Source organism: Triticum aestivum, chromosome 7D, assembly GCF_018294505.1.
Source record: "Triticum aestivum cultivar Chinese Spring chromosome 7D, IWGSC CS RefSeq v2.1, whole genome shotgun sequence".
In the NCBI taxonomy this organism is placed as follows: domain Eukaryota; kingdom Viridiplantae; phylum Streptophyta; class Magnoliopsida; order Poales; family Poaceae; genus Triticum; species Triticum aestivum.
In genome coordinates this window covers 456,376,494-456,441,639 of record NC_057814.1, presented here as the reverse complement: position 1 = coordinate 456,441,639, position 65,146 = coordinate 456,376,494, and the positions used below count along the sequence as shown (strand labels likewise).

The window sequence follows — 65,146 nt, the reverse complement described above, 5'->3', positions numbered from 1 at the left end:
GGGCCTGGGCGGCGGTCGGAGGCCAGAGGCCAGGTGGCGCGCTGCGGTTGGGCGCGGGTGGCGGCGCTGACGTGGCGGCGGCGGTGGGTGCCTCTGGCGGCGACAAGTGGCGGCGGCGGGGTTGGCTGGCGCGGTTCTCGAGGCGAGAGGTGGAAGAAAGAGTTAGGGTTACCAAATTTAGACGGGGAGGACGTTTTTATAGCTAGAGGGGGCTAGAAGAGTCCAAACGGGGTGTGGTTTTCGCCCACGCGATCGTGATCGAACGACCGAGAGCATGGCGGAGACTTAGAGGGGTTTTGGGGCTGTTTGAAGGGGGGGTTTGCTGCAACACCCAAAAGGACTTTGTGGATGCCCGGTTAACCGTTGGAGTACCAAACGACCTCCAAATGGAACGAAACTTGACCGGTGGTCTACCGGTGGTATACCAAGGCCACTTGACAAGCCTCGGTCCATTCCGAGAACGTTAGACACCCGCACACGAAAAGAAACAAGAGGGGTGCGCCGGAGGAGATGGGAGTGCCGGATTGCAAAACGGACAACGGGGAAAATGCTCGGATGCATGAGACGAACACGTATGCAAATGCAATGCCCATGATGACATGATATGAAATGCAGGTGATGACATGGCAAAATGCAACACGCAAGCAAATGACATGGCAACGACATCGAATAACTGGGTGACACCTGGCGCATCGGATCCGGGGCGTTACAGTTCGTGACATTGATGGCTATGGCTGCTTCGTGTTCGAGAAAGATCCCAGCTCCATTGGGCCAGGCCTATTCAACTGGAGGCGGGTTTACAGCCTCGGCAACCACTCCATGTTCCTCGGTCTCAATTATCCGATCATCCAACCAATCATCGATCATATCACCGGTGATGATTACCGTGCTATGCAACTTCCATTCGCCAGGGGAAATGTGTTTACACATCATACCATGGGTTTCATGAATCACCATATCCAGAGATTTGTCGACACAGCTTGTTGCCAGATAATCTTCAGTGTGTGAAATGCATCAAGCTTCCATGCGATGGATGGCTTTTGCAAACCCGACATGCGGTGATGTGGTTCATGCCAACAGCAAATATGCACAACTTGATTCATATTGATATCTAGACTGAGCCATGTGTCCTGCTGCTGTAGCATGACCCTCTTTTGTTGGATATTATGTACTGTTTTTAGTTTAAAGCACTCCTCTGGTTAGAAAAATAGATATCTTTCTGGGATCAAGTGCATCCTAACTCACCTGCGTAGGATGTACTGATAATGATATATATATATATATATATATATAGGTAAATTGTTGGCGCGTTATGGCAAGTACTATTGATTAGTGCATGGCGTATACTTGACAAGATAATGACTTTCCATCTTTTGTTTGCATGTACTAGTATCCTAAATAGTCATGATTGTTTTCCATAACAAAAATAGTCTGAACGCTTATACTTGGGTACGTATATATGTACATGTACACGAAATACCAACGTGTATATGTTATTAGATTGAAATACTAGTTAATGGATATTATACCTAAGGCAAATTTGTATGCATACCTTGATGTATACCCAATAAAAATATAAACATAAATATGCATACCTTGATGTATTTTTTTGTATATACCCATCAATGTCACACATTTTACAAGCGGTATATGTACCTGAGATACCCACATGTATATTTTTTAGACCCTAATACCAGTTAATGGGTATTATACCTAATGAAAATATGTATGTGTTGGTGTCATACCCAATGAAAATACATACATGTTAGTGTTATACCCAATGAAAATATATACAGATTGATATACGTGGTAAAAAAAGTTGTGTGGTATTTTTCTAATGAATTACTATGCACCTGCCATACATGGCAACGAGTATGCTAAATAATCAATTACAATTTAATATCGTGAAGAGAAATAATGACACGTATCAATTACGTAATCTTTATTACTTTTCATAGAAGTACCTTCATGCAAACGAATAGGAAAGTAATAATGCGGGTATGCATGCAAAGTCTATACCTATTTTAACAGCGAGATCAAGTATGATCCAACGGCATCCAGGTAAGGAGCCTGGGCACCTAGGTGTCCCAAATGATTGTCCTATACATCTGGGCTATTCTATTTCGCGTAACAGAATATTATTTTGTTACTCTACTTGAACTAATGGTTTCAGGCGGTTGTAACAATGATTTTCATCTCGTCGAACTGATCGTCTTTTCATCGGAATGGGGCGTGTAATATATCGTTGGAAAGCTTTTGACATCTACATTACAAATATATAAGAATTTTTTGTAAAATCATCACGGTTTAAGAGTAGTTTTGAAAAAACCGTTTTTTTTCAAAACCGAAAACGCGAATCGTATTTTGGACTAAATTTGCAAACGGTTTGTCGGAATTGAGAAAATAAGATGGCATTGGAAAGCTGGTGAAAATCCGCTTCTTCCATATATCTACTGTTTTTTCAAATTCTATATAATTTTAAAGTAATTTGAAAAACGGTGAAATTCTGGGCGAAACATATTTTCGTGTTTTTTTGCAAATGGTTTGTCGGATTGACACAAATGATACGTCGCTGGAAAGCTATGGAAAACGCACAAATTTTTCGTATAGAAATGTTTTTCTAATTCCTTACGATTTAAACTTGAATTCGAATACGGTCAAATTTGATTTCAAACATGATTTTTTTCTAAAAGTCTGTCGAAATGGGGCAAATAATATACAGTTGGAAAGATATCGAAAATGCGAAACTTATCCATGTTGAATATTTTCTCAAATTCGCAACCGTTGAAGAGTAATTCTTAATACGGTGAGACCCATCGCATTGTTTTTTTTTGTCGGAAAACAGAGTACTCGTACTGATCTATTTTTGTGTTTGTACTGAGGTATTTTTCACAATAGTTTTGAATGGTTCCGAAAAAAGAGTACTTAAACGGATGTATGTATGATTTTGTACTGAGCGTGTTTTCACATACAAGACTTTACTCTGTATTTTCGGTATAATTTTCCTTGTAACTTCTCAATGGTATCATCATAGCCCGAACTTGCATAGTTTATACCATTAAACTGCATGATTTTTTTTAACAAAATGAAATTTTTTTGTGTTTTCTTTTGAACTCAACATTGTTTTGCAACGATATGCTGGACTTCTCTCATTTTACCACTTGAACTTTTACCATTTTGAATTTCCATGGTTTTTTTTTTGTTTGAGCTTTTTTTCAAACTTGATGTCGTGCTCAATTTTTTTCTATACTTATATGCTAGTAATAATAGAACATTTCCATTACAATTTTTGTCCATTCGTGGACATCAACCAAAATAGGCAGGAGAGAGCACTATCGAACTGATCATTGTTTTCGATCGAACTATTGTGTTCTTTTTCAAGAACTGAACATGTAATACATATTGAACGACCACACATGTATGATACAATGAACTGTAGGGCCTTAAAAGTGTAATGACAGTACATCTATAAAGCTCCATAAGATCACATGAAGCCTCTACCAAATGAAATATACAAAATACTGACAAAACTTCACACTTTTGCACGAAGGGCATACTTCCGAACATGCTCAACGACACCCATTGAAATTGCGCAATTCAAGGGTGGGAGCAAGCAGCAACTTTGAAGTATGCAATTTGGAAAGTTCATAACAGAGTACTCGTACTGATATATGTCTGTGTTTGTACTGGCCTATTTTTTGTAGAGTAATTTTGAATGGTTCTGAAAAAGAGAGTTCTTGTACTAATGTTTGCATGGGTTTGTACTAAGCGTGTTTTCACTAACTAGACTTTGCTCTGTTTTTGGGTAATATTTTTGCTCGTAAGTTCTCAACAGTTTATTGTATCGTCGCCCCTGTACTTGCATGGTTTATATCATCTAACTGAATGATATTTTTTCAAAAAGAAAATGTTTTTTTAATTTTTTTTGAACTAAACACTTTTTTACAATGATGTTTTGGACTTCTCTTATTTTTACGACTTGTACTTTTACCATTTGAATTGCATGGGGTTTCTTTTTGCTTGAACTTTTACAATTTGAATTTTTGTCATTTCTTTTATTCTGAACGGACCACCGTTTTTAACTTGTACCGATCAATATTTTTTATTAAACCATTTTTTCTTTGTAGAACGGACCGCCGTTTTTGTTTGTACGGATCAGTTGTAGAACTTGGACGCCAACGTCACAGAATTACACTTTGGATGGATCACCTTCTCCCATCTGGACTAACCACAAAACTTGCATCAGGAAACTCACAAAAACAAGGAGGATTACAACAAGATCGACCAGAATGTATGAACCATACCTTTTTTTAGCTCAATAAATACTATACACAGAACAAGCAGAACTTATTAAACAAGATGTTTTTGAAGTTTCTCACATTAACACTTTTTATAATACAAAACTGAATGGTTCACTTTTACATCCTCTCTTTAAAGTATTACAAACTGATGAACTAAAATAAACACAGTGCATTTTTGTACCACAGTTGGTAATAGGGAAACAATCCAAGTGAATTGTATAAAAGGTAAGTAATTATAGAGTTTATAGGACCATCACAATCAAAGTTCGTACCGACATAAGCTCTGGTCGTGCTCCATCCAGAAAAAGATACATAAGTAAACTGCGGCCAAAGTATTACAAACTGACAAACATAATCAGCCACCTCGCTAGAACAGAGCATCTCAGAAGCCTCTACTTCTGTTGCTTTTCCTTGTGCAGGAGGCTGTTGACGGAGCACGCAGTGATGCAGGTGGCCATGGTAGCAACACGGGCAGTGACACAGGTCTCCAAACTGATGGTTGCGACGAACTCGGCCACCCTGAAGCCACGGGGTTGGACTGAGCATGGCGCTGAAGTTGAGTAGAACATTTAGGAATTAGGATAATTAGGAAACAACAAACACGTGAGGAAACCGTGAAGTGAAATGAGTTATAGAAGACAGTATGCATTAGACCTTGCTGATTTCTCAACTGAAGCTGTTTACAGCACAGCTGGCATATTTGACTGAGCTACCCTAAAGTTGCTGGAATGGACAAAAGTCTTAATCAGAATCTCACCAACGTTTCACACTAGAATGAATTTCTGAAAACTTAACCAGTTCGGTTAGCTGCTGACTTGAGAAGAGCTATCCTTTTTGCATCGAAGAGCTGCTGTGATGTACTGAGCAATTGCTTTTTCTGAACTTACAAAATTATGTCCGATGAATCTCTCTAATATGGATGTGTGAACCTTCCAAAATTAAATCCAAAAATGTACACACACTGTTTCCTGTGTGGCGTTAGGGTTGTACTGGCACACTCAGCATCAGGGAATTTCCAACTTGCACAAGATCAAACTGCATCCGTTCTCAGCAGTAAGTTTTGCAAATTTCCCAAAACGAAATCGACAATGAACGGACACCAGCAGCAACCTCTACTAGACAAGATGAACTTTGCTTTTTTCATGCAATGAACTGAAAGGCGCTGCAATTTTTCTAAACTTCCTTGATATGAACCTGTAGCCATACGCAAGTCTTGTTGTAGGAGAAAAAAGCCGGAGCAGCGCTGTAATGAACTGACATCTCCATAATAGAATAATTGCACACACAGACCAGCAAATGCATGAAATGCCCGTGGAGCTTGGGATCAACAGTGGAATTCCCAAAAACAAAATCTGCAATCAACGACAGCAGTAATATATACTAGACAAGATGAACTTTACAAAAGGTAGCACAGGCACAAAAGTTTAGTACTAGTAAGCTACAATTAGCCAAGTTCAGTACAATTAACCGAAGGTAACTGGAAACATAAATATAGATGCAAGTTCCAACTTTTTTCGTGAAGATGTGTAGAGGTTGAGGGATCCCTCAGCCTCATCTCTAACCGGAAACATAAATATAGATACAGGTTCATATAAAACCAAACAAGGGTGATGGGAGTTGAACCAGATCCCTCAGCCTCATCTCTAAACATTACCCTTTAATCTTCCTGAACTGAATTCCTCTCATCTATGTTCTTTAACTCTATTTGTTTATGCAGCACCAACCAGCAGCAGCCTGGACGACGGTCGGCGCATCGAGGTCAGCACGAGACAGCAGTGGCGCTTGAGGAGCAGGGGAAGAGCGACAGAACAAACAAGTGCAGCTCAACGAGCCTTTTTCTTACGATGCTTGTGGTCGCCGTGAGCACGCAGCAAGTAGGATCAGGCTCTCGGTGGCGCAGGCATAGGATGCCCGTTAGAGAAAGATTACTTGCTGAAGGCCACCATATTTTCCTACAGTAAGACATAGGAAAGATAATATATAAAGCCCATTACAGAAAGAATCAGCAGTCCAGTTTTAAACAAAAACATTTTACTAGAACTGAAAGCAATGATTTTTTCAAACTTCTGGGTGAGGGCATGGTGCTCTAATCCATTTTGTCATATCTAAACCTCCATTTTTTGGTGACCAAAACTGATGCATAACAGCACAAGTGCAGAATTGTTCGTAGGCATAAAAACAAATACGTAGAGTGCACATATGATATTTCAGGATTTCATCAATACACTAAAGTTTATGAACTGAAAAGAACGCAAAAGGTGAACTGAAAATCAAATAAAAGTTGTATCCTATATAGTTCAAGGTCAAAAGAACAACACAGAGGAACAGTGGGCAGGGACGTGTGCACCTGCTGGGGTATGGGACGCATACGGGAGCCCAAGGTGCAGACGTCAGCAGCCGCCATCTCGCACCTAAGAATCAAACCATATATTCAGGCGAATAAATAAGTGCACAAGAGATATTTCTTTAGCAAGACTTTATCACGGAACAGGCAAACCAAAAAATTCAATGAACTTTTAGGTTTATGCGTTCGAACTTGCAAACTTTCCGAACTACCCCCTCCGTCCCATAATATAAGAGCGTTTTAAACGCTCTTATATTATTGGACGGAGGGAGTAGTACTTAGCTCGCTTGTCTTTTTTCACTTCACCATGGGATCAGAAGTGCACAACATATACAAACATTAACACAAGGATCAATTGGGGCAAACAAAAGAACACAAAACTAAATAGATAAATATGCATACACAAAAGCAGCATCTCTCAAATGAGCCATGCAGGCATCGCCGCCGGCAATACTTAGCGCACCGGAGAACCTGCACTGCTCGATTTGTCGAGAGAGGACTGAGGGCAACACATTCTGGTGGCTCTTTTTTGGAGTAGTCGCTCTAAAGCACGCCATGGACGGACTTTTTTGTTGGTCTATTCTCTGAAAACTATCCTACCGCTGCTATTTATTGTACGCCTCCATCAAGTACCTATCTTATCTGAAAACTATCCTGCCGCTGCTGTTTTACTGTACGCCTCCATCACGTACCTATCTTCTCTGAAAACTATCCTGCCGTTGTTGTTCTTGCTCTGAATGCACCCAAATCGTACCTCTCACTCTCCATCAGTCTGAACCCTGACATGATGTTCTTCACCGGGTACAGCGTATCATCAAGGCCTGAAAAAAATAAGCATGTCATGTACTGGATTTCCACAAAGCACACCCTATGAACTTCCTGACCGTTTTTTTTTTAATTTGTATAATCAGTTTTTTCCTAAGAGTGTACTGTTTCTGCAAACTTCCTGTTTCCTCCTATTCCGACCGTCCACATTTTTGTTCCATGTACTTAGTGTTTTGCATAAATTAAATTATCTGTATCCATTATCACAGGAAATATTTTGCTATAGAAAATCAACCAGCTGTATCCATAATCGTGGAGAGAGAGATCAATGCATTAGAGAGGTTTGCTAAAAAAAATACGTGTGTACGTAGCAAGTAGCACAATAAATGCATAATATTATCTGTAACAAATAGCAAGTGTGGGATAACAAAAGACCGTACTCACCACATCGGTGCAGGGAAAGAACACAGAGGATGAACAATGGTGGAATGGGGACAGCAATCTTCAGCTAGCTGACTACTTGAACTGACTATTTTGAAAGAAAACATGCCCACTTCTGAAATTAACATGGCTCGTCAGCTAGCTGACTACCTGAACTGCAGATCAGGCGTGTAGATGAACTAAACTCTAGGATCGGATCCAGCCCACGAGTGCGGCAACGCATGCTGACGGTCTCCTTGGTGGAGCAGAGGAGGCCGCTAGAGGAGGAAGAGCTTGTCGCCGTCGCTATCAGCTCACGAATCCCCACTTCCGGTCAACGTCGCCGTCGCGTTCAGGAGCGAGTCGCCATCATCGTTGCGCCTAACCCCCGTCGGAATCGAGGATGCTGCAGCGATGAACGGCCTGCGGTGAAGGAGTCGAACGGCCTGCGGTGAAGGAGTCGAACGGCCTGGGGTGGTGGCGCCGAACGGATAGGACGCTCCGATGACGGAGCCCCACCAGGAGGAGATGGCGTGGTGGTGTGGAGCAGGGAGAGATGGGGGCGCGACGGCGACCGGAGCTTGGAGAAGATGGGTGCGGGGCGGGGGCGCGTGGCGGCGGGGCGAGGCAGGGGCGGTGGCGCGTGGCGGCGGGGTGGGGCAGGGGCGGCGGCGCGTGGCGACGGGGCTTGGGGCGGCGGCGCATGGCGACGGGGCAGGGAGCGGCGGCGCACGGCGGCGGGGGACGAGGATCCTCTACCGTGCCGCTGGGCACGGTACTCTGCCGTGCCTTCTTACCCAGCGTACGGGTCAGAAATTAGAACTAACCAGCCCAGCCGTTCATAGTTCATCTACGTACAGTTTAACTAGAGTAATTACCTACTTATTATTGGGAATAAAAAGTTAAAATTTAATTAGCAATACACATGAGCAACATTCTTAAATGAAAATGAACTTGTATTAGAAAAATGGTTTTGCTAAATCTCAGTCGTATTCTACGCGGAGCGATTTTTAATATTTTATATTTTTCTTTCTCTTTTTTTGATTTGTTATTGTTTAATCAGTTTGATTAGTATGTTTTTTTGTCTTTTTGCGTGCCAATTGTGTAATTGGAGTTGCATACTCGTCGACCATGTGACACTACAGTTGCACACCAGATGCATGCCCGTCATTGCCCTTATGAGCACCTATGCGAGACACATGAACACATTTACGCCCGCCCAACTGACGTGCACCTGTAATTACATGTGATCCATGGACATGTAACTGCGGCTGCATGAATCCCCCGGATATGGATTTTGGTCAACCGGATTTTCGACGGATATGGTAGCGGATATGGTATCGATAATATCCGACGGATGTGGATCATCCGGGCTTTTTGCAAATTATCTGAGGTTATCAAATAGAATTATCCGATAAATTTAGTCCAAACAACAAGTAGCAGTCTATTTTTTGGTAGGCCGCTCCGCGAGCAAGGAGCACCACAAGGAGAAACAAAAAGGCACAAAAAATAAAAATAAAAGGACCGATCCAAATGATAAAACAATAATAAGTAATAAAAATTAGGAAAAGGAAATATGTAAAATACAAAATTCGCTCCGCATAATATATGACTGAGATACAAAATTGGTGTTTTTAAGATAATAATATTTTTGGGGAAAATAATAATACTTCATTACTTTTTTCAAAAAAGTAATAGTTAATTAGTTAATATGCAGGGGTGTGATGCATTAGGTTTTTCTTTTGAGCGGTGTGTGATGTATCAGGTTTGCTAGGCTGGTTGGATTCTGGCCCATATCTTCTTTTTTTAGGGGATATTCTGGCCCATACCAGTGCGTACCCCTGGGTAGGAAGAAGGCACGGCAGAGTACCGTGCCGTTGGGCACGGCAGAGTACCGTGCCGTTGGGCACGGTAGAGGAGCCGGATCCGGCGGCGGGGGGCATGGGACGGGGCGTGCTAGTGGGTCGTGCGGGATGGGATCGGGAGGTGGATCGTGCCCTTTTACTCTTGTTTCTTTTTGGGTCGGTACCAGTTTGGGGTTGGTGGGCTCGATTCGAGAATTTTGGATCGCGATCTATTAGGGGCTGGTAACACAATAGTCCAGCGGGCTTATTCTGATAACACCTGCCCACAGCCACCCGACATGAAAAACAACCCCCCACCCCTCCCACCTTCTGCTCGTGCCCACCCACCTCCTCCCACCTTCTTCTCCCCATCTTCCTAGGAAAATATCCTGTGCTCCAAAGGAATCCGTGCTCCGGCTGCACTGTGCACATCCCGAACGTTGGGTACAGAATGAAGGGAGGGGATGGAAGCCGAACGCCCCACCCTCCAGTTTTTGCAGAAATCACCTCAGCTAAGTACAGAATAGGTGTGCTGCCCCAAGTTTGAGCGAACCGGAACAGAGAACAGGAACAGATAGGGATACAGGGCTCCGGCGGTTGACCTTGCCGTGTGCTGAGCTGCGACCTCACCGGCTGCTGCGCTGCGACCTCGCCGTGGTCCGGCGTACAACGGAGAGGCCGCCCCATCCCCGCACCTCCATTCTCCTCCTCCGCGCCACCCCGTCACCACACCCGGTACCTACCTCCGCCATCCGACGGCGGCTAGATCCGCCATCCGCCGACGCCGGAGAAGAGAACTCCAACCTTCAGGTATCCTTTTGGAAGTTACATACCTGTGTTTTTATTTGTGTATTTTGGTTCTAATCCATCACCCCTTTATTCTGGTTGTGTTAGATGTAGCTAATCTTATTTGAGTAAAATGTGGTGATCTCTCTCTGTATCAGGGCGCAGGCAATAACCACTGAAATAACTTGCTGTATTTTGCTTAGACTGCATATAACATATTCGAGTAATTACAAATAGAAAAATGTCTGCAACTTATGGCCTGAGATGAGTTTGAAGTAATTTTAAACTGAGTTCAAAGTAAAATGTCAGCAACTTAGAGCATTTAGTTTTGTGTGTGATGTGGATGAAGCACCTAGAACTTGTACAAATTAATGGAGGTTAATAGTAGCAAATCGATGCACATCTAGTCAGATCATCTGGATGTGATTGAATCGTTGGTTATATTGTAGAATCAATCATGCCGACATAACCAAGAGAGAAAAATGGCAGGTATGGATAAGCAAGACAGTTTTCATTAGAAGGTAAGGAAACAATAATAAAAGACAAGCTAGATGCAGCAGAACGTCCATATTTATGCAAGTTTTGGTTCAGATGCCTTTCATTTTCTGCAGGTTCATCCTAATCCTATGTATGGGTGAAATAAGTGGATGCAAGCAATCATACGACAGTTAATTTCATTTCATCCTTTGCTACTCTCTCTCTTTCTCCCTCTCTCTCTCGGACCACGGATGGAGTTAGTAACCGGCATGTAAGCAATGAATCTTCACTTAATTAACTAGGAGCAGCAAATTAAGCAGCCCATGAGATGGATTGGTGGGTGTACTGTCATTGGTGTTGGGAACGTAGTAATTTCAAAAAAATTCCTACGCACACGCAAGATCATGGTGATGCATAGCAACGAGAGTGGAGAGTGTTGTCCACGTACCCTCGTAGACCGACAGCGGAAGCGTTATCACAACGCGGTTGATGTAGTCGTACGTCTTCACGATCCGACCGATCAAGTACCGAACACACGGCACCTCCGAGTTCTACACACGTTCAGCTCGATGACGTCCCTCGAACTCCGATCCAACCGAGTGTTGAAGGAGAGTTTCGTCAGCATGACGGCGTGGTGACGATGATGATGTTCCACCGACGCAGGGCTTCGCTTAAGCTCCGCAACGGTATTATCGAGGTGTAATGTGGTGGAGGGGGGCACCGCACACGGCTAAGAGATCTCAAGGATCAATTGTTGTGTCTCTGGGGTGCCCCCCTGCCCTCGTATATAAAGGAGCAAGGGAGGAGGAGGCCAGCCCTAGGAGGGGGCGCACCAAGTGTGGAGTCCTACTAGGACTCCCTAGTCCTAGTAGGATTCCACCTTCCATATGGAATAGGAAAAGAGGAAGGGAAAAACAAAAGGAAGGAAGGGGCCACCCCCCTTCCCTAGTCCAATTCGGACCAGACCAAGGGGAGGGGTGCGGTCACCCTTGAGGCCCTTTTCCTTCTTTCCCGTATGGCCCAATAAGGCCCAATACGTATTCCCGTAACTCTCCGGTACTCCGAAAAATACCCGAATCACTTGAAACCTTTCCGAAGTCCGAATATAGTCGTCCAATATATCGATCTTTACGTCTCGGCCATTTCGAGACTCCTCGTCATGTCCCCAATCTCATCCGGGACTCCGAACTCCTTCGGTACATCAAAACTCAATAAAACTGTCATCGTAACGTTAAGCGTGCGGACCCTACGGGTTCGAGAACTATGTAGACATGACCGAGACACCTCTCCGGTCAATAACCAATAGCGGGACCTGGATGCCCATATTGGCTCCCACATATTCTACGAAGATCTTTATCGGTCAGACCGCATAACAACATACGTTGTTCCCTTTGTCATCGGTATGTTACTTGCCCGAGATTCGATCGTCGGTATCTCGATACCTAGTTCAATCTCGTTACTGGCAAGTCTCTTTACTCGTTCCGTAATACATCATCCCACAACTAACTCATTAGTCACAATGCTTGCAAGGCTTATAGTGATGTGCATTACCGAGTGGGCCCAGAGATACCTCTCCGACAATCGGAGTGACAAATCCTAATCTCGAAATACGCCAACCCAACAAGTACCTTTGGAGACACCTGTAGAGCACCTTTATAATCACCCATTTACGTTGTGACGTTTGGTAGCACACAAAGTGTTCCTCCGGTAAACGGGAGTTGCATAATCTCATAGTCATAGAACATGTATAAGTCATGAAGAAAGCAATAGCAACATACTAAACGATCGGGTGCTAAGCTAACGGAATGGGTCAAGTCAATCACGTCATTCTCCTAATGAGGTGATCCCGTTAATCAAATGACAACTCATGTCTATGGCTAGGAAACATAACCATCTTTGATTAACGAGCTAGTCAAGTAGAGGCATACTAGTGACACTCTGTTTGTCTATGTATTCACACATGTATTATGTTTCCGGTTAATACAATTCTAGCATGAATAATAAACATTTATCATGATATAAGGAAATATATAATACTTTATTATTGCCTCTAGGGCATATTTCCTTCAGTCTCCCACTTGCACTAGAGTCAATAATCTAGTTCACATCGCCATGTGATTTAACATCAATAATTCACATCACCATGTGATTAACACCCATAGTTCACATCTCTATGTGACCAACACTCAAAGGGTTTACTAGAGTCAATAATCTAGTTCACATCGCTATGTGATTAACACCCAAAGAGTACTAAGGTGTGATCATGTTTTGATTGTGAGATAATTTTAGTCAACGGGTCTGTCACATCCAGATCCGTAAGTATTTTGCAAATTTCTATGTCTACAATGCTCTGCACGGAGCTACTCTAGCTAATTGCTCCCACTTTCAATATGTATCTAGACCGAGACTTAGAGTCATCTAGATTTAGTGTCAAAACTTGCATCGACGTAACCCTTTACGACGAACCTTTTGTCACTTCCATAATCGAGAAACATATCCTTATTCCACTAAGGATAATTTTGACCGCTGTCCAGTGATCTACTCCTAGATCACTATTGTACTCCCTTGCCAAAATCAGTGTAGGGTATACAATAGATCTGGTACACAGCATGGCATACTTTATAGAACCTATGGCCAAGGCATAGGGAATGACTTTCATTCTCTTTCTATCTTCTGCCGTGGTCGGGCTTTGAGTCTTACTCAATTTCACACCTTGTAACACAGGCAAGAACTCTTTCTTTGACTGTTCTATTTTGAACTACTTCAAAATCTTGTTAAGGTATGTACTCATTGAAAAAACTTATCAAGCGTTTTGATCTATCTCTATAGATCTTGATGCTCAATATGTAAGCAGCTTCACCGAGGTCTATCTTTGAAAAACTTCTTTCAAACACTCCTTTATGCTTTGCAGAATAATTCTACATTATTTCCGATCAACAATATGTCATTCACATATACTTATCAGAAATGTTGTAGTGCTCCCACTCACTTTCTTGTAAATACAGGCTTCACCGCAAGTCTGTATAACACTATATTCTTTGATCAACTTATCAAAGTGTATATTCCAACTCCGAGATGCTTGCACCAGTCCATAGATGGATCGCTGGAGCTTGCATATTTTGTTAGCACCTTTAGGATTGACAAAACCTTCTGGTTGCATCATATACAACTCTTCTTTAATAAATCCATTAAGGAATGTAGTTTTGTTTATCCATTTTCCATATTTCATAAAATGCGGCAATTGCTAACATGATTCAGACAGACTTAAGCATAGATACGAGTGAGAAACTCTCATCGTAGTCAACATCTTGAACTTGTCGAAAACCTTTTTGCGACAATTCTAGCTTTGTAGATAGTGACACTACTATCAACATCTGTCTTCCTCTTGAAGATCCATTTATTCTCAATTGCTTGCCGATCATCGGGCAAGTCAACCAAAGTCCACACTTTGTTCTCATACATGGATCTCATCTCAGATTTCATGGCCTCAAGCCATTTTGTGGAATCTGGGCTCACCATCGCTTCTTCATAGTTCGTAGGTTCGTCATGGTCTAGTAACATAATCTCCAGAACAGGATTACCATACCACTCTGGTGCGGATCTTACTCTGGTTTACCTACGAGGTTTGGTAGTAACTTGATCTGAAGTTACATGATCATCATCATTAACTTCCTCACTAATTGGTGTAGAAGTCACAGGAACAGATTTCTGTGATGAACTACTTTCCAATAAGGGAGCAGGTACATTTACCTCATCAAGTTTTACTTTCCTCCCACTCACTTCTTTCGAGAGAAACTCCTTCTCTAGAAAGGATCCATACTAAGCAACGAATGTCTTGCCTTCGGATCTGTGATAGAAGGTGTACCCAAATGTCTCCTTTGGGTATCCTATGAAGACACATTTCTCCGATTTGGGTTTGAGCTTATCAGGATGAAACTTTTTCACATAAGCATCGCAACCCCAAACTTTAAGAAACGACAACTTTGGTTTCTTGCCAGACCACAGTTCATAAGGCGTCGTCTCAACGGATTTTGATGGTGCCCTATTTAACGTGAATGCAGCTGTCTCTAATGCATAACCCCAAAAACGATAGTGGTAAATTGGTAAGAGAGATCATAGATTGCACTATATCCAATATAGTATCGGTTATGACGTTCGGACACACCATTATGCCGTGGTGTTCCGGGTGGCGTGAGTTGCGAAACTATTCCGCATTGTTTCAAATGTAGTCCAAACTCGTAACTCAAATATTCTCCTCCACGATCAGATCGTAGGAATTTTATTTTCTTGTTACGATGATTTTCAACTTCACTCTGAAATTCTTTGAACTTTTCAAATGTTTCAGACTTATGTTTCATTAAGTAGATATACCCATATCTGCTCAAATCATCTGTGAAGGTGAGAAAATAACGATATCCGCCACGAGCCTCAATATTCATCGGACCACACACATCTGTATGTATGATTTCCAACAAATCTGTTGCTCTCTCCATAGTTCCGGAGAACGGCGTTTTAGTCATCTTGCCCATGAGGCACGGTTCGCAAGCATCAAGTGATTCATAATCAAGTGATTCCAAAATCCCATCAGTATGGAGTTTCTTCATGCGCTTTACACCAATATGACCTAAACGGCAGTGCCACAAATAAGTTGCACTATCATTATTAACTTTGCATCTTTTGGCTTCATTATTATGAATATGTGTATCACTACGATCGAGATCCAACAAACCATTTTCGTTGGTGTGTATGACCATAGAAGGTTTTTTTATTCATGTAAACAGAACAACAATTGTTCTCTAACTTAAATGAATAACCGTATTGCAATAAACATGATCAAATCATATTTATGCTCAACGCAAACACCAAATAACACTTATTTAGTTTCAACACTAATCCCGAAAGTATAGGGAGTGTGCGATGATGATCATATCAATCTTGGAACTACTTCCAACATACATCGTCACCTCGCCTTTTACTAGTCTCTGTTTATTCTGCAACTCCCGTTTCGAGTTACTACTCTTAGCAACTTAACCAGTATCAAATACCGAGGGGTTGCTATAAACACTAGTAAAGTACACATCAATGACTTGTATATCCAATATACCTTTGTTCACTTTGCCATCCTTCTTATCCACCAAATAGTTGGGGTAGTTCCGCTTCCAGTGACCAGTCCCTTTGCAGTAGAAGCACTTAGTCTCAGGCTTAGGACCAGACTTAGGCTTCTTCAATTGAGCAGCAACTTGCTTGCCGTTCTTCTTGAAGTTCCCCTTCTTCCCTTTGCCCTTTTCTTGAAACTAGTGGTCTCATCAACCATCAACACTTGAAGTGGTCTCGTCAACCATCAACACTTGATGTTTTTCTTGATTTCTACCTTCGTCGATTTCAGCATCACGAAGAGCTCGGGAATTACTTTCGTCATCCCTTGCATACCATAGTTCATCACGAAGTTCTACTAACTTGGTGATGGTGACTAGAGAATTCTGTCAATCACTATTTTATCTGGAAGATAAACTCCCACTTGATTCAAGCGATTGTAGTACCCAGACAATCTGAGCACATGCTCACTAGTTGAGCGATTCTCCTCCATCTTTTTGCTATAGAACTTGTTGGAGATTTCATATCTCTCAACTCGGGTATTTGCTTGAAATATTAACTTCAACTCCTGGACCATCTCATATGGTCCATGACGTTCAAAACGTCTTTGAAGTCCCGATTCTAAGCCGTTAAGCATGGTGCACTAAACTATCAAGTAGTCATCATATTGAGCTAGCCAAACGTTCATAACGTCTGCATCTGCTCCTGCAATAGGTCTGTCACCTAGCGGTGCATCAAGGACATAATTTTTCTGTGCAGCAATGAGGATAATCCTCAGATCACGGATCCAATCCGCATCTTTGCTACTAACATCTTTCAACATAATTTTTCTCTAGGAACATATCAAAAATAAACACAGGGAAGCAACAACGCGAGCTATTGATCTACAACATAATTTGCAAAATACTATCAGGACTAAGTTCATGATAAATTTAAGTTCAATTAATCATATTACTTAAGAACTCCCACTTAGATAGACATCCCTCTAATCATCTAAGTGATTACGTGATCCAAAGCAACTAAACCATGTCCGATTAACACGTGAGATGGAGTAGTTTCAATGGTGAACATCACTATGTTGATCATATCTACTATATGATTCACGCTCGACCTTTCGGTCTCTGTGTTCCGAGGCCATATCTGTATATGCTAGGCTCGTCAAGTTTAACCTGAGTATTCCGCGTGTGCAACTGTTTTGCACCCGTTGTATTTGAACGTAGAGCCTATCACACCCGATTAACACGTGGTGTCTCAGCACGAAGAACTTTTGCAACGGTGCATACTCAGGGAGAACACTTTTATCTTGAAATTTTAGTGAGAGATCATCTTATAATGCTACCGTCAATCAAAGCAAGATAAGATGCATAAAGGATTAACATCACATGCAATCAATATAAGTGATATGATATGGCCATCATCATCTTGTGCTTGTGATCTCCATCTCCGAAGCACCGTGCTCGTGATCTCCATCTCCGAAGCACCGTCATGATCACCATCGTCACCGGCTCGACACCTTGATCTCCATCGTAGTATCGTTGTCGTCTTGCCAACTTATTGCTTTTACGACTATCGCTACCGCTTAGTGATAAAGTAAAACTATTACATGGCGATTGCATCTCATACAATAAAGCGACAACCATATGGCTCCTGCCAGTTGCCGATAACTCGGTTACAAAACATGATCATCTCATACAACACATTATATCACATCATGTCTTGACCATATCACATCACAACATGCCCTGCAAAAACAAGTTAGACGTCCTCTACTTTGTTGTTGCATGTTTTACGTGGCTGCTACGGGCTTAGCAAGAACCGTTCTTACCTACGCATCAAAACCACAACGATAGTTTGTCAAGTTGGTGTTGTTTTAACCTTCGCAAGGACCGGGCGTAGCCACACTCGGTTCAACTAAAGTGAGAGAGACAGACACCCGCCAGTCACCTTTAAGCAACGAGTGCTCGCAACGGTGAAACCAGTCTCGCGTAAGCGTACGCGTAATGTCGGTCCGGGCCGCTTCATCTCACAATACCGCTGAACCAAAGTATGACATGCTGGTAAGCAGTATGACTTATATCGCCCACAACTCACTTGTGTTCTACTCGTGCATAGCATCAACGCATAAAACCTGGCTCGGATGCCACTGTTGGGGAACGTAGTAATTTCAAAAAAATTCCTACGCACACGCAAGATCATGGTGATGCATAGCAACGAGAGGGGAGAGTGTTGTCCACGTACCCTCGTAGACCGACAGCGGAAGCGTTATCACAACGCGGTTGATGTAGTCGTACGTCTTCACGATCCGACCGATCAAGTACCGAACGCACGGCACCTCCGAGTTCTACACACGTTCAGCTCGATGACGTCCCTCGAACTCCGATCCAGCCGAGTGTTGAGGGAGAGTTTCGTCAGCACGACGGCGTGGTGACGATGATGATGTTCCACCGACGCAGGGCTTCGCTTAAGCTCCGCAACGGTATTATCGAGGTGTAATATGGTGGAGGGGGGCACCGCACACGGCTAAGAGATCTCAAGGATCAATTGTTGTGTCTCTGGGGTGCCCCCCTGCCCCCGTATATAAAGGAGCAAGGGAGGAGGAGGCCGGCCCTAGGAGGGGGCGCACCAAGTGTGGAGTCCTACTAGGACTCCCTAGTCCTAGTAGGATTCCACCTCCCATATGGAATAGGAAAAGAGGAAGGGAAAAAAGAGAAGGAAGGAAGGGGGCGCCCCCCTTCCCTAGTCCAATTCGGACCAGACCAAGGGGAGGGGTGCGGTCACCCTTGAGGCCCTTTTCCTTCTTTCCCGTATGGCCCAATAAGGCCCAATACGTATTCCCGTAACTCTCCGGTACTCCGAAAAATACCCGAATCACTCGGAAACCTTTCCGAAGTCCGAATATAGTCGTCCAATATATCGATCTTTACGTCTCGGCCATTTCGAGACTCCTCGTCATGTCCCCGATCTCATCCGGGACTCCGAACTCCTTCGGTACATCAAAACTCAATAAAACTGTCATCGTAACGTTAAGCGTGCGGACCCTACGGGTTCGAGAACTATGTAGACATGACCGAGACACCTCTCCGGTCAATAACCAATAGCGGGACCTGGATGCCCATATTGGCTCCCACATATTCTACGAAGATCTTTATCGGTCAGACCGCATAACAACATACGTTGTTCCCTTTGTCATCGGTATGTTACTTGCCCGAGATTCGATCGTCGGTATCTCGATACCTAGTTCAATCTCGTTACTGGCAAGTCTCTTTACTCGTTCCGTAATACATCATCCCGCAACTAACTCATTAGTCACAATGCTTGCAAGGCTTATAGTGATGTGCATTACCGAGTGGGCCCAGAGATACCTCTCCGACAATCGGAGTGACAAATCCTAATCTCGAAATACGCCAACCCAACAAGTACCTTTGGAGACACCTGTAGAGCACCTTTATAATCACCCATTTACGTTGTGACGTTTGGTAGCACACAAAGTGTTCCTCCGGTAAACGGGAGTTGCATAATCTCATAGTCATAGGAACATGTATAAGTCATGAAGAAAGCAATAGCAACATACTAAACGATCGGGTGCTAAGCTAACGGAATGGGTCAAGTCAATCACGTCATTCTCCTAATGAGGTGATCCCGTTAATCAAATGACAACTCATGTCTATGGCTAGGAAACATAACCATCTTTGATTAACGAGCTAGTCAAGTAGAGGCATACTAGTGACACTCTGTTTGTCTATGTATTCACACATGTATTATGTTTCCGGTTAATACAATTCTAGCATGAATAATAAACATTTATCATGATATAAGGAAATATATAATACTTTATTATTGCCTCTAGGGCATATTTCCTTCAGTTGGTTCCATGAAAGTGGGCAAAGAACTCGTGCGAGGAAATATATGTCGTTGTACTCAAGAATGTTCTTTATTAGCATTATTTTCATAACTCTCTTTTTCTTTAGTACATCTAAATGTTGCATTAGACATTTTCTTTCTTCACTACTTTAGCATGTGGCTTACTTTTTGGACCTCATTGACATGCTAACTAGGTGCACTGCTGCGTCGAGCAGGGAATGATGGAGTCAATGACTAGTATTGCTCCAAGTGTCGGGTCAACTACAACGATGGGACTAGAAGATGATGCTAACAATTTTTCCATGGTATTTCTTTGTTATATTACTCATGTTCATCTGTGTGTGTCACTTGACTTAAGCTCAAACAACATTGCTAGGTCCAAACGAGATTCGACATACATGATGAAGATTGTTACAACATATTGTTCTACCTAACGAGGCGGACATGTTTTCATAATGTGATTTTCTTTTTGTTTGCAGAGCAAGTAGCGTCCAAGAAGGTTCAACATCAGCATATTGTTCTACTCAACGAGGCGAACATGACAGGGGTATATATATATACTAGAACATCAAGGTGCGCGTTGCCGCACCCGCCCATCTTAGTGATAATATGACCATTTATGAAAGAAATAGAAGTATAATTTTTAATTCAGATTTGAATTGAGCGCCTCAATTTTTAGCATAAACTACAGTATATTTGAATACCAAAATTTGGGTACACGCATATATAGAAGGGGCCAGATCAAATAATCATCAAATATCTTTGAACAAGAAATTTCACATGAGATTTTACAAATCTTTCGCAAACCCGTAAAATAGAAGACAGATTAAGGAAAACATTTAAAAGATCGACGGTGAGTGAAAATTATGCAGTTGTAGCGTCAAGTACACCAATGACCTAGAATACTGGATTTACATTTAAACTCAAGTATAATTCTAAGTGAAACTGCACATATAGATTTGCTTCCCACTACGGTACTGGGCATAATATTGAACTTAAAATGTGCATTGGTTGCCACGCAAGTGTATGAAATCGGGCACATGTCAAGAGCTTAATTTAACATTACATATTCCAAACAAAATAAATTTAATCTTTTTTAGGGAAAGAAGAAATGATATTGAATAGGCACCTTACTCATCTTGACAGTAGCATCATATTGTCCGTTGTTTGGAACATTGTAAATTAGTTTCTTCCATCAAGCAGATGAAATCATTATATATGTACAACAAAAGTTAGCATAAGAAAAATATTCGCACTGAGGGTTGCATATTACCGTGCAAGACTTGGCTTGTGTTTTATGTGTGGATGCCATGAAGTTGTATTTTACATATCATCGTTTATCTTCTCAAATGCTACTGCTGCTTCATTTTCTAAAGAGAACTTGAAGATTTTTTTTGGTTTTCCTAATCACGTGATGGCATAGTACTTCTGTTGTACGACCGCTCGTGAAGGCGGAGTGCGTGCGGCTGGAGGGGATTGCTGTGGAGGTGACCTTTTTTACATAGGGAGGTACGTATGGGAGGTTTTTTTTTTGAGAAAAACGTATGGGAGGTGAGCCGTACAGTGGGCTAGAATTAAGGCCTAGCTAACTACCTATTAGCCCAATTGATCAGAGAGCACCCAGCTCATCCTCCGGAGCAGTGGCCCGGGCACGTTGGGCCAACGACGATGCGCGGGGAAACTGGTTAAAACGACCATGGTGCGTGCGGCGGGACGATCAATTAATCTGATGCGTTCATACGTGAGATCCCACGGTTGACAACGTCAAATCGCTGTGGATGGCTGTAGCTAGCTCCGTTTTACTGTATTGTAATTGCTCCTCATAGATTAAAACATGTTGAGTATGTTTGCAAACCTTTGACTTTTACTTGTTTATTATTTTCCAGCACAGCCCACCCATAGGAGCGGACACTTTTACTTTGCGTTAAATAATGGATGAAAGATGTGTTCATTAATGTGATATATGGACCTAGTTCAAGTACACCATGCTGAATTTGTTGGCGCAATATATGTGTATCTACTAATCTTCTATACATTGCTTTGTAACGGTTGGACTGCAACTGTAGCTGTGTGCATGTAGATTAATGTGTTTTGTCATGATTGTCGTTCACAAAGCATTCAAACCTTCGTACTATGAGCTATGAAATGTTGAGATGGTTGTTGATGTGTTGCCTTCTAAGTTGAGAAAGGTGGTTAATACACCCGATGTTCTGGTCTTTGCATATTTGGTACAGCATTTATGAATCCAAATCTTGATTCATGGACTTACTAATTCTTTATTTTCTTAGAATTAGCTTTACCTTCATTATGTAAAAAATATATGTATGTTTTTCATCTTGGAAAATTCATGATTCACTCTGTATCATAGAGTTGTTGTCGTATTTATACGTGTTGGATGAATGCAGCAACGTGAGACAATAAGCTACAGAAGTACATGATGTCTCTGTTTATTCTATTCCAAAATTAGGGTGGCACAGCTTCTGAAGATAGTGCATACTATGTCGGTCATCCTATACATATATGGGATGCTTTCTGCAAATTTGACAAGATTAGTCCTCAGCATTCCATCCTGTACCTAGATTTTCAATCTAACAGTTCGGCAGCACTCGGTGCAGCCGGAGTACTCTATGATCAGGAGTACAGGATATGTTCTCCCATCTCCCTCCCTCTCCCGCACCTCCCTCACTCACCCGACTACCTCCACCGCGGGTCGCCGTATCCAAGCCTCCGAGCGTCGAACAACCAGCCCCCACCCACATCCAAGGGGGGCGTGCCGCCGCCGGTAATGGCCAGCATCACCGTGCGCTCGACCGCCTCCCGACCCTGGCCTCGTCGCCAGATCCGTACCCCGCCATGGCTCGGCCCCCGTCCTCCTCCGACCTCCTGCTGGTCGCTGCGGCTGGATCCACCCTTCCAACCTCCAGATCCGCCGCAGCCCTGCCTTGCCTCACCGCCCTGCGTCAGTCCCGCGGCTGGGCTCTCCAATCCGCGGCCTCACCTCCAACAGCAACCCCGCTCCCCTGCGACGGAACTGAGCGCCGCCGTCCCCCTTGCGCTTCCCCCCGGTGGCTTTTCCTCACTTCCAGGCAAATCTGTCCCACCTTTCCTCTGCCACCATGACTGCTCGGTTTGACCAGCGAGCCCTGCCGCCATGATTTGGTCTAAGAGCAACGTCGGGCACCAGCAGGAGAGCCATCGCCGGAGGTGCTGGTGTGGCCGAATCCGGATATGCACAAAAGGGGAGGCGCTGAGCTCCTAGCAGCCGACAACATGGCCTCTTTCCGCCCACGGAGAGCACGACCGGCGACGGGCTCAGGATGACCCAGTGCAGCTCATTGGCTCATTGCGTGCAGCTCTCCTACTGATGTTTGTGCAGCTCGCAAAGCGTTTGTCTCAGTCCACCGATGCACACGATGTGCAGTGCCACCGAAGGAGCAGGCAAACATCGATGGCGGCTCTCCCTCGCGCCTTCTGTGCACTTCACCCCGCTCTTCACCGACCCGCCTTCATCATATTCCCCTGAGGTACCAGCCCACACACGACAAGCAGTGCGAACGGCGACGCCGTGCAGTTCGCCGTGCGAATCCCCTACAGGTTTGGTGTTGTTCAGAAGCATATTCTACTGTTTTCAGAAAGAAAATGATGAGTTGTTTTCGATGCAGTGCAGTTCAGCCGCTCACTGAGAAGTCCTTCGGAGGCCTCCTTGTGCATTTCACGCAGAGCGCCCGTGCCGTGCGTAGCGTGTGTGCCTGCAATCCACGAAGCACAACCGTGGCCGCCGCGAAGTGCACAAGGAGAACGACAGTGTAGCCCAAAACTGGGCGGTGTTCTGCTCTGGGCATCGCAGTCTGACAAGGCATCCGGCGAGCGCCTCGCCCCGCAGCTGGGGGCGCGTGTGATGGCTGTCGCCGCCGCCGGCCAGCTCAGTCGGCCTCCCTCACTGGAGTTCGCGGCGTCCTCCACCAGGTCGATGGAGCTAACCGCAGCGACTCGCGGCATGCAGCTCCCGTGCGCGTGCTTGTGCAGCTCTTGTCCGTGTGCGTGTGCAGTTTCCCCACTATGTGGATGTGCATGTGCAGCTCCCCGGCGAATTGCATGGAGCTCTCTATTTTGCTTTGGCGTACTGCAGTTTTTTTGGTTCCATTTTTGTTTGCTATTGGCCATGGGTGTTGCAGTGTAGATTGCCGTTTGCCACATCTCGCCATTCCCTCGCACTCTTTTGTTCTCTTTTCAGGAGGCTAGTTCCAGTGGCTAGTCCACGGACTGCATTGAGGACAACGCCCTTTTCACGTTGGAAATGCTTCGTGGCCGAAGAGATCCTAGCCGACATGTGTACGGTTCTGATGCAGTCCCTGCGCTCCGTCGCCAAGCCCACAGACGGCAGTGCGCCGAAGTCTTCGTCGGGGACTCGCTTGTCGCACGTCCTGCACTCCACTTGGGCATGCCACGCGTGTCCAGCAGTACCGCCGTGCAGTCCGCGCGTCGTGGCCGTGCAGTTCTCTCGGCGACTCTGGACCAGAGCTGCCATGTGCGGGCGCGGTTCAGTTGGACCTAGCTCGGATGGGCTGCGTGCGTGATTCAGTTTTTTTTTTTTTGCGAATGATTCAATTAGAAAAGATCCGTCAGATGAAAAGATTAGTGACCCAATTGGGTTTTAAAATTTTCTAAATACTTAAACGCGCAGCTGCGCTATTTGGACGCTGCGAGCGCACGCGCTAGACGACAAAAAGTAGGTCGCTGTCCGGAACAACGCGTTATCTAGTGGGTAGTGTAAAGAATACCTATGCGCATGCATGTGCTGACGTCATCTATTTATTCTGTTTCATTTTTTGAAAAAGCTACAACTTTTGAACCGAGTGTCAGAACGCAGAACCGTTTTCACCGCTGGGTTTCTCGTGACGAGCTCTTCAAAACTAGATCCCATATGAATATGTTTTGATATTTTTTTCAAAAGCAACTTTGATGCTAGATGAAGCAATTTTAGTGTTAAACATGAGCAACTCTGATGCTAGATGAACAAAACAACTCAACTTGCTCATTTGTTTTTTCTGCGTAAAATAGACAATCTAAGCAGTAATGCTAGGGACATCTGCTTGTTTCTGCTAGAACAATTTCTCACTTTTTGCCTTTCTTTGTAATTGAGTTGCTTTGGTCTTCTGCTACAACATACGAGAAGGTGGACGAGAGGGGGGGGGGGGGGGAGTAGATCGAATATTTGGCTATTCAAGTTGCTCATACATTTTTGTCTGCCTAAAGTAGATGCTAGGGGAGTTGCTTGGTTTTGCTAGGACAATTGCTTCTTTTTGCTAGGGAAGTTCCTTGTTTTTTTTTGCTAGAACAGTTTTGCATTTTGTGTCCTTGTATGTTGAGTTGTTTGGATTTTCGCTAGAACAGATAAGAAGTTACATGGGGGAGGGGGTAGGATAGTTGTCCACAAAGGTTATTCAACTTGCTCATATGTTTTTTCTGCGTAAAATAGACAATCTAAATAGTAATGCTAGGGACCTCTGCTTGTTTCTGCTAGAACAATTTCTCACTTTTTGCGTTTCTTTGTAATTGAGTTGCTTTGGCCTTCTGCTACAACATACAAGAAGGTGGATGAGAGGGAAGAGTAGATCGAATATTTGTCCATAAAAGGCTATTCAAGTTGCTCATACATTTTTCCTCTGCCTAAAATAGATGCTAGGGGAGTTGCTTGGTTTTGCTACCACAATTGCTTGGTTTTGCTAGGGTAGTTGCTTGTTTTTTTTCCTCTGCCAAATCTTCCACCGACGATGCTCAGTTGCTTATATATGATGAAAAGTTGTCTACCAAAGTTTCTAAATTATCTACGAAGTACTTGCTAGGTAAATTCACTAGTACACATTGTGCAAGACAACTTGCTTCTATTTAACACTCAAGTTGCCTCATCTAGTTTCAAAGTTGCTCTAAAAATATATTCATGGAAACATATCCATATGTGATCTAGTTTTGAAGATCTCGTCGTAAGAAACCTAACCGTGAAAACGGATTGCAATTCCGAGGATCCATTCAAAAGTTATAACTTTTTCAATTTTGTGAAACGACATTTAATGCAAAAATGGATTAGCATGTACCTACGGCCGTTGCCTAGTGTGAACGCATTAATTATTGATTTCCACGTCGTGTGTCAGACGCATGTCCCTGCATGTGAATGCTAATAATTTCCTTTTCCAGCGGCACGTATAAGTACATGCCATATACGACGATGCGTTGGAGGGCGTCAACGAGCGCCCGTGCGCCCACTAGCCAGGTCGTTTTGATGGTTGTTTTCTAAAATATTCAGGGATATATTCATATTGCATATGCATGACGAGGTCCATGAGCGGGCGCTGGGTGGTTCATTGGCACGCAACGTGCAATTTGCTTTGTGCCAAACCTCCCCGAGCAGTTGAGTGCACTTCATCCTCGTTGATGCGGTCCACTATCCTGGCGCTCGCAATTCAGATGGGAGCTTGTTGAGGTTCATATTTGGAAAATAAAATGTATACATAATAAAAGAATTATGGCTGAAAATAAGAAATAAAAATGCAGTACACTTTTGATATGTGTTGGAGCCTGGAATTCGAACTCTGTAGGACTTCACCTGGGCTGAAGAGACGCAGTTTGTTTGTGTATGAAAGAAAATTGTTTAGAGAGGGTGTTCTACACTTTGTGGACAATGCAATTCAATTTGTTGTCGGACGTGGTTTTTCATGCTATATATTTCAAGAAAATATGATGTGGTCGCTTTGTGGTTCACTTCATGAAAAAAGAGAAAAAGAAATACCCACGAGAAGTTCACTTCTTTCTTTAATGCGCTTTGTTTCGTTTGTGGGACGAAACAAAGTGCATTAAAAAAGTTGGGAATATTAGATGCCATGGGTTCCCGGGATAAGCACTTCTCGATAGTGTTGAGAAAAAAAGCAAAAAAATGTTGACTAATGATGCAGCACATTATATATGGTTTGGTGGTTCGCTCCATAAAAGAAAAATGATATGGCAGCTCATTCTTGATAGTAATGCGGTTCACTTCTCAATAGTGTTGCGGTTTACTTACGTCTGCTGTGAAGTGCGGTCCACTTTTTTGTCTGAGAAAATTTTCATCCGACAAAAGAAACGATGCAGTGCACTTGTCGGTCTGATGCAGTGCGGTTTTCAGTCTTAAGCAGTGCGGTTTTCTGTCCGATGTGGTTCACTCGTCGATTTTGGTGTCGCGAAAAACAGAGTATCCGCATTTCGGTAAATTCAAAATTGCTCTTAAACCGTACGGAATTAGAGAGCGTGTTCTACATGAAAAAGTTGCGCCTCGTCGATATCTTTGCAATGGCTTATAATTCGAAACATTCCGATCAGCGGCTTGTAAAAATTTCGCGAAAAACAGCCGCTGCCTCTCGTCGTCAGCCGCATAATTTTCAAAATTAACTAAAAACCGTAAGGAATCTCAAAATCATTTCAACATATGAAAGTTGCGTCTCGTCCGTAGCTTTCCAACGGCGTATCATACGCCCCGTTTCGACAAACGGTTCAAAAACTGGAGCGAAAACAGTACCAAAAATTGCTAAAAAAATCGAAAAAACACAATTCCGCGATTTACTAAATTTAAAACTGCTCTTAAATCGTAACGAATTAGAGAAAATAATAAGAATGAAAAAGATGCACCTCGACAATATCTTTCCAATGGTGTATCATTTGATTCATTCCTAGGAGTGGTTTAGAAAAAAACGCGAAAAAACGCTCGCTCACAATCGTCGCGCGCCGCACCGTTTTCAAAACTGCTCTTAAACCGTGAGGAATCTAGAAAAGTGTTCAATATTACAAAGTTGCGCCTTGTTCGTAGCTTTTCAACCGTATATTACACGCCTTGTTTCGATAAACGGTTAAAAAGCTAGACCGAAAAAGGTACCGGGAAAACACATTGCGCAGTTAGAATAGCTATTCTGATAACACTTCCGCACTGCATGCTCAACGCAAGTGCACGTCATTGCTTGAACCAACTGTGCTGCAGTACTCACACGAGTGAACTTCGTGTCGGAAAAAACTGCACGCAGTGTTTTTCCGGTATTGTTTTCGTTCTAATTTTTTAGTTTATCGGAACGAGGCGTATAATATACCATTGGAAAGCTATTGATTAACCGCAACTTCGCCATGTTGAACGCTTTTCAAGATTCCTCTCGGTTTAAGAGCGGTTTCAAAAATGGTGCGGTGGATGATGAGTGGCAGCGAGCGTTTTTTCATGATTTTTTCTAAACCGCTCATCGGAATAAAGCAAATGATACGTCGTTGGAAAGATATCGTCGAGGCGCATCTTTTTCATATCTATTATTTTTCTAATTCATTACGGTTTAAGAGCAGTTTCAAATTTACTAAATCACGGAATTCTATTTTTTTGAAATTTTTTTCAAGTTTTTGTACTGTTTTCGCTCTAGTTTTTGAACCGTTTGTCGAAACGAGGCGTGTAATATGTCGTTGGAAAGCTATGGACAAGGAGCAACTTTCATATATATAAATGGTTTTGAGATTCCTTACAGTTTTAAGTTAATTTTGAAAATCGTGCGGCGGACGACGAGTGGCAGCGGCCGTTTTTCGTGAAATTTTTACAAACCGGTTGTGAAAGGATCTAGATGACGACTAGAGGGGGGGTGAATAGGCGTTTTAAAACTGTTACGGATTTGGCTTTATCCTAATGCGGAATTAAACTAAACGGATACCTTTCAAGCACAAATCCTAAATATGCTAGGCTCAACTAAGTGCACCAACAACCTATGCTAAACAAGATAGACACTTAAGGAAACTAGCAAGCACAAACTATATCACAAGATATGGAAATGTAGGAACAACTAAGCAATTCAACTAGCACAAGATATATCAATATGAGCAAGTATGAATTGCGGTAAGTAAAGGGTGTGGGTAAGAGATAACCACAAGTGAGTCGGAGACGCGGATTTATCCCGAAGTTCACACTCGTGAGAGTGCTAATCTCCGTTAGAGCGGTGCCGAAGCCAAAGCTCCGAGGCGTCACCAAGTGACTCACCGTATTCTCCTTTTTGAGTCACCCCCAACGGATGAGCCTCGATTCACTCGGGGTTGGTCTTGAAGGCGACCACCACACCTTTACAAACTTCTCCTGAGCACACCACAAACATGGAAGCTTCCGGAGGAACTTGACCACCTAGGCCACTTCAACACCCTTCCCCGGAGCACACCACAAGAGGAAGCTTCCGGGGGAACCTTGGCCACATAGGCCTCTTTCACAATCTCCTCAATGTATCACCAAACCGTCTAGGAGGCGGAGGCCTCCAAGAGTAATAAACTCACGGGCTCACACTCGAACAAATCGATGCAGGGAGCTCAAACCAATGCAACAAATGCAATGCAAGGTCAAGCAACAAATGCTCAACTCACTCTCTCAATCTCATAAGATGCACTCTTGAAAGTAGGAGATTGAAGAGAGGGGATGCTTTGGATATGATCAACAAATGGCTCACTAATCCATCCACAAATACCCCTTCACATAGAGGGGAGATAGGAGTTTGGGAGAGGTGGAGAGAGGCTCAAAATGGTGTTTAGAATGTGTGTGAAACAACCCCCAACCGGTGGGAGGAAAGGGCCCTTAAATAGCCAAACTCCAAAACTAGCCGTTGGGGCTCCAACGGGCATTTCCTGGGCACCCCGTGCGCACGGGGGTTGAGACCCCGTGTGCACGGGGTCCCGTGTGCACGGTACGAGCCCGTGTGCACGGAGTACCCAGAATTATGGACACCCCGTGCGCACGGGGGTCAAAGACCCCGTGCACACGGGGTCCCCAGGACAGCCAGCAGCAGCCCACTAAAACATCGATAACTTGGGCATACGGACTCCGAATTCGATGATCTTGGGCTCGTTTTGAAGCTATGGAAAAGCCCAAGGTCCTCACATAGAGAACCACCCAAGATCAACAAGAAAGAATGATGCAAGTAATGCAAAGGTTTGAGCTCTCTACATGCGACGTGATCAAGCTACTTGCCCGAGAGTCCCTCTTGATAGTACGGCTATCAAACCTATAATCCGGTCTCCCACCAAGCACTATGAGACCGGCAAAACTAGGAAAACCTAGCTAAGGTATACCTTTGCCTTGCACATTCAACTTGAGCTTGATGATGACTTTAATGCTTGCCTCAAGTTGGAATCCCTTTCTTGTCCACGACCACTTGGTGAAGATACTCGAATTGCTTCCTCATGATGCAATGAGGGAGGCCTTATTTCAAGCCCATCTTCACATGCACATTATCATGATGTGGACCGCAAGCTTCAAAGCATATAACCTCCGGCTTCTCATCTTGCACCTGGACTCCCCGAACTCGACGACCATCACCACTTGATGTCATCTCATCTTGCACTTGGACTCCTCGAATCCGATGACCATCACCACTTGATGTCATCCACACATAGGCTACACAAGATCTTTCCTTTTGATGCAAGCCTATGAGAAACACCTAACCCACATAGACATAACAAACATATAGCATGGGTTAGGTAACAAAGCACAATTCACAATTACTTACCATGCCACTAGATCACTTGATCTCACGTGGTACATTGTTTGTGCTTTGTGAGTTGACCACTTAGATATACTCTTCGAGCTTTATCTTGGTCAACCAACATATTTACTTCAAGCTCCATCTTGGTTTCTTGAAAGCCACAATGAACTCTTCATTTCACTTCATTGCTTCAAGACAATATCACCAAAGACTCTTTCATGACCATATCAAGTTCCACTATGAATATCATCTTGGTCACCACTTGCCCTTCTAAAAACTCCATCCCAAACTCTTGAGAGGCATAATGAATTCGTCACTCTAATTGCTTGCTTCAAGACTTGATCAACATGATTTTGTCTTGAGAGGCATAATGAATTCTTCACTCTAGTTGCTTGCTTCAAGGCTTGATCAACCGAAACCCAACACATGAGCTCACCATGATCTTGTCTTGAAACCATAACTCGAATTCTTCTCTTTGATTATTCTCTCAAGCCTTGATCCTCAGAAGACCAACTTGAAACCTCGCTGGATATGGAATCTCGAGAGCCAACACCTAGGTCCCGTGAGCACGGGGTATCCAGAGAGTTGACACTCGACCCCGTGCGCACGGTATAAGCCCGTGTGCATGGGGTATCCAGAGAGGGATACCATGAGGACTTCTTCAGATGCTTTGATGGCAATCTTCACATAACAACCCAAAGAACTTCAAGCATCACTATGGAACATATCTTCATATAAGATCCAATGCACTTGATGCTCCATAGGAATTGTCATTTAATACCAAAGCTTAGAGCAAATATAACTTCATCTATATGGACTTCATCCTTGATTCCATCCAATATCCTTGAGGCATTATCTTCATATATATGGACTTCATCCTTGATTCCATCCAATATCCTTGAGGCACCATCTATGGACAAAACCTTCAAATATATCTCACTGAAAACAGTAGTCCATAGAGATTGTCATTCAATTACCAAAACCACACTTAGGGGCTACATGCCCTTTCAGGTTCTCGAAATGATTCAAATGATATGCAGTTGGAAAGATATCGATGAGACGCAACTTTTTCATGTAGAGCACTCTCTCTAATTCCTTATGGTTTTAAAGCAATTTTAAATTCACCGAAAAGCGGCACTCTGTTTTTTGCGAGACCAAAATCATCGTGTGTACTTCATCGGACAGAAGAACGCACTACTTCAAATGGAAAACCGCACTGCAGCAGGCAGTCAAGTGAACTTCATGATTTCTTTTTGTCGGACATAAACTTTCTCGCAAAAGTTTTTGTTGTCTTTTTTTCAACTTTTTTTTAAACGAGAGTGGACCGCAACACTCCCGAAAATGAACCGCAACACTATGAAAAGTGAACCTCATGAGTTTTTGTTGTATTTTTTCATACTTATTAATTTTTTACGCGCATTGACCAAGCGAGTGGACCTTTCATCAGACAGAAGAACGCACTGCTTCAAACGGAAAACCGCACTGTAGAACGCAGTCAAGTGAACTTCATGATTTCTTTTTGTCGGACATAAACTTTCTCGCAAAAGTTTTTGTTGTCTTTTTTTCAAAAAAAATTTGAACGAGAGTGGACCGCAACACTCCCGAAAATGAACCGCGACACTATGAAAAGTGAACCACATGAGTTTTTGTTGTATTTTTTCATACTTATTAATTTTTTACGCGCATTGACCAAGCGAGTGGACCTTTCATCGGACAGAAGAACGCACTGCTTCAAACGGAAAACCGCACTGCAGCAGGCAGTCAAGTGAACTTCATGATTTCTTTTTGTCGGACATAAACTTTCTTGCAAAAGTTTTTGTTGTCTTTTTTTCAACTTTTTTTTGAACGAGAGTGGACCGCAACACTCCCGAAAATGAACCGCAACACTATCAAAAGTGAACCTCGTGAGTTTTTGTTGTATTTTTTTCATACTTATTAATTTTTTACGCGCATTGACCAATCGAGTGGACCTTTCATCGGACAGAAGAACACACTGCTTCAAACGGAAAACCGCACTGCAGCAGGCAGTCAAGTGAACTTCATGATTTCTTTTTGTCGGACATGAACTTTCTCGCAAGAGTTTTTGTTGTCTTTTTTTCAACTTTTTTTTATGAACGAGAGTGGACCGCAGAGATGAGGCAAGTGAACCGTGACATATATCGAAGTGAATCACATTACTATCTTGTTGTTTGCTAAAATTTTCACACTTCTCATGTTGGGCGCAAGTGAACAACATCACTCTCAAAAGTGAACGACATTCGAAGACCGAACGCACTGCAAGTGTTGATGTAGTCGACTGAATTCTGAGACACACAAAAACATTTTTGTGACATTGTTTTTTGCGACACTCAAATCGACGAGTGAACTTCATCCAATATAAAATTACACTGCTTCAGACGAAAAATTGCACTGCATACACGGGTCAAGCGAGCTGCATGGATTCTTTAATCTTTTTTATAAAAAAATGAACGAGAGTGGACCGCATAGACGACGGCAGGTGAACCCCAACACTCTTGAAAGTGATCCACAACACTCTTGAGAGTGAACCGCATTACTTTCTTTTACTAGTTTAAATGTCTTTCAACAAACACAACATAAATTTTTTTAAATACATTTTTCCAAGTGAAGTGTACTTCAAAGTCTTTCGGAGTGGACTTCTTTTTAAGATCGGAGTGCACTGTAGTTTCCTCTTTATTTTTTCTCTAGAGTTTATTTCCCCCCTAGTGCACTGCATACATTTTTTTGGTTAATGAAATATGCACTTTGGGACGACGCGAGTGGACTACAATCGAACGGAACAAACAACATCGTTTTCATCCAGCGAACAACATCAGTTTTCTTAATAACATCGTTTTCATCCAGCTGAAATTTATATTGGTGGTGCCACAATGAACTGAAATTTTACGTAGGCACTTCTCAATTACAAAGTATAAACTGCCATCGACAGTGCAATGAACGTCTCTAGCATGACATGCAAACTGCACAACACAAAAAAACACTATTTTTTCCACTAGAAAAGCGGTAGAAAAGAAAAGGCCCTCTGTCCTCGACCGCCAAAACAAACAAAAAAGCGAACTGCTCGCCTGTGCTGCTGCAACCGGTAGCGGCTCGCCGGCGAACTGCATGTGCACACCCCAGTCGTACAAAATAGCCCTTTTTTAATACAATAGCCCTCAAAATGAAAAGCATAAAAGCAATCGGGTCCATGGACTTTTGCACATCAGAGAGAACAGAGCCGGAGCCATCATCGAGGGTTGCACATCAACCGAATTTTTTGCACTGTACATAGAGAAGAACAGAGCTGCACAAATGCCAGGACAGAGCTGCAGGAAGTGTTCGGGGCTGGCTGCAGCCCTCCTTTTTGTGAGCTGGAGTCGGCGAGGGAATCCGAGCTGCCCATCAACTTCTGAGGCATGTCGGCGCTCCCCACAGAGGCATTTGTGTGTTGCAGCGAGGCCTGATCCCAACCTGCAACGGAACTGCACGGAACTGAAAAATCAGTACTCCATGGCAGTGAACAGCACGGGGGCATCAACTACACGGCACGTGACGTCGAACTAGCGCACTGCAAGGCCAGGGGCGCCTGGACTTCAAGCGATGGCAACTTGTCCGGGGGCAGCTGGGGGTGCCCGAGGTCGGCGACCTCACGCTGGACCCGCGTGCGCCAGAGAAGAGGTGACAGAGACTAACCGGATCGGACCGGCCTTGAGCGGTGTGGCAAAGCGCCGGCAATCCCTTCATAGCCGTCACGTCGATGGGAGGCAGCGGCCACTCTTGTTGAGGCAGACGGAGGAGAAGCGCGTGGTCCCGGATCCGGCATCGAGGTGTCGCTGGGGGCCGCCGTGGCCCGGATCCGGCGTCGGGGCGTCGCGGGTGGCCGTTGCGGCTTGGATCCGGCCGCGGGTCGTCATGGGGGGCGGGGAAGCTGGAGGTAGGGGATCTGGTGGCGGTCGGGGCATGGAGGCCGGCATAGCGGGAGGGGCCGTAGCCGCGGCCGGGGTGGGGCGCCGTTGCTGGGCAGGACCGGGGCTGCCGAGGCCGGCCGTGGCCGGAGTGGGGCGGCGTCGCGGTGCGGGGTGGTGGTTTGATCAAGGGGGTGGTGATTTGATCAAGGGGGAGGTGGGGTGTGGGGGCGGCGGTGTAGTCGGGGGCAGGAGGTAATGGGGAAGACGATGCGCGAGGTGGGTAGTGGGTGTCTGTGTTCGGCCCCGAGAGAAGTGAACTCGGGTGTTAGCAGAATAAGGTCTTAAGGGTGTTATTAGAATAGACCCACCATATATATATATATATATACATACATACATATATATATATATATACATATATATACAGCCGGTCTATTCCGCTAATATTACCAGAATAACTATTCTGATAACACTTCCGCACTGCACGCTCAATGCAAGTGCACGTCATTGTTTGAACCAAGTGTGGTGCAGTACTCACACGAGTGAACTTCGTGTCGGAAAAACTGCACGCAGTGTTTTTCCGGTATTGTTTTCGCTCTAATTTTTAACCGTTTATCGGAACGAGGCGTATAATATACCGTTGGAAAATTATTGATTAGGCGCAACTTCTCCATGTTGAACACTTTTCGAGATTCCTCTCGGTTTAAGAGCAGTTTCAAAAATGGTGCGGCGGATGACGAGTGGCAGCAAGCGTATTTTTGTAATTTTTTTCTAAACCGCTCATCGGAATAAAGCAAATGATACGCCGTTGGAAAGATATCGTCGAGGCGCATCTATTTCATATCTATTATTTTCTCTAATTCGTTACAGTTTAAAAGCAGTTTTAAATTTACTAAATCGCAGAATTACGGCTTTTTTTGAAATTTTTGCAATTTTCGGTACTGTTTTCGCTCTACTTTTTGAATGGTTTGTCGAAATGAGGCATGTAATACGTCGTTGGAAATCTATGGACAAGGCGCAACTTTCATATGTAGAAATGGTTTTGAGATTCCTTACAGTTTTAAGTTAATTTTGAAAATTATGTGGTGGACGACAAGTGACAGCGGCCGTTTTTCGTGAAATTTTTACAAACGCTGGTCGGAATGAAGCAAACGATACGGAACTTTTTTATGTAGAACACTCTCTCTAATTCTTTACGGTTTAAGAGGAATTTCGAATTTACCGAAATGCGAACACTGTTTTTCGCGACACCCAAATCGACGTAGGTACTTCATGCGACTGAAAACCGCACTGCATCGGACGAAAAACCACACTGCATTAGACGGGTAAGAAAACTGCATGGTTTATTTTATTCAAACGTAATTTTTTTAAGGACGAGAAAGTAGTGTGCACTTCACATCGGGTGTAAATGAACCACAACACTATCAAGAAGTGAACCGCATTACTTTTTTCCGCTTTCGTAACAATTTGTTTGCACTTACGGGATGAACAACATCATACAGCCGACCGCACTGCTTCATAATGAAAACCGCACTGCATCGGACGGGCAAGCGAGCTGCATAATTTCTTTTGTCGGACGTAATTTTTCTCAAACGAGTTTTTGTTGTCTTTTTTTTTCATCTTTTTTTATGGACAAGAGTGGACCGTGGTGACGAGGGCAAGTGAACCACAACCTATGTGGGAGTGAGCTACATAATTGCTTTGTCTTCCTTATTTTTTTCTTTTGTAAATTCATCTAGACTACTTGGTCAATATTAGTGAGCTACATTGTTCATGTTAGTGAGCTGCATCAATTTTTTCATGTGTTCATCTTCTCCTGCAAAATATAGTTTAACTGAATCGCATGTGTGTAACGCATCGGAGCAACCATGAACTTCATCGCTTTTTTTGTTTTGCGAAGTCACTCCCAAGGTTTTCTTAATAAACTGCATCGATGTCCATACAAATTTGCCAAGGTTTTTTCTGCAAATCCTGAGTGCAATCAAATTGCGCCAAACAAAGAACTTCAACCTTTTTTCTCCAATCCTGGGTGCAATCGAACCACGTCTAAATAAGGAGTGATTTTTTATCATTATTTTTTCTTTTCTCTCTTTTTTTCATAGAGCGAACCACATAGGTATTTACAATGAACTGCATCCATCGTAAAAAAAGAATACAAACATTCCACTGCAAATTTATACTACATAGCAAGCACCACAAACTACGCCTAACACTAGTCAACTGCACTACGCCAAGCAAGATGTGCTGCTTGCTGTACATATATAAGAATGAAAGCTAGTACTGAACATAATTGCATTGTCACTTCTTTGTACTATCACTGAAACAGATAGTAAAATTTCTATTCAGATCATCTACAGTCAGATAGCAAAAAAAATTGTACTGTGTAAGCCAGTACTGAAGATAGCAAATTTTCCTTCAGTTGGTCTACAGTCAAATAGCAAATCAGATAGCAAAAAAGTTGTACTTTATAAGCCAGCACTGAACGAAATGAAATTACTTAAAAACACCTAGTATTGGACAAAATGAGTTGCTTACAAACAAGCAGTAACATAGAAGTTTTTGAACTCCACAAACATTTCTAAATTATTCAATTTTCTGAACATACAAATATGTCTGGACATACTGGCACATCATTCTCAATAGGCTGACACATCTCTCTAAATCTTTCCAATTTCATATGAATTTCTTCTACTTCTGTCGCGTGCCCATCTCCACATCTATAGCCTTGTTCATGCGAGCTTCAACTTGGATTCGAGATTCCTCCAACTGTTTCTTCTCTGTTTTCAGACAATACACGGTATCACGCAAGTTACCGAGCAGCGAATTCAGAAATGAAGTATTTGGATCATCATGCCACTCAAAGAACTTGCACTCCACACCCTGACATTGCATTGAACTCAGCAACATTGCATTGAACCTGCAGTCCACAAACTACGCCGGAGATCAAGGCGTTGCTGTCGTCGTCGCTGGTGCGCCCACGACCTGCACCTACACGAGCACGGAACTGCATGTCCACTGTGGCTGGACCGCACCACAGACACCCAGACTGAGCTCAAGGCGAGGCGTCTCGAAACATAGGTAGTTGTCGTCGGGATGAGAGGTGGTGGTAGGTCGGACCAGTAGCAGCCCCGTCAGGCGCGCGCCCATGAGCGACAAAAGAGCAGCTCGTCTGTTGTGTAGAGAGGTTAGGGAAGGGAGGGAATCCCCGGTGGCAGTGGATGAACCACACGAGGGCGCGGGGCGCACTGCTCGTGGGATCCGGCAGCACTGCACATCTAAAATCCAAAAAGAAGATGAAAAAAGCCCCTTATGAACTGCACGGGGGTCGTCGCCAGCACTGACCTTCATCACCATGGAATCCCAAGCAAGAGGGCAGCAGGCAGAAGGTCGCCACCACTGTCTCTACTGCGCTCGAGCGCCACGACGGTGAAGATAGGGGGAAGAGCACCCGCGGGATCTGCCCCTGCACGGAGGTGGTGGCAGCCCGGAGCGCCCCTGCCCGGAGCCCCTATACCTCCCCCTCCCCTGGACGGATCTGGTGGTGGGGTGGTCCAAGTCCCACGCGAGGCAGAGGTCGCCATGGAAGGGGACGGGGGACCCTGGCAGCTAAGGTTGGTGTTGGCGCGCTGCGACCAACCACCGGGGGCGTTTCCGGCGGTGAGGCCTCCGCCGGCTGCAGGACAAAGGTTCCGGCGCGGAGGCGCGGTGGGAAGGCGGATCTGAACCGCTGTGGATGCAAATCGGGTTGGGGAGGGGAAGGCAGAGGGTCAAATGCACCGTGACGGGGCGTGATGGCGCCATGAACAAGGGGAGGAAGAGAAGCTCAGCGCGGGAAGGCCGTGGCCGGGCGGCGGCGGCACCGGCGGGGGAAGAAGCGGGATGGGGGTGGGCCGGTGCCGGCGGCAGAAGAAGCAAGTTGGGAGTGGGGCGGCGCCGGCGGGGAAGAAGCGGGATGGGGGGTGGGCCGGTGCCGGCGGCAGAAGAAGAAAGTTGGGAGTGGGGCGGCGCCGGCGGGGAAGAAGCAGGATGGGGGTGGGGCGGCGGGGGAAGAAGCGGGTTGGGGTGGAACCGGCTCCTCTACCGTGCCGCTGGGCACGGCAGAGTGCCGTGCCTTCTTACGCAACAGGGTGCGCATATGGGCCTTCCTGATGCATCACGCGGCAGCAGGTCAACAAATTAACTATTTTCCTTTGCTGTTGCTAAAAAAAATATTTTTCTAGGCTAAAAAACTACTTCCTTCGTCCCAAAATAAGTGTCTCGAGTTTAGTACAACTTTGTACTAAAGCTAGTACAAAGTTGAGACACTTACTTTAGGACGGAGGGAGTAATTAACTACTTCCCAACTCTTAAGAAAACTATTCCCCTTGTCTAAAAAACTATTTCCACTATGAAATACTAATTTACTGTTATTGTCTCAAAAGGCTAATTCACCTACTCCATCCGTTCCTAAATATAAGTCTTTTTAAATATTTTAATATGGACTACATACGAACCAAAATGAGTGAATCTACACTTTAGAATATGTCTATATACATCTGTATGCTTCCATATTAAAATCTCAAAACGACTTATATTTAGAAACGAAGGGAGTATTAATTAATATAGATGAGCAACATTCTAAAATGAAAATAAACTCATACTAGAAAAATGGTTTTGTTGGTATTATTTCGTCTCATTTTTTTCTTTTAGCCAACATGTTGAAGCATACATGTATTAAAATTTCTAAAAAGAATCATAAAAAATCGTTTTCTATTTTTATTTGTTATTTTTTATCAGTTTATTGGTACGTTTATTATTTTGGTGGATTTTTTTCATGGTACTTGCCGCAGAGAGGGCAATCCAGATGCAAGTCGTGCGGCAGGGTCATATCCGAGTACGGCAGAGGCTGCCTGCACTGCTAGTGTCACCGCGCCTGGTGCACCGGAATGTGCAGCCGCTGCCTGGCGGGGCGGGCAGGCGTCGGCTGTGGAGGAGGAGGAAGCGCCGGGGGTGAGCTTCCCGTTGTTCTTGCCGGAGCTGCCGAACAAGCCCATGGCTAGGGTTTGATGTGTCGCCTGTGAGGGAGCACGCGGCTAGATGTGGACGGGCAGCGGAAGTCGAAATGGATGAGCCCCCCCCCCCGCATGCGGGGATTACAAAAGGACGGCCCCCGTAGCTTCTAGTCGCTGACGCGTAGGCCTGTGGTAGGTGGCCGCGTTAAATACGACCGTGTGCACTGAAAAAATCACTAAAGAAATACCACATCTTGAAGAACATTTACTCCGCAATTTGGACAGAAATGAAGTTGTTAGGTTGGGATTCTGGGTAGAAACTGGTGATATTTTAGTGGGGAAATTAACGCCTCAGATAGCGAGCGGTGGTTGGCCGGTCGACATGTGAGGCCGCGGCGGATACAGAGGGGACACACGGCATGTCTTTGACCTCAACTGCGTCCGCGCAGATACGAAGCGGACACATTTTGGGTTTGGATCGGCGCCTTGGGCCGGCGTTTTTTATCGTGGCGACCCAAATAGATATGGGCGGACGAAATGGGTCGCGCTGTTGGAGTTGCTCTTAGTATTTTATAGGAAAAATAGTTTTTTAGGGGTTGGGAAATAGTTAATTAGTTTTTTAGGAACGAGAAATAATTAAAAAAATGAAGGTATGGAAATAGTTAATTAGTTGACCTGTGTAGCCCTGAGGTATCTTTTTTTTTGAGGAAACTGTGATGCATCAGATGAACAGCTGGGCTGTTAAGATAGACTTTCGGCTAACAGTGAAGCCCTTCTGGGCCATATCAAATGCACACGTTGGGCCTAAGAAGGCACGGCACTCTGCCGTGCACAGCGGCACGGTAGAGGAGCCGGTTCCGGTTGGGGTGGGGCGGCGCGCACTGGCAGAACAGAAGGTGGATCGGGGGAGGGGAATCGTGGCAGAGGAGGGAGCTGGGGGTGGGTGGGTTGTGGGTTCGGTTTTAGGAGTCCGACCAAGTGTTAGCAAAATAAGCGTAGTGTTATCAGACTAACACTCTTAAGGTGTTATTAGAATATACCTACCATATATATCAATTAGGCTTCAAGTGTGTACTTGTTGGTGAAAGTGTTGTCCAATGGGAATTATATTTTGTATTACTCATGTAGCCTACAAAGTCTTTCGCACAGCCTTGTAACTTCTTACCCCATTTCTAAATTTGTACTAGTCCTCTATACCGTATATTGCGCTACTCGTACTACTACCTCCCTCCTGGCTTACTGGTCCCCTTCGTAATTTGTGTCAAATTTTGACCATAAATTTCACTAACTAAATGTTAATGCATGTCACAAAAAATTATATCGTTTTATTCGTATTTGAACATAGTTTCCAATGGAATAATTTTCGGTGACATGCATTGACATTTTTTTAATTAAACCTATGCTTAAAATGTGACACTAAATACGACTAGTAAGTAGTACAGTAGCAGTATTAGTATACGTCGGTCAAATTATTCATCATGTCCACATCACATTGAATTGACGTGACAACACGCTGCGCGTGAGGTGACACAAGAATCCCGGCGGCGTCTTCGGTTATTGTGGACTTCAGATTTGGAGTACCACTTATCTGTCGAAATCTTTCATCATTCACTTAAAACAGTCGATTGATCATACATTGAGTACCATATAACTGCAATTAACCGATGCAAGTCCAAGAAGGATTGGCCGGTGCTGCCGGCTGGCGTCAAGTTCGATCCCATGGATCAGGAGCTGATCGAGCACCTTGAGGCCAAAGTGACTGCTGACAGCGCGAGATCTCACCCTCTCATCGATTTGTTCATACCAACCATCGACAGCGAGCACGGCATATGATACACCCATCCTGAGAAACTTCCAGGTAAGACACCGATTGGCCGTCTACTTGCACAAACATATTCCTTTGTTTATAACTCTATTTTTGTTTTTAGACGCAAACCTAGTGAAGCAATTACAATTTGACAGTTAATAAAAAGTGAAACAAGTAACTGCAACATGCCAAAGATGTTATGAAAATGCCAACCACGTACACTAAAACCTGTATTCGACAATACTGCAGGTATCACACTGAGTGGCGTAAGCAAGCATTTATTCCAGCGCAATTCCAAGGCGTTCAAAAGGGGCACATGGACGCGTCGCAAGATACAGTCGGAGTGCGGCATGCACACGATGTGGCACAAGACCGGCAATACCTTGCCGGTGGTGGTCAACGGCCGGCAGAAGGGCAGCAAAAAGGTTCTAGTGATGCACACCAACAAGAACTTCGACCAGCAGAGGACCAACTGGGTGATGCACCAGTACCACCTCGGGGACCTGGAGCAAGAGAAGGAGCGGGAGCTGGTCCTCAGCAAGATTTTCTGCCAGACGAACATTAGGGCCAGGAGTAAAAAGATTATAAGTTAGTTTGGTATTGGTACTTGTACTACCTTGTCGTCCGCAAGTTGGTATTGTTGTTAACGATATTTCGGTATGAACTTGGCATTTGCTTCCAACCATCATGCCGATGGTCGACGTGGATATAAAGCTGAATCATTTGTTTCGAAATGAATTTTCAGGCACCTGATTTTTATTTGATGGGTAGCATAAGCACCTGCCGTTCAAATTCCCAGTTCTCCAAATTTTCCGAAACAAGTGCATGCACTTATTATCACGATGAAAAAACAATATACCTGCTGCATCCCAGTTATCAGTCTGTACTTGGAGAATTCTCTCGTTTGTTGAGGAGGTATATTGTTTTTTCAGGTCGAGCAAGTTTCAACTGGGCTGTAGACTGCCCAGGCTTGGTTTTGTTTTCAACAGGCCCAGCCCATAATGACAACGGGGCACAAAGATCCAACAGGTATCAACTGGCCTCTGGCCCGCCAGCGTTAGTTATATTTTGTCTTACAACATCCGCAGGCAGTTTTTTTACTGAATCAAACACACAGCCCAGTTCTATTTTCCTCTTGAAACGCCATGTCCTACAGCCGTTTTCTAATCTCTACCTATAGTTTTACTAGTTCACATACACGTATCATTATATTGAAAATACATAAAGTCCCTTTTCATATTTACATCCTTATTTTTGTTGTTTTTCCCTCCCAGCGCTGATTTCTTTACCACTGGTTTTCCCTTAAACCAACTCAATTGTCCCATGTCTTATTTGCTTACAAAAACAAAATGATTTTTTTGGCAAATCAATAAGTTCTTAAAAAATGTTTATCATTTTGGGATTACAATAGTTCCGACTTCACCGAAATATGCAAAATAAGGTTGAACTTTTTGATCGTGGTCCTAGGCAGAAAATGGGTTGTAATAAATTACTTAAGAATTAGCAAATGGGCTGCAAATTATAATTTTTTTTAGCAAATGGGCTCTATGTTGTCTGTCACAGATTTCGAGGCTGACTTGTGGGCCTACTAAGTTCATGCGTACACAAGGTTCCTCAAAAAAGGAAACTTAGTCAATAATCGACTCTACCAGCGTCATCTAACGACAATCGTGCTTCTTCAGTCTCTGATCTTCCTGCTCCAGCCGCCCAAACCAGCGCCGGCGGAACCGCCTGCTCCCGCCTCTCGTGGCCGGCTGTGCTGCCGGGCAGGCCTCACGGTGCCACCATACTCGCATCCCTGGCCTGTCTATCCCTCTACTCACCCACACCTCCTGTTATTTTTCGGCGACGGCAGCCGAACCAGTCAACCCTCGTACTCCCCACCGCGTGTACAGCCACTGTCGTGTCTTCCCTGGCTCCGCGTCGTTCCCTTCGTAGGCCTCGCCGTCGTCCACCGCCCTGGTGCTCTCGGCGCGGCGTGGTCAACGTGGTCAACGAATGACATCCATCGGAAGTGGACTGTACGTGGAGAGGCTGACAGCTGGGTCCACGGCCGCACACAAGGAAATGCCTCCTTATTACGCGCAAAATAATGATTCCTTCACCTAACATCTGGGACCCATCGGAAGGGCCTCTGTATTTCACGAAAAAAACATTCCCCCCGCTGACAGCTCGGACCCACCAGCTATATCTTCGCACGCAAGGAAGTGCCTCCTTATTACGCACAAAAAAATGAATACCCCCCTGTGTGGGAGGCTGACTTGTGGGCCTACTAAGTTGACGGGGACGGAGGGCTTTGTCAACTTAGTCAATATGAACGATTCTAGCTCGAGTGACCGTATGATGTCCATCCAACGGCTGGTCTTCTTGCTCCAGCCGCCCAAACCAGCGCCGGTCGTGCCGCGTGCTCCTACCTCCCGTGGCCGGTTGTGATGCCGCGGAGGCCTCACCGCCCCTACTACTCCGACCGCTCGCCAGGCCATCCGCTTCTACTCACCCACACCCCCTGTTATTCTGCGGCGACGGCAGCCTCACACCGCAGCCGAACCAGTGAACCCTCGTACTCCTCTCCGCGTGGGCTTCCACTGCCACGTCTTCCCCGGCTCCGCGTCGTCCTCTTCCTAGGCCTCGCCATCGTCCACCGCCTTAGTGCTCTCGGCACGGCGTGGTCAACATGGTCAAGGAATGACTTCCATCGGAAGAGTACTGTACGTGGAGAGGCTGACAGCTGGGTCCACGGCCGTAGTAAGGAAGTGCCTCCTTATTACGCGCAAAATAATTATTCCTCCACCTGACAGCAGGGACCCACCGGACGGGCCACCGTATTTAGCGAAAAAATGTTTCCCCTGACCGCTGGGACCCACCAGCTACATCTTCGCACGCAAGGAAGTGCCTGACAGTCGGGACCCACCTGGTCGAAGCGTACGTAGAGATGTCATTCTGGTCGCGAACGTGTACGTACATACTGGTCGATGTAGAGGCGCGCACGTGTGGTAGTAGAGGCGCGCACGTGTGGTAGTAGAGGCGCGCACGTAGCATGTACATGTACGTACAGCGGCCAGGGTGCAAGAAAGTAAATACGGCCACGTACGTACATATGGGCAGGGTCTCGAACGCCTACTCGCGCATACGTACGGCCAGGGCTCGTGTACATGGCTGTGGTTGGGTCGGAACAGAGAAACTGCGTCGTCGTCGTGTTCATGGGGAGGCAACGGAATGCGTCGTGTTCATCGGGAGGCAACGGAACGCGTGTTGTTCATCGGGAGCCAACCGTCTTGGACGGAACAACCGATGGAAACGAGGCCTGGCGTACCGCAGAACGGAGGAAACGGCCTTGTGTTCGACTGACCACGGTGGAAACGGGATTCTGTTCATTGGGAGGGGTCTGGCATACTGCAAAACGAAGGAAACAGACCTCCTAAGGTGGAAATGGGGTCCTATTGATCGGGAGGGGTGTGGCGTACCGCAAAACGGAGGAAACGGACTTGTGTTGGAGCGCTACGGTCGAAACGGGGGTCCTGTTCATCGGGAGGGGTGTGGCGTACCGCAAAACGGGACTCCACGGGATACTGTTCATCTCCACTGTCGACTGCCTCCACGGGCTACTGTTCATCCACAGTCGACCTCCTCCAGCCTCCACCTGCGACTGTTCATCCACGGGCTCCTGTTCATCCAGCCTCCACCGGCTACTGTTCAACCAGCCCTCTCCACGGGGGTCCTGTTCAACCACCCCTCCATGGGCTACTGTTCATCCAGCCCTCCACCGGCTAGTGTTCAACCAGCCCTCCATCGGCTACTGTTCACCAGCTGACCACGGGGTCCTGTTCATCCAGCCCTCCACGGGGTCCTGTTCATCCACCGCCCGAATCGATCGGGGTACTGTTCATCCAGCGGCAATGGCCTCTACTACCATGGGGTCCTGTTCATCCAACCCCCCAACAACGCTCACTGTTCATCCAGGGAAGGAGGCAGCAGTGTTCGATCGGCTTCAGTTAGCAGCAGTAGTGAAGGAATCACTCGGATTCAGTTAACAGCAAGGGATCGATCAATCACTCGGGTTCAGTAACGCGTAGCCTGCAGTGCAATCGCTCGGGTTCAGTTAGAGCCCAATGCCTCGCTCGGGTTTAGTTAGAGCCCAACGCCTCGCACACACGCGTGTACGTATGAGAGAAACACGCATCGCTCGGCCCCCGACCACCCACCGTAACCGGGAACTCCCCGATATTTTCCTCGCCCTCGCTTCTACCACGGGTTTTTCCATTATGGACGGCCCAAAGAATGTCATGCAGCTGCGTCTCCGGCCCGCCCAGGATGAAAAGCACATTTTCTGTCATGATTTTTTGTCATAGAAGTAGGACCCCACCACATCTATGATGATACTGGGTTTTGTCACAATTATCGTCATAGAAGTGTCATAAGTATGACAGAAAAAAATTCGTTCGGCCCAAAATGTCACGGATGTGTCTTTTTTTGTAGTGTCAGCTATGACACATTTTTTATCCGTTTGCATAGGTCCCACCTGTCAAGAGGGGTGCAGAAATAAAAAGCAATCATAAAATATCTCGCCACGGTGATTTGAAAGAGTGACCTCAACTAGCCAGTGGCACATGTAGTGCTAGAAGGATGGGCACATACAGGGACATGCCCCACTCCTCAGTCTACCCGCGTAGCCTTTTCGTTTAGTCTACCTAGCCGTCTAATCAACTGCCTGCAGGCCACTTCTCCCATTTACTTCTCCATCGGGAACCGATTTTCCTCAGCTTCTTCACTACTCCTTCATCTTCATTTGCATCCAAACCACACTGCATTCACGTTGTTTTAACCTCTTCACATCCTCCTGGAGTAATTCTGAAGCCCCTATAAATAATCATCTTCTTCAGTTAGACAAGCCATCTAATCCTAATTCTCCAAACCATAGCCCTCCGGTCCAGCGGTTCCAAATGAAGAAAGAGATCGAGATGCAGGTTTTTAGCGTCCAACATGTCCTCGTCGAAGGCTCGTTGACCATAGTTGCCACAGTCACCGACCACCCAAGGGTTGTTCGGAAGTGGATCAACAATGTATCCAACTCCCTCCAAAAGGTGGAGATGAAGGTCATCGGTCTCGACGCAGAGTACACGGAGCGTGCCACTGGGAAGATCCAACGCGCCGTCGTCCTTTAGCTGTGCCTCGAAGATGATGTTTTGGTGTACCACATCATACACGTGCCCTCCATACCAGGTGAGCTTCATGATTTCTTGTCTCGGGAGGACATATACTTCTGTGGGGCAGCCATCGCAGGGGACAAACAGAAGTTGGAGCCGTACAACCTTGATTTGAAAAGCATCGCTGACGTACAAACCAAAATAAAAATTCTTGTAGAAGATTGTGATAAACCGACACCATCCCTATTCGACGTAGCAATTTTTGTGCTCGGAACAAATCTTCAGAAGGGTGACGAGACGCTGGCATTAAGGTCGTCTGGATGGGAGAATTATCTCTTGACGTACGGGAGGATAAAATATGATGCCCTTGATGCCCGTGTGAGTTTCGAGATAGCTGCAAGGTCCAGAGAGCTTGTTGCGAAGCCGTCTCCCACAGAAAATGAGAAGAAGAAGAAGAAGGAGAAGAAGAAGAAGGAGGAGAAGAAGAAGGAGAAGAAGAAGAAGAAGAAGAAGAAGAAGGAGGAGAAGAAGGAGGAGAAGAAGGAGGAGAAGAAGGAGGAGAAGAAGAAGGAGAAGAAGAAGAAGAAGGAGAAGAAGAAGAAGGAGAAGAAGAAGAAGAAGAAGAAGAAGAAGAAGAAGAAGAAGAAGAAGAAGAAGAAGAAGAAGAAGAAGAAGAAGAAGAAGAAGAAGAAGAAGAAGGAGAAGGAGAAGAAGGAGAAGGAGAAGGAGAAGAAGGAGAAGGAGAAGAAGGAGAAGGAGAAGAAGGAGAAGGAGAAGAAGGAGAAGGAGAAGAAGGAGAAGGAGAAGAAGGAGAAGGAGAAGAAGGAGAAGAAGGAGAAGGAGAAGAAGGAGAAGGAGAAGAAGGAGAAGGAGAAGAAGGAGAAGGAGAAGGAGGAGAAGGAGAAGGAGAAGAAGGAGAAGGAGAAGAAGAAGAAGAAGAAGAAGAAGAAGAAGAAGAAGAAGAAGAAGAAGAAGAAGAAGAAGAAGAAGAAGAAGAAGAAGAAGGAGAAGAAGAAGAAGGAGAAGGAGAAGAAGGAGAAGGAGAAGAAAGAAGAAGAAGAAGAAGAAGAAGAAGAAGAAGAAGAAGAAGAAGAAGAAGAAGAAGAAGAAGAAGAAGAAGAAGAAGAAGAAGAAGAAGAAGAAGAAGAAGGAGAAGAAGAAGAAGGAGAAGAAGGAGAAGGAGAAGAAGAAGAAGGAGAAGAAAGAAGAAGGAGAAGAAGAAGAAGAAGAAGAAGAAGAAGAAGAAGAAGGAGAAGGAGAAGAAGGAGAAGGAGAAGAAGGAGAAGGAGAAGAAGGAGAAGGAGAAGAAGGAGAAGCAGAAGAAGGAGAAGCAGAAGAAGAAGAAGGAGGAGAAGAAGAAGAAGAAGAAGAAGAAGAAGAAGAAGAAGAATGCTGCACCAGCAGCAGGGCATTATGGATGGATGAACTATTTCCTCTCTTGTAAAAAAATATTCCCTCTTTGTGTATATTGATATAGATGGAATATTTCGATGGTGTGCATGTCTTTGGAACAAGTAGTAGCGTGGGTCCGCTTGACTATAAGGAACTATTTATACGCCTAGCTTTCTCTACTACTACTCCTTCCAGTGATCGGTATGCAATGCATGTGTCCGTAGACATGACAGCTTGTCCATGGAAGTTCAACTACAGCGACCATCACGTTTCATCCACTGCCACTCGCGATTCCCACGACACCGCTCCAACCCATGGCACCACGTCCCCCGACGTGCGCCTCACCCTTCTCGGCCGCACCGCCCCTCTGCCTTTGTGTGCATGACATGTGGGCCAACTGAAATGCGACGAGCATCAAGTTTCTACCACAGCCACACGCGATTCCCACGATGCCGCTCGAACCCATGACACCACATGTCCCCCGACCTGCGGCTCACCCCTCTTAGCCCCACTGCCCCTCTTCCTTTGGGAGCATTACATGTGGACCAGCCACCTATCGGGTCCACATGTTATTGACTCAAAGGCAGGTGTAGTAAGGCGCTGAAGCTCAGTCCCGAGGGCCCCGAGAGGTAAATGTAACTCCTGTGCCAGGCCTTGTGGTGCTACCGCTGCACGAACTCGTGCCAAACTCGAGATTTGTTTCTTTACTATACATGCACCAACAATTTAATGGACATTGTAATCTCAACATGTGATGGGGAGCTCTAAATTTGAATTTGAAACTTATAAAACAAAAAAATTCAAAACAAATAAACTGGGAGAGAGGGAGTATACCGTCGGATGTGTCCCATACGAAAGAAGTCCCCTGGTTTGTCACCGCGAAGATGCGGTTAGAAAGGAGCACAGCGTCTTCGTACTCGTACAGCAACAAATTGGCCGAAGACAGCATCGTCCACCTTTGATCGCTATGTGCAAGGTTCGTGCTATCTTCTTCAATCTCACCGTGGTTCCATCGTACCAATTCAGGCGGTGGCCCGTTGCATGGCTAATCCCAATGTTGGACAAGGTTCTACGGGAATGGTGTCACCATTGTAAATGTTGTGCAAATTGATGTTGGTACCCTCCCGTACATATGAAAGCCAATCTCCACTCGCACCGAGCCTAACCTGTGAAACAGTGGGCAGGGGGAGAATTAGGAAATGGACACGAAAGTAGTCTTCGGAATGCATTTAATACGTGATCAAACTCATCTTACCTGCTCATCAGACAAAATTCGGGTGCCCCTCAACGTTGGCATCTCAAGGGGCGTCAACTTGCAACTACGGCCACGCGGCGCTGGAGAGACCCCCAAGGAAACATCCTCGTGCGTTGCACGGAACATCAAGATGCATTTGTATGAGTAGTTTATCTTGTGAGAGAAAAGGATGAACGAGGGAAGGCCTTATTTGCAAATGTGGAGAGGGGTGTATGTTTCTTTTTGCAAAGTTGCCACAGTTTTCTTCCTATCCGTCAGATATAAATCGGACGGCCTATATTGCAGGATGGTAGGCACACCATCATCACCAACTCTATTTTTTGTAAGAGTAGAGACTAGCAAGATGCCCGTGCGTTGCACGGAACATCATGATCTTGTGGGAGAAAAGGATGAACGAGGGAAGGCCATATCTGCAAATGTGGAGAGGAGTGCGGGTAAATTGTCATAGTTTCCTTCCTATCCGTTAGATATAGATCGGACGACCTACATTGCAGGATGGCAGGCACACCTTCATCACCAACTCTGCTTTTTATCCTATAAAAAGCAGAGATGGTGATGAAGGTGTGCCTGCCATCCTGCAATATAGGCCATCCGATTTGTATCCAACGCATAGAAAGGAAACTATGGCAATTTTGCAAAAAGATACCCACACCCCTCTCCACATTTGCAAATAAGGCCTTCCCTCGTTCATCCTTTTCTCCCACAAGATAAACTACTCATACAAATGCATCTTGATGTTCCGTGCAACGCATGGGCATCTTGCTAGTATAAGAGAGTAGTAGACTAGCAAGATGCCCGTGCGTTGCACGGAACATCAAGATGCATTTGTATGAGTAGTTTATCTTGTGGGAGAAAAGGATGAACGAAGAAATGCCTTATTTGCAAATGTGGAGAGGGTGTGGGTATTTTTTTGCAAAATTGCCGTAGTTTCCTTCCGATCCGTCAGATATAAATCGGACGGCCTATATTGCAGGAAGGCAGGCACACCATCATCAACAACTCTGTTTTTTATAAGAGTAGAGTAGAGATAGAGATAGAGACTACTACTACCAATGTGCTGGCCCGTGCGTTGCAATGGATCCAAAGTAGTAGAATAAAACTTGTTCACGGGCTTGAAATATAAACACTCTAGTTTTGATATACATATATCAGTAAAAGTAAATCATGCTTCACTCAAAATATATTCCTCGGGCTGCTTTGATGGTTTGAAGATAACAAGTTTTAAAAAATTGGAGCTGTTTTTTACATTTTGTAGCGTGGCACGGCATCTGGTGCACCTAAGCGTCTGGAATTTTTTTGAGTTTGGGTCGGTGGCACACCCTGCGGCAAGATGCCCGTGTGGGCTTCTTCTAACTAGCAAGATGCCCGTGCATTGCAGGGAACATCAAGATGCATTTTTTTACAAAACAACTGTTGTGATTGACCCTTGCACGAGTAATCCCATGTGTAAAAACTAATGATATCTCGAGAATTTTATCGGAAAAATGGTATCTTTGGAACAAGTTTTCTCTACTACTGCTCCTTGCAATGAGCGGACATGATAGCAGACATGACAGCTTGTCCATGGAAGTTGAACCACGGCGACCATCACGTTTCTTGTTTCTACCACTAGCACCCCACATGCGATTCCCATGACGCTGCTCCAACCCACGGCACGGCGTCCCCCGAGGTGCGCCTCATCCCTCTCGGCCCCACCGCTCCTCTGCCTTTGTGTGCATGACATGCGGGCCAGCTGAACTGCGGCGACCATCAACTTTCTACCACAGCCACACCCGATTGGACGCGGTTTGCCTGCTCCACCCCTATGCTCCGATCCGTACTCCTGCACCATCGAATTTTCATCCAGCGGCTGTGACACATTTCGTCCTGGGCATCAATCCTCAGCTGGAGTACTCCCTCCGTCCCAAAATTCTTGTCTTAGATTAGTCTACTAGATACGGATGTATCTAATACTAAAATGTGACTTGATACATCCGTATTTAGACAAATCTAAGACAAGAATTTTGGGACGGAGGGAGTACTTCTGTACTACAGGTAGTGCCTGCCGGTGCAACCATCTACGCCTCGTAACGCCTCGACCCCCAGCTGCGGCACCCTCGCCACGGCCACGCCACCACCGGCCGGTTCATCTCGAACGAGTGAGTCACGAACCACGCCACCACCATGAGAATGACATGTGGGCCAGCCGCATTTAAGGTCCGCATGTCATTGACTCATAGGCCGGTTACTAAGACACTGAAGCTCGGTCCCGTGGGCCCTGAGAGGGAAATGTAACTCCTGCGGCAGGCCTTGTGGTGCTCCCGCAGTACGAGCTCGTGCCAAACCCAGAATTAGTTTCTTACTACTACCAACTACTCCCTCCGTTCCCAAATATAAGTCTTTCTAGAGATTCCAACAAGTGACTAAATACGGAGCAAAATGAGTGAATCTACACTCTAAAATATGTCTACATACATCCGTATGTTGTTGTCCATTTGAAATATCTAAAAAGACTTATATTTATGAACGGAGGGAGTAGTAAGGTACACGTGCATTGCATGCATGAGATTTGGTTAAATCCCTACTCTTATAAAAAACAGAGTTGGTGATGATGGTGTGCCTGCCATCCTGCAATATATGTCGTCCGATTTATATCTGATGGATAGGAAGGAAACTATGGAAATTTTGCAAAAAGATACCCACACCCCTCTCCACATTTGCAAATAAGGCCTTCTCTTGTTCATCCTTTTCTCCCACAACATAAACCATGCGTCTTTTGTATGAGTAGTTTATGTTGTGGGAGAAAAGGATGAACAAGAGAAGGCCTTATTTGCAAATGTGGAGAGGGGTGTGGGTATCTTTTTGCAAAATTGCCATAGTTTCCTTCCTATCCGTCAGATATAAATCGGACGGCCTATATTGTAGGATGGCAGGCACACCATCATCACCAACTCAGTTTTTTATAAGAGTAGAGATAAAAATCAAAGTTGGTGATGATGGTGTGCCTACCATCCTGCAGTATAGGCCGTCCGATTTATATCTGACGGATAGGAAGGAAACTATGGCAATTTTGCAAAAAGATACCCACACCCCTCTCCACATTTGCAAATAAGGCCTTCCCTCATTCATCCTTTTCTCTCACAAGATAAACTACTCATATAAATTCATCTTGATGTTTCGTGCAATGCATGGGCATCTTGCTAGTCTCTCACAAGATAAACTACTCATACAAATGCATCTTGATTTTCCGTGCAACGCATGGGCATCTAGCTGGTTTCTTTTAAAATAGTTACTGCGATAATTGGGTTGAAGTGATATATTTTATGTTTGCCCCGAATGATTTCAGATTCACTAGTAGTAACAAAGAAAAGGTTGTCTTGTTAATTAACAGAAAACATGGTGAAAGCTATCACATGAGGCCGGTAAAAACAAGGCACGCTGGGTTCAGCGTCATCGTCACTATAGCTGTGCGCGCGCGAGAAGTCTACATATCGAGGGGGCTACGGAGAAAAAGACGTATCGAGTGTGTCTGAGCGAGGCACAGGGACACAATGTTTGAGAGAGAAACCAATTGACAGATTAAGATCAGATCGAGTTGTCACCGTTCTGCTGTCATTGTTGGGGTTGGGTGGGGGTGGGGAGGGGAAGGGAGAGAAAGACATATCGAGAGTGTGCGTGGTAGGCACAAAGGCACAACTAGCGAGTGTGTGTGTATGTGTGTGTGTTTGAAACAGGAGTAGATAGATTACTATCAAGATTGAGGTGTCACCATACTCCTTCGGTGTCGGGTAGTGTGCGTGTGTGTGTGTTTGAGAGAGAAGCCAGTCGATAGATTAGTATCAAGATCGAGGTGTCACCCTACTCCTTCGGTGTCGGGAAGTGTGTGTGTGGGGGGGGGGAGGGGGCAGTGACACTTACATATCTCTACTCTTATAAAAAACAGAGTTGGTGATGATGGTGTTCCTGCCATCCTGCAATATAGGCCATCCGATTTATATCTGATGGATAGGAAGGAAACTATGACAATTTTGCAACAAGATACCCACACCCCTCTCCACATTTGCAAATAAGGCATTCCCTCGTTCATCCTTTTCTCCCACAAGATAAACTAATCATACAAATGCATCTTGATGTTCCGTGCAATGCATGGGCATCTTGCTAGTAGGGAGAAGGAGTTTGTGTGACACATATCTATATTAAGGTATAGGTACATAGCATGTGTGTGAGGCATACTTAAAGCATCACGGAGATAAACAAATGGTGTGCATGCAAGTGCCAGAAAAATGAAGCGATAAACAATGTCTACGCGCGCGTGTGTGTGTGTGTGAGAGAGAGAGAGCAAGAGAGAGGGAGAGAGCGAAATCTCAAAACAAAAGGTGCTCTGCTGGAATCCACTGTATGTATTCATATGGTTCCGGAACTCGAGTTAACCTTAGGCATATGTGTGAGAGACATAATTATACTTTGAGGCATTAGTGGCTGTGGGTGGGCGGAATTAAAGGGGTGGGCATGTTCGACAGAGAGAGCGTGTGTGTTTGTGTGTGAGAAACTTGTAGGACAAGGTAGAAAGATGAATTCTAACCTTGACGGAGGGAGAGAAATACACGAAGTGCGCGTGTGTGATTCCGATGCCCACGGGGAAATGAGATATGTATGCGTGTGAGAGAGATTGCACAATTCATTCACGTATCACTATCTAGTGATTGTGGACGTGCATCGCTTGAACATAAATCAATATCTACTTCGTATCGTGGCCAAAGGCACAATATCGATTCAATGCTATAAAGATTGGACACTCACATATCACATTTTTTCCTATCTACATAAACCTTTTCAATTGTGCATGCCAAAGTTACAGTGATGTTTCTTCAAACAACCAATGTAGCTATCATGTACATGCACCATTGTTACTCTTGCATTCAAATTCATTAGTCTTGGACGATTTAAGGTTCTATTATGAAGTAATATATGTAATATTCATATATGAATTCAAAGGGTATGCAATTTATGAAATGGAGGCTATGTAATCATATGAGGTAACACTTTTAAGTAGCGGACTACAATATCTATTTCTTTTGTGGGACTACAATATCCATTTCTTTTTGTGCGCCTCTACACTAACACGTCAATACGTTATGTTTAAAGTAAATAACCAATGGCACTAAATTATCTATTTACACGAGAAATACATAGGCTGAGCGTTTGATCCCTTTTTTTGTGAACACGCCTCTACACCCGTACGATTGGCCGCGCCCATGTGAACGTCCAAGTTATCAGCGCATCATCCCGAGTTATTGTCTTTTTTTCTGGGGTGGACTTCACACCAGTTATTAACTGCTGACGCGTGCCCCGTGTACACAGTCTCGCATGACCTTCCCGCTAGCAAGGTCTAAAATTAGTTGAGACTGGATACGAACGATCCCGCGGGCGGCAAAATCTCCCCCTCATAAAATTTCCGCCACCTAGTCTTTAGCATGCGAAATTCCCCTTTTGTCCTTGGTGCACGAAGAACAACAGTTACAGTACCGCCCTCATCTACATAATAGCTCGGGGCTGCTTTGGTAACTTTCGGTTCCCCCCACCACACGACACCCCCATTTCCTCCCCCCTCCCGTAAAAACGACTAACTCCACAACACCAGAGCATCTTACATCACGCCGTCCGTACTTCATCAGCCTTTCTACCCCTCCCCTCTCGAAACCCTAGACTGCTCATCCACCGGCGTACCAGAGCCCATTCACTGCCAGCGGCGTCCACCTCACCGGATCTGCTTCTGCGGCCGCATATATCCCTCCCACCTCCACTAGAAACAAGTAGACTGCTCATCCACCAATGTACCACAGCCCATTCAGTGCCGGCCTTGTCCATGGCACCGGATCTGAGTCGCCGGTACTCTCGTCAACCGCAGCGCATATGCAGCGACTCGTTCATACTCCCCACCGGAGACGCTTCGTCCACACCCCCCAGAGCCGCCCCACCGACGCCCCCATCGACGACCTCTGCTCCTCTTCGCCGACACCTTCCTCAACACTACCAGAGCCGCTTCATCGACACCATCATCAACCTTACCGGCGTAGCTTCGCCCATACCATTCTAAACCCTACCGGGGCCGCTTTGCCAACTCACAAGTCCACGCCCACAGATCCGCTTCGTCGCACCCTCATCCAACCTACCGGGGCAGCTTCTGACGCCCCGTCCAGGGCCGCAGATCCGCATCATCGACACCATCCTTAACCCAACCACTGGAGCAGCTTCACTGACGCCCTCATCCACGGCCACAGATCCGTTTTGCCCACACCGTAGTCCACCCTACCGGAGCCGCTCCACAAACACCCTACTCGATGGTTCTAGATCTCCTTACCGGACCCTGACAGCCAGCGCAGCGTCATCACCCTTGACATTTCTAACCTGATTCCCGCTGTCTGGCAAGATGCCAAGCACCCGCCACGGCCTAGGTTCTTCACCTTTAAACCCGTCCAGCATCACCTGCCCGATGTACTTCGAATATACTAACATGTCGCTGTTACCTGTTATGCAGCTGGCAAAAACTACAAGGACGATGTTTCTTCTGGATCTAACAGCTTGGCCAACCAAGATCCTGGACTGAGGCATTTCTATGATCTTGTAAGTGCGTCTCTCTCTCTTGTATTGTTGTGTGCCTGCCAGCGTGCTTTGCTAGGATTTTCGACCAGTAATCCCTTTGTGCAGACAATGATTTCTACTACTGGCTGCTAAATTAGATATGTAGATGTCATACATGATACTACCTTGTACCTCCGTTCCTACATATAAGTCTTTCTAGAGATTCCACTATAGGCTACATACAGAGCAAAATGAGTGAATCTACACTCTAAAATGCATCTATATACATCTGTATGTGGTCCATACTGGAATATCTACAAAGACATATATTTAGGAACAAGGGTAGTACATTACACAAAATCGTAGGTGGCATGTAGGAATTCCAGTGCACTACATTAGGCTCCCTTAGAGTGCATGCTAGTGCAGCACACGGAGTCATGGCTATTTTATGCTACGCACACAATCGTTAATTGGTGGTTTAAATATGCGCAAGGGATATGCAATGTATTATCATGTGGAGATGTCTGAAGTTAGCCGTGTCAACTTGCAGATAGGGTTACACAATGAAAAAGTACAAGATGTATCTGGCAATTTCATGGAACATCGCAAAAAAGGAGAGGTAGCGGTGAGCCTATACAGTGTGCTATGGTAGGTCACTCCTCCATTGCAATCATCGTGACATGTTATTTGTATGTCAGTTCCATTGGCCAAGTTTCTTTGGGACAGTTATTACGAGTTATCCTAAGAAAATAAGCACATGTGAATATAAGCTCAAGGTAATAAGCCAACCAGTTCTTTTCATTGCCTTCCTTTTTAGCTTATCTTTGGTATGCTCAGTGAAATGATAGGAAAACAGACCATCACTATTTGTTCATAATGCAAATACAAAGATACCATCTACTTGGCACAATCTACTTTGGTCAATGTCTTCCATAGAGATCACATTGCCTTATTTAAACAAAGAACGCATGACCCACATTTAAATGAAGAACAATTATTATTGAAATTCGATGGTCCAAGTGGTTGGTTATTATCATACAGCAGCACCACCAGAAAGCATCATATAGCAGCAGCAGCTCATAGCAACTCATCATACAACAACAGCAGCAGTGTGCAATTCATCATATACCAGCAGCAGCTCATAGCAATTCATCATATAGCAGCAGTAGGAGCAGCTCATAGCAATTCATCATTGATACGTCTCCAACGTATCTATAATTTTTTATTGTACCATGCTATTATATTATCTGTTTTGGATGTTTAACGGGCTTTATTATGCACTTTTATATTATTTTTGGGGCTAACCTATTAACCGAAAGCCAAGTGTAAGTTGCTATTTTTTGCCTATTTCAGTGTTTCGCAGAAAAGGAATATCAAACAGAATCCAAATGGAATGAAACCTTCGCGAGGATCTTTTTGGAACAAACGCAATCCAGGTGACTTGGAGTGGACGTCAAGGAAGCAATGAGGCGGCCACGAAGTAGGAGGGCGCGCCCAGGGAGGGTAGGTGCGCCCCCACCCTCGTGGGCCCCTCGTGGCTCCACCGACCTACTTCTTTCGCTTATATATACTCATATACCCTGAAAACATCCGAGAGCACCACGAAACCCTATTTCCAACGCCACAACCTTCTGTACCCGTGAGATCCCATCTTGGGGCCTTTTCCGGCGCTCTGCCAGAGGGGGAATCGATCATGGAGGGCTTCTACATCAACACCATGGCCTCTCCCATGATGCGTGAGTAGTTTACCACAGACGTTCGGGTCCATAGTTATTAGCTAGATGGCTTCTTCTCTCTCTTTGGATCTCAATACAAAGTTCTCCTCGATTGTCTGGGAGATCTATTAGATGTAATTCTTTTTGCGGTGTGTTTGTCGAGATCTAATGAATTGTGGGTTTATGATCAAGATTATCTATGAACAATATTTGATTCTTCTCTGAATTCTTATATGCATGATTTGATATCTTTGCAAGTCTCTTCGAATTATCGGTTTAGTTTGGCCTACTAGATTGATCTTTCTTGCAATGGGAGAAGTGCTTAGCTTTGGGTTCAATCTTGCGGTGTCCTTTGCCACTGACAGCAGGGGCAGCAAGGCACGTATTGTATTGTTGCCATCGAGGATAAAAAGATGGGGTTTATATCATATTTCTTGAGTTTATCCCTCTACATCATGTCATCTTGCCTAATGCGTTATTCTGTTCTTATGAACTTAATACTCTAGATGCATGCTGGATAGCGGTCGATGTGTGGAGTAATAGTAGTAGATGCAGAATCATTTCGGTCTACTTATCACGGACGTGATGCCTATATACATGATCATGCGTAGATATTCCCATAACTATGCGCTTTTCTATCAATTGCTCGACAGTAATTTGTTCACCCACTGTAGAATTTGCTATCTTGAGAGAAGCCACTAGTGAAACCTATGGCCCCGGGTCTATTTTCCATCATATTAATCTCCCGTCAACTAGCTATTTCTGTTGCCGTTTATTTTTGCAATCTTTACTTTTCAATCTATACAACAAAAATACCAATAATATTTATCTTATTATCTTTATCAGATCTCACTTTTGCAAGTGGCCGTGAAGGGATTGACAACCCGTTATCGCGTTGGTTGCAAGGTTCTTATTTGTTTGTGCAGGTACAAGGCGACTTGCGTGTAGCCTCCTACTAGATTGATACCTTGGTTCTCAAAAACGTAGGGAAATACTTACACTACTTTGCTGCATCACCCTTTCCTCTTCAAGGGAAAACCAACGCATGCTCAAGAGGTAGCAAGAAGGATTTCTGGCGCCGTTGCCGGGGAGGTTTACGCCAAGTCAAGTCAATATTTGATCTCCCGCCAACGTGCAGATTTCTGGCGCCGTTGCCGGGGAGATCTACGCACAAGTCAAGACATACCAAGTACCCATCACAAACTCTTATCCCTCGCATTACATTATTTGCCATTTGCCTCTCGTTTTCCTCTCCCCCACTTCACCTTTGCCTTTTCTTCGCTTCTTCCTGTATGTCTTTTTGTGTTTCCATGTGCCTTCTATTTGCTTGCTAAAAATCTATTGATATGGATCCACTTAAAGTGTTCTATTTGGATCATCTTCGATCTATATGTGCTCGTGCTGAAACCCCAACTAGTTTAGTTGAGGGAAAATCTTTAGATGAGCATGCTCATTTTGTGCGTCATCTTTTGTCTGAAAAGGGGAAGCTCTTATGGTATCAAATAAATAGTTTGCTATGCTATGCTTGGAATCTTTGTTAAATTTATGATTTTACTTGTTGCTCTAAGAACCCTAAAAAACACCTTCTCTACCTATGTGAGTTTAATGATAATGAAATCTTATCTTCTTATGGAAAGGGTGTTTATAGTTACTATGATATCGAACCAATTGAAGAATTTGTCATTTTTAAGGGTGCTCATGAAGTTGCTTCTTTGATTGAAAACTATGATATTACTCTCTACAAATCTGAAAATTCCGACATACTTAAATATTGCTATGAAAACTATGCTCATAATGCCTATGTTAAGGAATTTATTGAGAGAATGACCGTTGCTTTGGAAGAAAATAATGATATGCACAAATCTATAGATAATTATGATTCCGATGATTTGATTGAAATATCCCTTGATGAACATGATGGTTGCTATTCTTGTGGCCATGATGCCAATATTTATGAAGATGAATTTGCTATAGTTCCTTATGTTAAACATGAGATCGTTGCTATTGCACCCATACTTGATAGTTCCTTCGATGAAAAGCATGATTGCAATGATGTTATTATAAATTCTCTTAATGTGAATTGTGTTAATGATATGCAAAACCTCAAGCTTGGGGATGCTAGTTTTGCTATGACTACTATTTGTTGGAATGATCATGATTGGGGTGATTCTTCTTATGATATTGAAAATTTATTTAAGCCTCATGATGAATATGAGATTGATAATAATGTTTTCAATAATATTGATAGTGAGTTTTGAAGAGTGTCAACTTTATATCCCACTACTTTGGAGTATGATCAATCTTATGAAATTTTTGATAAAAGTGGGTTTGGAGAGGTCATGACTTTAGTTAATGTTAATCCCAGTATTTTGGAAGAGTGTCAAATTTGCATACATGTGGATCATGTTAAGAATATGTTTTGTGATAGCTATATTGTTGAATTTGCTTATGATCCTACATGTAATTTTTATGAGAGAGGAAAATATGGTTGTAGAAATTTTCATGTTACTAAACTACCTCTTGTTATGTTGAGATTGCTATTGTTTCTTTCCACTTCCTTGCATATGCTAGTTTTTGCTTACTATGATAATTTGTTTTCTTATAAAATGCCTATGCATAGGAATTATGTTAGATTTAGATGTGTTTTTCACATGTTATATGATGCTCTCTTTGTGCTTCAATTCTTGTCTTTCATGTGAGCATCATTGAAATCTCAATGCCTACCTAAAAAGGCTTTAAAGAAAAGCGCTTGTTGGGAGGCAACCCAATTTTATTTTTGTTCCTTGCTTTTTGTTTCTATTTAGTAATAAATAATTCATATAGCCTCTGTTTAGATGTGGTTTTATGTTTTAATTAGTGTTTGTGCCAAGTAGAACCTTTGGGAAGACTTGGGTGAAGTCTTTTTGATCTTGCTGTAAACAAACAGAAACTTTAGCGCTCACGAGATTAGCTGCCATTTTTTACTGGAGAGTGATTTTAGGTTGATTATTTTTGCAGATGATTAATAGGCAAATTTATCACGTCCACCTATTTATTTCAGAATTTTTGGAGTTACAGAAGTATACGTTTGATATAGATTGCTACAGACTGTTCTGTTTTTGACAGATTCTGTTTTTCGTGTGTTGTTTGCTTATTTTAATGAATCTATGGCTAGTATTGGGGGGTATGAACCATAGAGAAGTTGGAATAAAGTAGTTTTAACACCAATATAAATAAATAATGAGTTCATTACAGTACCTTAAGGTGGTGATTTGTTTTCTTATACTAACGGAGCTCATGAGATTTTCTGTTGAGTTTTGTGTTGTGAAGTTTTCTAGTTTTTGGGTAAAGATTTGATGGATTATGGAATAAGGAGTGGAAAGAGCCTAATCTTGGGGATGCCCGAGGCACCCCAAGGTAAAATTCAAGGACAACCAAAAGCCTAAGCTTGGGGATGCCCCGGAAGGCATCCGCTCTTTCGTCTTCGTCTATCGGTAACTTTACTTGAGGCTATATTTTTATTCACCACATGATATGTGTTTTGCTTGGAGTCTTTGCTTTTTAGTTTACCACAATCATCCTTGCTATACACAACTTTTGAGAGAGACACACATGAATTGGAATTTATTAGAATACTCTATGTGCTTCACTTATACCTTTTGAGCTAGATAATTTTGCTCTAGTGCTTCACTTATATTTTTTTTAGCACGGTGGTGGTTTTATTTTATAGAAATTATTGATCTCTCATGCTTCACTTATATTATTTTGAGAGTCTTTTATAACAGCATGGTAATTTTCTTTGGCTGTAAAATTAGTCCTAATATGATAGGCATTCGAGATGGGTATGATAAAAACTTTCATATAGAGTGCATTAAATACTATGATAAATTTGATACTCGACAATGGTTTTGAGATATAAAGGTGGTAATGTTAGAGTCATGCTAGTTGGGTAATTTTTAAATTGAGAAATACTTGTGTTAAAGTTGGCAAGTCCCGTAGCATGCACGTATGGTAAACGTTGTGTGACAAATTTGAAGCATGGGGTGTTCTTTGAGTGCTTTCCTTATGAGTGGCGGTTGGGGACGAGTGATGGTCTTTTCCTACCAATCTATCCCTCTAGGGGCATGCGTAGTAGTACTTTGCTTCAAGGGCTAATAAACTTTTGCAATAAGTATATGATTTATTTATGACTAATGTGAGTCCATGGATCATACGACCCTTACCTTTCCGCAATTTGCTAGCCTCTACGGTACCGTGCATTGCCCTTTCTCACCTTGAGAGTTGGTGCAAACTTCGCCGGTGCATCCAAACCCCGTGATACGATACACTCTATCACACATAAGCCTCATTATATCTTCCTCAAAACAGCCACCATACCTACCTATTATGGCATTTCCATAGCCATTCTGAGATATATTGCCATGCAACTTTCCACCGTTCCATTTATTATGACATGCTCCATCATTGTCATATTGCTTTGCATGATCATGTAGTTGACATCGTATTTGTGGCAAAGCCACTTTCATAATTCTTTCATACATGTCGCTCTTGATTCATCGCATATCCCGGTACACCGCCGGAGGCATTCACATAGAGTCATATTTTTGTTCTAGTATCGAGTTGTAACATTGAGTTATGAGTAAATAAAAGTGTGATGATCATCATTATTAGAGCATTGTACCATGTGAGGAAAGACTATAAAAAAGGCCAAAGAAGCCCAAATAAAAAAAAGAGGCCAAAGAAGCCCAAACAAAAAAATGAGAGAAAAAGAGAGAAGGGACAATGTTACTATCCTTTTTCCACACTTGTGCTTCAAAATAGCACCATGATCTTCATGATAGAGAGTTTCTTATTTTGTTACTTTCATATACTAGTGGGAATCTTTCATTATAGAACTTGGCTTTTATATTCCAATGATGGGCTTCCTCAAATGCCCGAGGTCTTAATGAGCAAGCAAGTTGGATGCACACCCACTTAGTTTTCAGTTTGAGCTTTCATACACTTATAGCTCTAGTGCATCCGTTGCATGGCAATCCCTACTCCTCACATTGACATCAATTGATGGGCATCTCCATAGCCCGCTGATTAGCCGCGTCAATGTGAGACTTTCTCCCTTTTTTGTCTTCTCTCATAACCCCAATCATCATATGCTATTCCACCTATAGTGCTATATCCATGGCTTGCGCTCATGTATTGCGTAAGGGTTGAAAAGGCTGAAGTGCGTTAAAAAGTATGAACCAATTGCTCGGCTTGTCATCGGGGTTATGCATAATGGGAGCATTTGTGTGACAAAAATGAAGCATGGCCAAACTATATGATTTTGTAGGGATGAGCTTTCTTTGGCTATGTTATTTTGATAAGACATAATTGCTTTGCTAGTATGCTTGAAGTATTACTATTTTTATGTCAATATTGAACTTTTATCTTGAATCTTTTGGATCTGAACATTCATGCCACAATAAAGAGAATTACATTGAAAATTATGTTAGGTAGCATTCCACATCAAAAATTCTATTTTTATCATTTACCTACTCGAGGACGAGCAGGAATTAAGCTTGTGGATGCTTGATACGTCTCCAACGTATCTATAATTTTTGATTGTTCCATGCTATTATATTATCTGTTTTGGATGTTTAATGGGCTTTATTATGCACTTTCATATTATTTTTGGGACTAACCTATTAACCGAAAGCCCAGTGCAAATTGCTATTTTTTTTGCCTATTTCAGTGTTTCGCAGAAGAGGAATATCAAACGAAATCCAAACGGAATGAAACCTTCGCGAGGATCGTTTTGGAACAAACGCAATCCAGGAGACTTGGAGTGGACGTCAAGGAAGCAACGAGGCGGCCACGAGGTAGGAGGGCGCGCCCAGGGAGGGTAGGTGCGCCCCCACCCTCGTGGCTCCACCGACCTACTTCTTTCGCCTATATATGCTCATATACCCTGAAAACATCCGAGAGCACCACGAAACCCTATTTCCAATGCCGCAACCTTCTGTACCCGTGAGATCCCATCTTGGGGCCTTTTCCGGCGCTCTGCTAGAGGGGGAATCGATCACGGAGGGCTTCTACATCAACACCATGGCCTCTCCCATGATGCGTGAGTAGTTTACCACAGACCTTCGTGTCCATAATTATTAGCTAGATGGCTTCTTCTCTCTCTTTGGATCTCAATACAAAGTTCTCCTTGATTGTCTGGGAGATCTATTAGATGTAATTCTTTTTGCGGTGTGTTTGTCGAGATATGATGAATTGTGGGTTTATGATCAAGATTATCTATGAACAATATTTGATTCTTCTCTGAATTCTTATATGCATGATTTGATATCTTTGCAAGTCTCTTCGAATTATCGGTTTAGTTTGGCCTACTAGATTGATCTTTCTTGCAATGGAAGAAATGCTTAGCTTTGGGTTCAATCTTGCGGTGTCCTTTCCCACTGAGAGCAGGGGCAGCAAGGCACGTATTGTATTGTTGCCATCGAGGATAAAAAGATGGGGTTTATATCATATTGCTTGATTTTATCCCTCTACATCATGTCATCTTGCCTAATGCGTTACTCTGTTCTTATGAACTTAATACTCTAGATGCATGCTGGATAGCGGTCGATGTGTGGAGTAGTAGTAGTAGATGCAGAATCGTTTCGATCTACTTGTCACGGACATGATGCCTATATACATGATCATGCCTAGATATTGCCATAACTATGTGCTTTTCTATCAATTGCTCGACAGTAATTTGTTCACCCACCGTAGAATTTGCTATCCTGAGAGAAGCCACTAGTGAAACCTATGGCCCCCGGGTCTATTTTCCATCATATTAATCTCCCATCAACTAGCTATTTCTGTCGCCGTTTATTTTTGCAATCTTTACTTTTCAATCTATACAACAAAATACCAAAAATATTTATCTTATTATCTTTATCAGTTGTCACTTTTGCAAGTGGCCGTGAAGGGATTGACAACCCCTTTATCGCGTTGGTTGCAAGGTTCTTATTTGGTTGTGCAGGTACAAGGCGACTTGAGTGTAGCCTCCTACTAGATTGATACCTTGGTTCTCAAAAACTGAGGGAAATACTTACGCTACTTTGCTGCATCACCCTTTCCTCTTCAAGGGAAAACCAACGCATGCTCAAGAGGTAGCAATCATATAGCAGCAGCAGAAGCTGCTCATAGCAATTCATCATATAGCAGTAGCAGGAGTAGCTTATAGCAACTCATCATATAGCAGCAGCAGCAGCTCATAGCAATTCATCATATAGCAGCAGCTCATAGCAATTCATCATATAGCAGCAGCAGGAGCAGCTCATAGCAATGCATCATATAGCAGCAGCAGAAGCAGCTCCTAGCAATTCATCGTATAGTGGATCAGAATGAAAATTTGGCAAAAAATCAGAGGAGATCCTCACCTTGTTGGATGAGCTCATCCTTCAACAGCACCTCAAGGCCACGGCCTGGGAGGAGGGGAGGGGGAATAAGGTGCCTTCTGCCACAGTGTGGCATCAGCCGTAGTTGTGCGGCGCCCGCTGGAGTAGTGCGTTGGACGGACCACAGTGGAGCAGTTGCTGGAGACCATGAGAATGACGGGCGGCGCCAGAGGGAGGAGCAGCCGAGGAGATTTGGCCCTACCCGCCGGCCATGTAGCCTAGCTGGACAGAGCATAGTCGAGGACGAGGCTAGATGGGACCAGTGGCGACGGCTCGCTGGAGGAACCCTAGCGCTGCAGGCAGGGGATCGAGGTAGAGGGAAAGGGGAGAGGAGATGCAAGCGGGCAGGGCAATTGCATTTTGAGTTTAATATAGGCAGACAACAGAGTCATTTCACTATTCCCCTTCCCTTCAATTTTTAGTGAGCTTCTACCCGAAACACCCCCCTCCAAAGCGAAATAAGTTCAGCCCAAGCCCATAACTCAAAAATGACTTATTTACATCTTTTATGGCTTATTTTGACAATAAGCTCTGAAAAGGCGGAATCGAACTGGCCCTTAACCT

The 65,146-nt window shown here is 44.3% G+C and overlaps 3 protein-coding genes, 1 long non-coding RNA gene and 1 pseudogene across 9 annotated transcripts; 3 read left to right on the top strand and 2 right to left on the bottom strand.

The window, feature by feature from the left end:
• Positions 1-4,574: 4,574 nt before the first annotated feature.
• LOC123168791 (uncharacterized) lies at positions 4,575-8,549 on the bottom strand. 6 transcript variants are annotated; one of them, XR_006484513.1, is made up of 5 exons: positions 8,002-8,547; positions 7,338-7,466; positions 6,649-6,712; positions 4,956-6,253; positions 4,579-4,851 (listed from the first exon to the last, which is right to left on the bottom strand). XR_006484513.1 is itself a non-coding variant. In XM_044586657.1 (4 exons), the coding sequence occupies exons 1-4, from the start codon at positions 8,072-8,074 to the stop codon at positions 6,227-6,229; spliced, it is 231 nt and encodes a 76-aa protein (XP_044442592.1). In that variant the 5' UTR covers positions 8,075-8,547; the 3' UTR covers positions 5,638-6,226. The 6 variants fall into 6 exon arrangements, 2 of the variants coding, with proteins under 2 accessions (XP_044442592.1, XP_044442591.1); XR_006484515.1 differs by having other exon boundaries at positions 4,575-4,851; positions 7,048-8,549; XR_006484512.1 differs by having other exon boundaries at positions 4,577-4,851; positions 7,338-8,548.
• A 1,037-nt stretch (positions 8,550-9,586) lies between these two features.
• LOC123171163 (uncharacterized) lies at positions 9,587-20,440 on the top strand. The gene is made up of 4 exons (XM_044588785.1): positions 9,587-9,595; positions 10,236-10,484; positions 20,087-20,197; positions 20,372-20,440. The coding sequence occupies exons 1-4, from the start codon at positions 9,587-9,589 to the stop codon at positions 20,378-20,380; spliced, it is 378 nt and encodes a 125-aa protein (XP_044444720.1). The 3' UTR covers positions 20,381-20,440.
• A 2,051-nt stretch (positions 20,441-22,491) lies between these two features.
• On the top strand, positions 22,492-24,699 carry LOC123168970 (uncharacterized). The gene is made up of 2 exons (XM_044586830.1): positions 22,492-23,486; positions 23,555-24,699. Exons 1-2 carry the CDS (start codon positions 23,297-23,299, stop codon positions 24,070-24,072), a joined length of 708 nt encoding a protein of 235 aa, XP_044442765.1. The 5' UTR covers positions 22,492-23,296; the 3' UTR covers positions 24,073-24,699.
• A 12,094-nt stretch (positions 24,700-36,793) lies between these two features.
• On the bottom strand, positions 36,794-38,413 carry LOC123167362 (uncharacterized). Its single transcript, XR_006483908.1, has 2 exons — positions 37,657-38,413; positions 36,794-37,589 (listed from the first exon to the last, which is right to left on the bottom strand). It is a non-coding gene; the product is annotated as an uncharacterized lncRNA (long non-coding RNA).
• An 8,409-nt stretch (positions 38,414-46,822) lies between these two features.
• LOC123169900 (cilia- and flagella-associated protein 251-like) lies at positions 46,823-47,640 on the top strand (annotated as a pseudogene).
• Positions 47,641-65,146: the final 17,506 nt, after the last annotated feature.

Excerpts from the sequence above, each read along its gene's own strand:
- LOC123168791 (XM_044586656.1), bottom strand. The coding sequence starts at position 8,074 with ATGCGTTGCCGCACTCGTGGGCTGGATCCGATCCTAGAGTTTAGTTCA. Across the intron at positions 7,467-8,001 it reads ACGCCTGATCTGCAGTTCAG|GCCTTGATGATACGCTGTAC; the intron begins GTAGTCAGCTAG and ends TATTTTTTTCAG. Across the intron at positions 6,713-7,399 it reads AGACTGATGGAGAGTGAGAG|GTGCGAGATGGCGGCTGCTG; the intron begins GTACGATTTGGG and ends TTTGATTCTTAG.
- LOC123168970 (XM_044586830.1), top strand. The coding sequence starts at position 23,297 with ATGCACACGATGTGCAGTGCCACCGAAGGAGCAGGCAAACATCGATGG. Across the intron at positions 23,487-23,554 it reads GCCGTGCGAATCCCCTACAG|TGCAGTTCAGCCGCTCACTG; the intron begins GTTTGGTGTTGT and ends TTTTCGATGCAG.
- LOC123171163 (XM_044588785.1), top strand. Across the intron at positions 10,485-20,086 it reads AAGAGAACTCCAACCTTCAG|GTGCACTGCTGCGTCGAGCA; the intron begins GTATCCTTTTGG and ends CATGCTAACTAG.